The sequence below is a fragment of the Pipistrellus kuhlii genome, unplaced genomic scaffold (assembly GCF_014108245.1).
Source record: "Pipistrellus kuhlii isolate mPipKuh1 unplaced genomic scaffold, mPipKuh1.p scaffold_m20_p_2, whole genome shotgun sequence".
In the NCBI taxonomy this organism is placed as follows: Eukaryota; Metazoa; Chordata; class Mammalia; order Chiroptera; family Vespertilionidae; genus Pipistrellus; species Pipistrellus kuhlii.
Window position 1 is genome coordinate 69483015 of NW_023425515.1, and position 72089 is coordinate 69555103.

General features: G+C 37.8%; 1 long non-coding RNA gene across 1 annotated transcript; it reads right to left on the reverse strand.

The window, feature by feature from the left end:
• Positions 1 to 4108: 4108 nt before the first annotated feature.
• Positions 4109 to 34696, reverse strand: LOC118724525. Its single transcript, XR_004989622.1, has 3 exons — positions 34591 to 34696; positions 14363 to 14373; positions 4109 to 4214 (listed from the first exon to the last, which is right to left on the reverse strand). It is a non-coding gene; the product is annotated as an uncharacterized LOC118724525 (long non-coding RNA).
• Positions 34697 to 72089: the final 37393 nt, after the last annotated feature.

Sequence of the window (72089 nt, forward strand, 5' to 3'; positions counted from 1 at the left end):
AAATAGTAAAAATTTGCTGACTTTGCTTTAATAACTATGTGACAATCAATAGAAAGCACCCTTGCAGATAATTTTTTATTTTTTATTTTTTTTAATTTCTTTATTGATTAAGGTATCACAAATTTATCCTCATCCCCCCTTCCCATCCCATACCCTTCTCCACGTATACCCCTACCCCCCTGTTGTCCGTGACCACTGGTTAGGCTTATATGCATGCAGATAATTTTTTTTTAAATAAGTAAACAAAATCTGTCTCTTCAAGTTTAAAGTGATGCTTTCATGCTAAGGGAGAAAAGTGGCTGGATTTTCAAAAGCAACTATAGGAAAAAAGTATTCTGAAAGTGTATATTAAGAAATATTTCAGTAACCTCATTCATTTATGGAATATAATGAATAATATAAACTTTTGAACAAAAACAGGTCCAAAGACAGAGAAACATTGATCAAACCATCAAACCTCAGAGGGGAGGTAGTGGAGGGTGGGGGTAAGGGAAGAGATCAACCAAAGGACTTGTATGCATGCATATAAACCTAACCAATGGACACAGACAACAAAGGGTTGAAGGCATGAGTAGAGGGGGTGGGGGGTATTGGGGGAATAAAAACACATATGCAACACCTTAATCAATAAAGAAATTTTTAAAAAAGAAATATTTCCACCATCGTTGGCTTGTGTTGCTATAAATAATGTGCAATGCCTGTAACAACATTCATATATGCACATTTTAAAACCTGAGCACAGAATTATTTCATCTGGGTATAAATGCTTCAAATGAAGTATTTCAGCAGGTATTGAATTCATTTTGATGAGTTTTGAAATAATAACTGATAGCCTGGCCAGTGTGGCTCAGTTGGTTGGGCATCATTTCTGACACCGAAAGATTGCTGGTTGGATTCCGGGTCAAGGTACATGCCTGGGTTTTGGGCTCAATCCCTGGTAGGGGGTGCGCAGAAGGCAGCCCATTGATGTTTCTCATCAATGTTTTTATCTCTCTCCCTTCCTCTCTCTCTCTAAAAATCAATTTAAAAAGGCTAGCTGTCATAAGAAAAAAAATGGATATAAACTAAATTTCAATAAGTCTGTAGCCTAATTGATGTAAGGTTAAAAAGTGAGCATCAGGTAGAGCACTCACAGCTAAGGACATACTCTTCATTTGGAACTGTAATAGATGCAAGGTATCTTTTTAACCTATAACATTGTGCCACTAAAACTAAGATTCGAACTACACTTATAACTAGAACTTTGATTCTCAATATCACATTGTTTCAAGATAATAAAGATAGCCTAATCACAAAAAATATTATTATTGCTCTTACTGTCAAGATAATTATTTATATCATTTAAATTTATTTTAAACATGATTCATTTCTTCTCATCCTCTTTTACTTCTGCACTTATGCTTTATAATATACTAGAGGCCCGGTGCACAAAATTCATGCATTGGGGGGGGGGGGTCCCTAAACTCAGCCTTCACCCCTGAGGGATGTCCGACTGCCCATTTATGTGATATGTGGGCAGTCGGACATCCCTCTCACAATCCAGGACTGCTGGCTCCCAACTGCTCGCTGCCTGCCTTTCTGATTGTCCCTAACCACTTCTGCTGTTAGCCTAATCACCCCCTAGCCACTCCCCTGCCAGCCTGATCAATGCCTAACTGCTCCCCTGCCATTCTGATTGCCCTAACTTCCCTCCCCTGCAGGCCTAGTTACCCCTAATGCCCTCCCCTGCAGGCCTGGTTCCTCCCAACTGCCCTCTTCTACTGGTCATCTTGTGTCCACATGGGGGCAGCCATCTTATGTGTTGGAGTGATGGTCAATTTGCATATTACTTTTATTAGATAAGATAAAGGCCTGCTGCATGGGTGGGAGCCAGCTGGTTTGCCCTGACAGGTGTCCTAGATAAGTGTGGAGATTCCCTTGGGGCTTGAGGTGGCCTGGGTAAGGGGCCTGTGGTGGTTTGCACACATCCCCCAAAGACCCAAGTGGAGGCCCTGGTATCTGGGATTTATTTATCTTCTATAATTGAAACTGTAACCTTGAGCAGAGGCATTGGCCAGCCAGGGTGTGAAGGAAGCTTGGATTTCTCCATTTCTGGGGAAACCCAAGCCTCCTGCTCACTCTGTGGCCACAGCCATTTTTGTTAGGATTTATTTATCTTCTATAATTGAAACTTTGTAGCCTTGAGCAGAGGCCAGGGCCAGCCAGGGTGTGCAGGAAGCTTGGCATCCTCCATTGCCAGAGAAACCCAAGTCTCCTGCTTGCTCCATGGCCACAGCCATCTCGGTTGGGTTAATTTGCATACCCGATCTTGATTGGATGGTGGGTGTGGCTGGTGAGAGTAGCAAAGGTAGAGTGAATTTGCATATTACTCTTTTATTACATAGTATAACATATCACATACATATCTGTATATTTTTGTACATATAGAATAGTACATGCATATAAAATAAGTATCCATTTTAGGAATGGTTGGCAAATTTGTTTCATTTGATGGACTGCCTCTGTTCCACCTTAACAATTCTTTAGGATCTCCTTCCTTCTATTTATAAAATGAAATCAAATTACTGTGAATTTAAAGGGCAGCCTTGGAGTGACAAGGAAGAATAAGAAATGGTGTGTTTAAGGTATTTGTTGCCAGGTAGCCAGAATGTGGGTGGTGGTAAGTGTTGACTGAAACAGGATGTGGAAACTATACCCAATGGTAGAATGAAGAATTAAGAGCTAAATCCTCTCTACTACACTCACAATATAAGCCACGCATGATCTCAAACTTTCCTCATGGACATGGACAAGAACCAGTAAAAGCAATTATTGTACAAGGTTATTATTATTGTGAAGAATGTGTCATGATTAGATCAACTCAGCAAATCTACTGAATGACAAGTCTCTTATGCAATCCTCTGGTAATGGAAATTTCCCTGAATCTTGACAGAGTGGCTTGTTAAACAAACAAATAAAATGAAGAGTCTTCTCAAAAGAGAACTTAGAAGTATTCCATTAGCATGTCAGCTAAAAATTATTCCCATGCAACTATTAAAATACAAAATTGTCTAGCACAATGACTTCTTAACTTTCTGATGAGGGACTCATATTAAGAAATGCATTTGTATCCTATCCCAATGCACACATGAATATGCAATTGAAAAGAAATTTCACAAAACATTTTTGCCCTTATTATGTAGAAAACTAGACTAAGGACCTTGAAAGGAACTGTGGGCCATGAGGCTTTAGTGGGCACAGAGGCGGGTCTCAGCCCATCCTCTGCACCCCATTCAGTCCCTCCTGCTGCTGTCTCTGGTCCCCTGTCTGCTGGCAGCCCCATTCTCACTGCTACGGCTCCCATGTGCTGACATTGCTGGCCTGCTGCTCATACCTGCTAAAGGCGTGAAGTGATTGGGGCCAGCACCAGCAGTGGGTGTAAGCGGCAGCTGATGCCCCAATCATCCTTCAGGAGCAGGAGGAGGTTGAAAAAGCCCTCAGAGGTGACCAGGGCCAGCACAAGTTGTTGGCAGCAAGTGTGAACAGTGGTTCTGGTGCCAGCTGTGGGTGAGAGTAGGGTCAGCACAGGCAGTGGATGCAAGTGGCAGCTGCTGGCCCCAATCATCCCTCAGGAGCAGAGGGAGGTAGAGAAGCCATGATGGGCGATCAGGGCCAGCAGCCATCACTCACACCCACTGATGGTGCCGAGTGATTGGGGCCAGTGCTGGGTGCCAGGTGCCAGCTGCAGGTGCGAGTGAAGCTGGTGCCAACAGCAGGTGCAAACACCCATTGGGACCTTGGCACAGGGGAGCAAAGAATTTTCAGTAACCATCAGAGGATTTCCCCAATGACAGTGACTGGCACTCTGCCTTGGTCTGGCGCCCCTGCTCACCAGCTTCACCATCCTACACGGCTGATGCCCACCATGTTCCAGGCTCAGCCACCTGCTGCAGATACCTGCTATGTTCCACACACACCCCTGGTGGTCAATGCAGGTCATAGTTACCAGTTGTTTGATTGTTTGGTTGTTCCACCATTTGGTCTATTTGCATATTAGGGTTTTATATAGAGAGATAATACAATATATCTATCTTATTACATTTTATTCCTTTTTTAAAAAATCTGGTCATAACTTCCTAAATTGATTTCCCCTCCCACTAATGAGTTGACACCTGCAGATAGGAACACCCTGAGTTAGCACCAACCACCCAGCTTTGCATCCTGATCACATTATTCTGCATCTCTGAAAGAATACAATTACATTTATTTTTTTTAATTTTTTTATTAAAATTATCTTTGTACATATACCATTCCTCTCCTTCCTATACATGCCTTCCATCCCCAGAGTTTTGTGTCCATTGGTTGTACTTATATGCACGTATACAAGTCCTTCAGTTGATCTCTTAAATTAAATAACACTTTTTTAAGATTCAGCATTTTTTCCATCCAGATAATAGTGAGTTTTCAAAATGTCACTGTTTCTAAAGGCCTGATGGAGAACTCAGAGTCAGGGATTTGGTGCTTGGAGGACAGAGGGTGTGTACACAGGTGAGTGGGGGTGCTTCCCACAGGGGCCACAAATGTGCCACAAATGGCCAGAGCCTCCTGGTTCTGAGTGAGAACACACAGCATGACCATGATGATAAAAGTAGATGACAACGGACACAAACAGCACTCACTGAGCACTAGGTACTGGTATATGCACTCTACATACATGGCCACTTATTTCTCTAACAACTCAGCAAGGCAAGGACTATTGTCAACCCTACTTCATTGATGAAGAAAATGAAGGGTTGTTTGGCCTATTAACTCTTCCATGGTCACAGTTAGTAAGAAGCCTAACAGGGATTAGAACTGGGGCTCTCTGCTCTATGAGTCATGCTCTTGAACACTACACTATCTTCAGATCTTTGTTAAAATCCTCAGTTTTTAAAAACTAATAAATACTCTTTTTATGTATGTTCATGTCAAATAAAACTTGTCCAAGGGTGAAATGTGAGCCCTAAGCTGACACTGTGAGCTCTGAAACAAAAGAAAAAAGAGCCTGATATGAAGGGGCCCTGACCTCAAAGCTGTGAGTTTCTAATAAATTATGGTACCTTGCTGGTCTTCAGCACTTTTGCCTTAAAAATGAGGAATTGACCTGGCTAGTGTGGCTCAGTGGCTGAGCAGTGACCTGTGGATAAGGAGGTCATGGTTCAATTTCTACTCAGGACACATACCGGGTTCCAGGCTCTATCATCAGTTGGGGTGGGGGGAGTACAGGAGGCAGCTGATAAATGATTCTCTCTCAAAATTGATGTTTCTATCTCTCTCTCCTTCTGCCTGTCCCTTCCTCTCTTAAATCACCAAAAATATGTATTTTTCAAAAAAGAGAAATTGAAGCAGATGCTCTCTGAGGACCTGCCACTTCCGATATTCTATAAGCCTAAGGTGTTCAGAAGAAAAGGGAGCCTGAATTAAGAGAGAATAGTGGAAATAGAAAGAAAATGTTTAACCCAAAAATTGAAAAGAAAGTAGGAATGGGTAAAAAGAAATAGAAAGGAGGCAAAGAAATGAAGAAAGAAATTATCCAAAATAAGGAAAGTTCATGGTTGTTGAAATTAGATCAGTGAATTTCCCCAGGATCCTATTAAAGAAAGTAAAATGCTTCAAATAAGATTAATACTTGAAAAATATTTATAGGATTTTCTTTGTAAAAAAAAAAAAAAAAAAAAAAAAAAACAAAAAAAAAAAAAAAAAACAAACAAAAAAACTGTAGGGAAGAAATGCAACAAAGAAAAAAGATACATTAAAGATATGAGCTGAAACCGGTTTGGCTCAGTGGATTGAGTGTCGGCCTGCGGACTCACGGGTCCCAGGTTCAATTCCGGTCAAGAGCATGTACCTTGGTTGTGGGCACATCCCTGGAAGGGGGTGTGCAGGAGGCAGCTGTTTCTCTCTCATCCATGTTTCTAGCTTTCTATCCCTTTCCTTTCCTCTCTGTAAAAAATTAATAAAATATATTTTTAAAAAGAGATATGATATAAGCGTAGAGCAGAAAATGTCAGATTTAATATTTGCCAATTAACTGAGAAATTGGCACAGGATGGGGATTTGGGAATGGAGATTGCAAGAGTGAAACAAGAATCTACAGGAAGATCCTGAGCAACCTCAGAAAAGCAGAATGTCTTCCTGGCTTAGAATCAGGATCTGCAGATAGTTCACATGGCCAAAATAATTCCTGTCACTGGGCCATCTGCTCTGAGTCAACTCAGTTTTTCCTCAGAAACTCTTGGCAGAGGGAGAAGACATTGTGTGCTGAAAATCAGCCATGGAACTCCCAGGACTGCATTCACCCTGAACATTAATTGCTTTCTGGAATCTGTGTGTTTGGAGACGTTTTGAAAAGAGCCTCTTAGAAACTAGAAGTCAAGCAGACAATCTCTGAACATCCCTCACTGCCCGGGGAAGTCTATCCCACCTCCATTTGGGAACAAAGCAACCCTAAGACATGTCTTTATTAGTCTCACAGGAGCCCTGACTGGTTTGGCTAAATGAATAGAGTGTTGGCCTTTGGACTGAGAGTTCCCAGGTTCAATTCCGGTTAAAGGCATATACGTTGGTTGCAGGCACATCCCCAGTAGGAGGTGTGCAGGAGGTGCCCAGGCCAATGTTTCTAACTCTCTATCCCTCTCCCTTTCCAATAAAAATAAATAAAATATTTAAAGAAAAAGTCTCACGGTATAAATTTTTTGTGAAAACAAATGCTCTTGATTTTGTACATAAATTAGAGCAGTTGTTTGTTTTTCTCCTCTAATGATGGCTAAATAAAGTGCAGTGTCACAGGCCCCACCCTCAGGGGATGGGAGTTTCCATTCTTACCAAGCTCCCAGGTGTAACACAGGCAGAAGTTTAGGGCCAAGTCCTCTGTCAGACTGTACTCTGAGGGGGAACCTGAGGTCCACAGGCACATAAAGCTGCTCCAAGACCTAAAAGAGAGGCCAGAGGCTACAGGTGATGTCACTGCAACTTCTCCACTGATAGCACTGCTCTATCTCAGTTGTTGGGGAAGTGAAAATTTCCCATCCTTGGAATGATGTCCATTGCACCCACAATGTCTGAAACCCTTCCTTTTCTCTGAGTTACCAGACATCTTTCCAATGTGTGGGACAACCTTCACGTTTTCCTCTCAGTCATCATCACTGAATAACTGTTTTGTCCCAAGAACATTCTTTTTACTGGAGACACCAAAATCTACCCTCATGGAACTTATGTACTACTTAGACAGACAATAAACTAGTAAAAATTTTAATAAATAAGTAACTAAACGAATAAAATTGAATTTCAAGAAGTGATGAGTTTCATAGGTTAAAAAAAAAAGAAGAAAAGAACAGAGTAAGGGAGTGACCAGAGTGCTATGGGCATTACAGTTATCAATAGGGTCCGCCAATGGGCCTCACTGTGAAGGTGAGATTTGAGCAAAGACTTTAAGAAGGTGAAGGCTTCATTTAGAAGGAAATTCCAGGCAGAAGAAACAGCCAATGCAAAGGCCCTAACATAGAAATGTACTTGGCCTGGCTAGTAGGTCAGAGTGGCTGGAACAAAGTCTAAGGTCAGTGCTGCAATGAGTTGGAGCACACCAAGGTCATAAGTAATCTTTCAGCCATTGTAAGGACTTTGATTTTACCCTGGATGAAATTTATTATTATTATTATTATTATTAGAGGGTCTTAAGTAAAATGATAAGACTGGATTACTTAATTAAATCACTTGCAATTTGTTACATTACTAGGTAACATACAAAATGGATTAGTGTCTAATGGAGCCAGAAACCATAGAGACCTTTGTGTTCCACTGGACAGACATCATTTACAACTCTACTGAACAAAATCTATAATAAAGAGTTGAGATTATTCTCCCTGACATGTATGTTTTGCATGTTTTTATTTTAAAAATGAAATGAGTAGTTGCAGTTTGAGTTTCATAGAACTTTAGCAAATAAGCATGCTAAGACATTTTTATTCCCATTTTATAGTTGAAAGACTAAAGTCTAGAAAAGCAAAGTACAATATGTGCTCAAAATTTTTACATATATAAATATATATATATATATATAAATTTTGAGCACATACTTTGTGTGTGTGTGTATATCTGTTTATTTAAATAATAAATAATAAATAAATTTATCTAATAGATGGCATAATTAAGTCTTCTAAAATTTTTTTGTTAACAATACAATTTACTTTGAAAACTTGTAAATAATTTTTTTTTAACTTATGTTCTTTATTGTTTAACTAGAGGCCTGGTGCATGAGATTTGTGCACTGTGAGGGTGGGTAGAAAGTGCTCTGCCTGACCTGCACTCTCTCCCAATCTGAGAACTCCCACAACTTAACAAAAGAAATATAAACAATCCAATAAAAAAATGGACAAAGGACCTAAATAGACACCTTTCAAAAGAAGACATACAGAAGGCCAAGAGACATATGCAATGCTCAAAGTAACTAATCATCCAAGAGATGCAAATCAAAACAACGAGTACCATCTCACACCTGTCAGAATGGCTATCGTTAACAAATCAACAAATGACAAGTGCTGGAGAGGATGCAGAGAAAAAGGACCCCTTCTTGCACTGCTGGTGGGAATGCAGACTGGTACAGCCACTGTGACATTTCCTCAAATATCTTTTTAATATATTTTTATTGATTTCAGAGAGGAAAAGAGGGGGAAGGAAAGATAGAAACATCAATGATGAGAATCATTGATTGGCTGCCACCTGCATGCCCCTTACTGGGGATCAAGCCCGAAACCCGAGTATGTGCCTTTGACCAGAATCAAACCCAGACCTTTCAGACTGCAGGCTGATGCTCTACCCACTGAGCCAAGCCAGTAGGGCAAATCTTTAAGGAAACAAAATATCTACATTCTTGTATTTTCTTCTGATAATGGTATTTATGAATACCTTGCATATGGTGGGACAGAATTCACTTTAGTGGTTTAGACATTGTGAATTACTAATTTTAGGAAGAATTATCATGTCTTCACAGTAAATGTAGACTCAAGAGGCAAAAACATTATTTATCCAGTGTTACAGAGGTAGTAGTTACATGTTACATGTTTTGATAAAGGAACTATGTTTTATTAACTTCTCTATTCCTAGCATCTGTTAGCACAGAGTAGACATCCAATAGACATAATACTCCTTGTTTTCTAGAGAGAATTATCTTCCTGTCATCTGCTTTGAAGTTAGCAATCTAAGCCTTTGACTCTCCAAGGCCTGGTGGTGTTTCTATGTCTGGCCTTCCTGGGCAGTGTGTATGTCGAAGGAAGGTGGTAAATAACAGTGGTGGGGGCTATGGGCCACCCATCACCTATGCCTACAGATACTCTTGACGGGAGATCTGAGTGGCACATCTCTATGGCTGCAGCATGTTTTGAAGAGAACAGAAGGTATGCAGTAAGTAAAGAGGTCAAGAATTGACCAAGAAAATAGTTGGTTTCTCAATCAGCATTAAGAGTTTCTTGATAATCATTTTCCTCACTCAAGTGGCTGTATTTTTGCCCAGGTATATGCACTTGCTTAGATCTAGGTGCAGAGCAGACAGAAAATTGGTTTTAATTGGGGTTGAAGTATATAACACTGAATGTGTTGAAGCAAGAGAGGGGCTAGAAATATTTGAGGCTCTGTGCATAGGAGTGAGTAATAACTGAATTGGAATGTAATATATGTCAAGAGGTAAATGAAGGAATAAGGAGTAATAAACAGTGGCAGAAGAATTAATAAACTGAATTAAAAACCCATGCTGGGATCAAGAATTAGATGAAGTTTGAGTACCAGAGTGAGCTGGAAATATAGGTCACTAGAGGGAGTGATCAGAGGGTAAGATATGTAAAATTAAGATTATGAAATTGTCATAGTTACTGGCAATTATAAAGCCTATGATATTAATGAGGAAATGAATAGTTAAGGTAGAGCAGAGGCAGTATCATCAGTGGAGAAGATTCCAGAAGTGGGAAAGACAGGATGTTGGAGGAATCATTTACACATGTGTTAAATTAACCAAGAATCAAGACAGGAATGTGCTGAAGAGAGTCATAAGGAGTCAGTAGCTAAAATCATCCAGAAATGAATGATACAAAGGGCACAAGATGGAGGCAAGGACACAGCACAGTCTAATAAAGATTCAAAATTTAAAGGGTTTGGGGAAAGTGCAAGAAGAATGGTCTTAAAATAGTAATAAGAAAAAAAAGGAAGATACTTAATTCACATATAGAACCATGGGAGAAAAATACTGTTCTGAATGGAAATACCAAAGAGGAAGTAGGATCCTCAGAGAAAATCTTAAGTTCAGAGCAGGAAGATAAATAATACTGTACCACTCAGGGTCCATCAAGAGAAGAGACCACACCAAGTAAGCAGCTCTTATTATTTGAATAACTACATATAAAAGTATTGGAAATGCTGAAAAGATCCACTGAATACAGTGAAGAAACCCAGACATTAGCAAGAAGAAGGATGCTCTTTCACTGGTTTGGTTGGAAGGTCCAGAAGAGGAGCTGATGGTACCAGAGACCAGGAGCTGGGCCTCCCAGCAGGAACTAGAGCAAGAAGGAAGTGGGACCCTAGAGGAGAGTCATCCAGAAGGAACTGGAACCAAAGAGAAGATGTTGCCACAGTTGGAGTCTGAAGGAGAAAGCTTGGGGAGGAACACCCTGTCTTCTCCTTTCCTGTCACCCTTGAATGTCCCATCAATGCTTTCTGTTGGCTGAAGCTAGATGGCAGCCAGGTAACAAGGGAGCTTTTGAGGAACTCTGCCAGCTATAACACACAGCACAGGAGGGAGGAGTAGTCATGGACCTGAAAACAAGTAGGCAAAGGAATCCATGAAGATGTGGCTAGGATGCCCCATTGTTCCAAAGAGTCCAATGGAAGCATTTAAAGAGTTGGGAAGGAATATTTTATGGCACAAAATTGGGCTTTGCAAAATTGTATGATAATTTAAGTATGCAAGTCTAGGACTTCTTATAGCATCTGATATTAATAGGGATTAAGAGAATAATAAGATTGGTCCTGGTGGAGTCCAGACAGTCTCAGTGAGAAATGGGTCCTAGGTTTTACTTTGTTTTGGTATTAATGTTAAAAGAGACCTGAGCATTCACCTAAACCTAGGGGAAAGAGGCTATGTCAAATGAGAGAGATGGATAGTGCAAAATAAAAAGAAGAAAGGGAGAGAAGCAGGGAGTGAGGAAGATAAAGAGAGACGAGGAGAGAGGGGAAAAAAGAAAAGAAGAAAGGATAAAATATATAACAATGTATGGTGATGAATATTAACTAGATTTATTATTGTGATCATTTTGCAATATATACAAATATATAATGATTATGTGGTACAGCTAAAACTAATGTAGCATATGTCAATTATATCTCAGTAAATAAATACATAAATATATAGATAAATGCATAAATAAATACATAAATAGAAAGAAAACATAGCTAATAAAGCATAGCAGGTAGGTACCTTAGTCCACAAATCTGATTTCTAAGAAATATAACTTCATTTTTTCTAGAATCGAATCTCTTTCTTGATGCCCCATTCCATAGGGGCAGTAGAAATGCAATCTTGTTTTCCCTGAGTTTTGTTTTCATCTAAATTCTAGACTCTTACCTAGTGCTAAGGTATGCATATATGTACATGTATATGAGAGGGCAGGGTGGGGCGAGGATAAGCTCCCGACTCCGCCCCACAGGGCGGAGTTAGCCCTAGCCCTCACCCAACCAATCAGGGTTAGCCGAGGCAGTAACATCACCACCGGCAGGAGTAAAACCCCTGGACTGGGCGAAATTCGCTCTCTCTCCCGCCATGCTGCCGGCTTGAGTGGAATGGAGTCCATGCTAGCATGGAAAAGGCTCTTTTGTTTATTGCATGGACTCGGCTCCCTGGTGGTCCTTGGGGATCACGAAGTCTGGGCGTAACATATATAGTTTAACCGAATGTGTGTGTGTGTGTGTGTGTGTGTGTGTGTGTGTGTGTTTGTGTGTCTCTAGTGAGTTTGAGGAATTAAAGGAGCACTTGCCTTTGAGCCTCAAAGTCATCTATCCACACTGGCACCTGCTGATCCACCCTTTTATCACATCTCACCCTTGGTGGCTATTCCATTTCAGTGCCTGCAAAAATGGCCTTTGTTTCTGCCTGCACAGGCCCTTCAGAAACTCCTTCTGTGCCATTCTTGGATGCTAAGTATCATCTACCCACCTTACCAAAGTACAGTGTGAGAAACTCTATGAGGCTTCCAAAGTCCTGTATAGCTAGGATACCATGGAACACCACTTTCTCTCAGGTTTTACTACCTATCCAGAGACATCAAGAGAAGTTCAGATAGGCCCTTTCTGCCCCCAGATCTCATAGGCTATCTGGACCTGTTGCCAAAGCCCCACGGTACATGTTGCCAAAGTACATGGCTCAGAGCCAGATATGGGACCTTCCTCAGGAACCCCCCAATATTCCCTGCCTATTTCCATTTTTATTCTGACAGTCCAAGGCACATGTGTCAAACACAAGGCCCATGGGCCAAATCCGTCCCTCCAGGCCTTGCAATGTGGCCCGCACCGCTCTGTCATCACTGCACTCCGCTGCGTTTCCATCACAATGACAGTTTATGACTGTTCAGTAAACCATTCGGCCCGCGATTTAGGCTGGATTTTAGATTTTGGCCCCTTCTCTGATTGAGTTGGACACCCCTAGTCCAAGGAATCCTTAACAGTGAGGGAAGCAAACAGTAGTAAGTTCTAGTCCTTACTTTTCATCTCTGTCTAGGTCTGTCTTGTCCCCTTAAGGAAAAAGCACAATCTCAATGCTTTTTCCCTTTCCTGAGGCAATGAATGTGGACTCGTTTTTTTATGGGGTCAAGGAAAAGACAAAGAAGGAAAAACAATGAGACAATAAGGGGGGTGGGGGGAGAGAATAACACTAGTTAATATTTTACATGCCCTACAGAATCAAGTTCTAAGAATCAACTTCTGAAAGAAGGTAGCAAGCTGAGTTGAGAATTACAGAGGAGAGGAGAAAGACTGGGAGTAAGGAGCATTTTGAGATGGAGATTACAATTCAACTAAGTGGCCATGTTTTTTTTAGATGTTTCCATTTTCATGGGATGGAAATTCTCATTCAGGAAAAATATGAGGTGCTTTTTGAAATACAGTTGGAGAAAGCTTACTTTTTTAAAAAAGCAACTATCTGTGTATTATTATCACATGAACTTCTCACAACAAATGGGGAAGGTTAGCATCGTAATTCTCTTTCATGAATGAGGAAACCAAGGCTAAGAAAAGTTCTGAATTTGTCCAAAGTCACACAGACCAGTGGGTGTGGTGGGAAGGCTTGAAGTGAGTGGATACATTTATTCCCCAAAATTCATGTCTTGCTTTTTTTCCCTCTCATAATTGAGCTTAAAAATAAAATGTGTTTTCAAGAGTGTAAAACTCTCTCATTAGTGGTAAAATGTTTGTGTCATTGATAACAGCTGTTATCTGGCTTGAGAAAATAAAACCAGGACATGACTCAGCATGGGAAAGTGGGAAGTGATGTGGGAACACGTTTCCTACAGTAACCAGAAAAGACTCCAATTTTGCTGGGGCTTCAACTTTCTAAGGAGCAAAGGTTCAAAGCTCCCTTAGAAGCAAGCCTCCATGTCTTCATCACATTACTCCTAAGAGCAGTACCCTTGCCTCAGCCACTGGAGCAATCTGGCATGAGCACATATTTCTGCTGGGGTTGTGTCCCAGGGTTCAAGCTGGATGGGTGGAGGTGGAATATGTTACAACACAGCCTGCAACCGGAAGATCAGGGCTGCGTAATCGCTCAGTCTTTGGAGAGCATCAGAAGTCAGGCACAGGAAGCGGAGTTCTTTGGCCCAGAGTTTAGAGCAGATTGGAAACTTCGCACAAGGTCTGAAAGTCAGAGCTGCCAGAAGCAGCATAGAATTGAATTAACAGTCAGGGGGAAGCTGGGACTTCCATTCTGTACAATCAGTCAGCAATTGGTATTACCAAAGAAATAGTGGTAAGACTGGTAACATTGTAAAGATTTCATTTCCTTTTAAATAAAAATGGGCCATATTAGGCATACAGTCTTATAATCTAATTATTTCCTAACTATATTTTGAATATACCGTTTTATTTTTTAACCAATAGCACTTTGGTTTTTTGTCACCTCTGTTTCCTTGCCTGGCCTGACAAAGAAAAACAGTGATATAATAATTGTTAGATCTAATGGCCATTTCCAATCCCGGCTCACTTGATGTATCTTCCTTGGCTATTTCTTCCATAATCAAACATCCTACCTTTAAATTCCCAACATTCCTCTATCCTGGTTTTCCATCTACCTCTGGCTGCTTCCTCTGACCCTCTTCACATCTGATAATTCTTTTTTTTTTTCTCATTTGTTGCTCCACTTATTTATTATTCATTGATTGCTTCTTCTTCTTTTAAAAAAAATATTTTATTTATTTTTTACAGAGAAGAAGGGAGAGGGATAAAGAATCAGAAACATCGATGAGAAATATCGATCAGCTGCCTCCTACACGCCCCCTACTGGGGATGTGCCCACAACCAAGGTACATGCCTTTGACTGGAATCAAACCTAGGATCCTTCAGTCCACAGGCTGACACTCTATCCACTTAGCCAAACTGGTTAGGGCCATTGGTTGCTTCTTTTTTTTTTTTTAATAAATCTTTATTGTTCATATTATTACCAATGTTCCTCATTTTTCCCCCCTTCATTGCACCCCTCCACCAGGTTCTCACCCCATCCTCTGCCCTTCCACACACCCCATTGATCTCATCCATAGGTGTACAGTTTATGTTCAGTTTCTTCCCGCACGCCCACTCCTCTTTTTCACGAGAATCATCAGTTCACTCCCCTTTCATACCTCTGATTCTATTATATTCAACAGTTAATATTGTTCATCAGGTTTTTTGATTCCCTTGGTTTTTAGTTTCACTTGTTGATAGTTACATATTTGTTGATCATAATTTTTATCTATATCTTCTTCCTCTTCCTAAAGAACCCCTTTCAGCAATTCATATAATTCTGGTTTGGTGGTGATGAACTCCTTTAGCTTTTTTTTATTTATGAAACTCTTTATCTGGCCTTTGATTCTGAGTGATAGCTTTGCTGGGTAGAGTATTTTTGGCTGTAGGTTCTTGCTATTCATCACCTTGAATATTTCTTGCCATTCCCTTCTGGCTTGCATGGTTTCTATTGAGAAATCAGCTGACAATTGTATGGGTGTTCCTGCTTTGTTCTTGCTGCTTTTAATATTCTCTCTTTGTCTTTTGCTCTTGGGATTTTAATTATGATGTGTCTTGGTGTGGTCCTCTTTGGATTCCTTTTGTTTGGGGTTCTGTGCGCTTCCTATACTTATAAGTCTATTTCTTTCCCCAGATGGGGGAAGTTTTATGTCAGTATTTTGTTCAGTATGTTTTTGGTATCTTGCTCTTTTTCTTCTTCTCGGACCACCATAATTCTGATGTTGATTTGTTTGAAATTGTCCCAGAGGTTTCTTACATTATCTTCAACTTTCTGGATTCTCTTATCTTCTTGTTTCTGTGGAGGAGTGTCCTCTGGCTCTTTGTGTTCCAAATCTTTGACTTGATTCTTGCGATCTTCCAATCTGTTTTTAGGACTCTATAATGGCTGCTGGCTTCACACACCTCCAAGAGATCTCTGCCCACTGCCTCACAGTCTGGCCTCTCTCTGTCTGGGGCCGTCTATCAGAGCAATAGGGTGGTTCTGTTTTCCTCCAGCACAAGAAAGCCAGCTGCGCATTAGCTGTGCGCCCTCTCCATGTGCAAGGAGTAAGCCAGCAGTGAACTCAGCCCACCCTCTCCAAGCCAGCAGCCAAGTCTGGCAGCCGCCTTTTCGCTGCACCTTCACAGTTCTTGAGGTTCAGTGTGCCTTCTCTCTCCTTCCCAGATGGTAGAGCCTTCTCTCAGCCAGCCATTGGGTGCTTCAGGGTGATGTTTTCCCTGTTTTCCCATTCTAAATTTAAATTTGTTGTGGTAGGCTGCATTTAGGTGTCTGCCCTATGCCGCCATCTTGGTTTCTCTTCTTCTGATAATTCTTGAATATGGGAGACAGTCCCCTAGAAACAGCTTCTCCTTTCTCTGTATATATTTTTCTTAGACATTCTCTTTTACCAGACACCTCTGCTTATGATGCATAAATTCAAATCTTTAGCCTTGGTCTCTCTCCTGAATTGCAGATCCTTACCTAGATTTCCCACTGAATCATTCAACTCAACACACCCAAAGCAGATCTTACCTCTTCTTCCTTCTCAAATATGATAGGGTGTCTCCTTTTACACTTGGATTCAGAAATCCCACAGGGTCACGTTTGCCTCGTCACCTTGGTAGCACTAATAAACAAAGAGCAAACTGATTGAACTCAAATATTACGTTAAGAGCTTTACAGATATTATCTCAACTAATCCTCATGGCAAATCTATGTGGTAAGTACTCTCACCACCCTCACTTCACAACAAGGAAATGAGGCCTGGAAAGGTCAAGACACTTGCTCAAAGGCACCTAGAAGTGAATGGCAGAATGCAAAGTAAACTAAGCAGTTTGTTTCCATAGCTCCATACCCTGATGAAAAGACTCAATGAGGCTTTTGTAAAAGGAATTTTTACTGAGGAAATGCGAGAGAACAAAATTCAAAATGTAAAACATGGATTATGATACAATGCACACACTGTTTATTTAATTGTAACAGTGTCCACCTGTATCAGCCTGGCCCGCTCAGCTTGGCACCTGACGCTGATTCCTTTTTCTCGGCATAATCCTCTATTTTAGGTGATAGGCTTTTTGTTCAAGGAGGACTGGCTTCTAGGTCCCGTGGACTCTTCAACTGCTTCCAAAGGCTGCCCAGCCTCTGTTCTTTGATAGTGGGCTACTGTGATATTCCATTTGGCCCTCTGAACCCAGTGTCATACTGGCAATAAGGAAGGCAGCTCCCTACCTTAACACTGAGCTTCAGACTGCTCTGAAACTACCCCCTTTTCCTCCTTAGATGACTCAAACCAAGGGACTTTGTTTAGATGATATTTGAACCCAAGGGCAAGTTTTGTCACGTTTTCTGTTAGATTTTTATCTTGGTAAATTTAGCTTACAATTTCAACAGATCTCTGTAAGGTCCTAACTCTGACTCAACAACTTCAATATTCCCCAAGTTTAAATTTACCCATTTATTGATTCAAAAGTATATAATTTATTGAGTATTCACTGGGTACAAGACACTGTTCTAAGCCCTGGGGATTCAACAGGGAACAAGACAGGCAAAACCTCTGCTCATGTGGAATTCACATGCAAGTGGTAAAAGGGGTGGGTAAAGGAGAAGGACTGGGAAAGGTGGTATCATGAGGGCTGGGAATAGAGAATGCCTCTTATCATCCTCCTAGAGAGAGATGACCTTGTGTCTTTCCTAAGAGTTAGGCTCATCCTTCTTTCTTAAGATGATAAAATTGATTCCATGTATATTCTTCCAATTGGTGTGCTTCTCTGTAAATATTTCTCTCTTTTCCACGTCCAGCACTGCTAGAGAGCAGTCCAGTTCCTGCGTAGGGGCAGTGTTACACCCAGATTTCGTGATCCCCAAGGACCACCAGGGAGCTGAGTTCGATTCAAAGAACAAAAGAGCCCATGGGCTCTGTCCCACTTACACCGACATTGGCGTGGCAGAAGAGAGCGAGCTTCAGCAGATCAAGGGGTTTTATAGGGATGGTGATGTCACTGCTTAGGCTGACCCTGATTGGTTGGGTGAAGGCTAGAGTCCAGTTACAAAATGGAGGATAGCTCCACCCTGCCCCACAGTACAAAATGGAGTCAGGAGTTAGCCCCGCCTTGCCCCTCCCTCTCAGCAGGATTGAGAAAATGAAAGAAAGAGACAGACACAGAGATGGAAGGAAAAAGCTGGGGCCTGGTGGGACCACTGTCCTCTGACATGGACAGGAACAGGAGCAGTGACCCCGAGGAGCCCATACAGCAGGTTTATTTTATACAGCAAGAAAAACAGAAAGTTTTATTGAAAGTCAAGACAAAGGAGATTATTCACATTCTAGGGTGGGCCCCATCGTATTCATTCCTGGTGCTTGGCTGGATTTACATAATAAAACCCACTTCAGGCACCTGGGCAGAAATGAAGGTTAAACTGACAACATTTCTGCCTTTTGGCAGAATGTGTTTCCAGCACGTGGCTTTGCCTTCCACCCTGGAGTCAGCTGACAATTTAAAGGATACCCATGTGCCTCCCCAAGGGCTCTCTATGCTTCTCTTTTGTAAACTGGAATGACCACTGAGAACCTGACATAAACGGTTGCGTTTCCTTGATTTTCCTCCAAGTACTCACTCAGATGCCCAAATGAACTTTCATAATACCCTTGGGAGTATAACTGGTCTGACCCACTCAACCAGTCTGAGGTATAAACACAGTTACATTTTTTAATATTTCTACTTTATCACTTAAATATCAACTGCTTTTTCTAAGAGAACTGCAAACCATGAGGGGATACTGAGAGACACTGCCTTTATAAAGATCCCCTACTTTGTGAAATGGCAATAATAGCTTCTTTCGTAGAATTGTTACTTATGTTAAATGAGATAACCTATGTGAAGTATATTATAAATGTGTATATATTAGCTGTTATCTATTATTATTAATTATTAATATTTCATGCTTTAAGGATCCTTTCCTTAAAATATCAGATTCTCATGTTAACATAACTGAAGGGAACCATTTTTTTTTTCAAGTGTAAAATTGGATGCAAAGGTAACTTGCTACCTCTATTTCTATATTTAGAAAAGGTTAGAAGAATGATAAGTTTTGAAAGTATGCTATAATATTTCCATTAGCAGTTGGGGAGGGGGGAACATCATTTCTTAAAATAAAATAAAATTGAAAAACTTACAAGGAACTTCAACATTTCTAGGGATTGGTTTAAAAGCCTTGCCTTATGAACATAGTGAAAATGAAAAGGAAGGTAGAGATTTAGAAGTCTGATAGACACTTCCACCAGAAATGGAGGAAATGTTCTTTTCTTTTCCACATCTTCCATTTTCTTTCCCTTTTTAACTTCATCTTCCAGAAAGGAAAGCCAAGATGGAGGAGAGAGATACTGGGCTGAAACTGGCATAAACTGTAGAAGTTGGATTAGAAGACAGTGAACTGGCCAAAAATATAAATCATTTTTAATTTGCAGCCTTCTAAACTAGTCCTAACATCTTTCCTGGGGCATTGGCAATCTACCCCACAGCCAGAGTCACAACCAAACAAGCTGCTGGGGAATTTCAGTGACACATCACCATTCACCCGCCCTGGGCAAACTACACTCCCACACCCTCTTCTTCCATCTCACTCAGCCTGATCCCGGAGGCACCTAGAGCTTGGCACCCCATGAGGCCACGAGGCTGTTCCTCCCAGTAGAGTCAGTTTTTCACCAACCGTCCCAATCCCAAGATTCCCCTTTCTAACCACTCTGGGCACCAATATATCTTCCTGCTTCATTTGATCTTATTTATCAATCCTGGATTAAAAAAAAATGAGACCCATTTATTTATATCTTAGAAAGAAGTTTGGTCATTAAAATACATATCTTGGAAATGGGTTATGTTTTATTAGGCTTCAAATTGCTCTATGTGGATTTTGCTTCAGCTAGTTATTGAGGAATATAGCATACCCATGTTATTCAGCAGAGCCAGGCTGCACCCCCTGTGAGTTCTGCAACTGACCTGTAGCAGCAGCATGGGGCTCAGTCAAGCAAAGACCCAAACACTTTGGTTTCATAGGTGTATGCCTATGTCCAAGCTCATCACACTTGTACATTAAACATGTGCAGTGTTTTGTATATCAATTTATATGTCAACAAAGTTGCTTTAAAAAAAAAACCAAAAAAAAACAACCATCACTTCAAAGGAAGTGAGTTTTGATCTGCAAATCCTTCAGACCCTGTTGGGAAGTATTAGGGATTCTGGTGCATGAAATATTAATAATTAATAATAATAGATAACAGCTAATATATACACATTTATAATATACTTCACATAGGTTATCTCATTTAACATAAGTAACAATTCTACAAAAGAAGCTATTATTGCCATTTCACAAAGCAGGGAATTTCTACTTTAGCTAGTCCTTCAAGTAGCAGTAAAGTTATTTTAGTGTTCTATTCTTAGAACTGAAAATATGGGACTTTGGGGCCAGAAAGACTGGCAATTAGAGTGAGTGAGCTCTTACTCCCACACACCACACCCACAGGCAGCTACCTTCCCTTTCCAGCAGAGTACAGGCCTCATCACATCCCACAGATGGGACCAAATGACTTAATATTGCTTTCAGCAATTACATGAAGAGGCATATGATTAAAACAGCCTGTTATTCTAATTTCTCAAAACTCCACAATATTGTGTTTATAGAATTCTCCACTTGAACAAATTTTCGTTGTTTAAGCTTCTTTGCAGAAATACTGCCTTGGTACACATTGGTATCATGACCTTCCTAAAATAATCCTTTGTAGGCATGAGTATTTATTAAAACAATGACCATGTTTGGTTATAAAAGCCAAGGCAGAGTATGAGAATTAATCTTCCAGTAACCATGGATAGGATAACACTGAGCATATATTTACATGTAAATACTACCCAGAACATTCCCATATCAAAGTCTTTCCTGAGTGACAATTCTAAAGAGAAGCCACCTTGAAATGTTTTTTTTTTAATAAAATGGTGTTTTTAGTAACTTTGAATGAAATAAATCTTAAAATTTTTAAAATATACATATTGCATGAATCTTGTAGTTCCATGCTTTTATGCTTAAGTTTTCGTAGTCCTTTTAAAACAACATTTCTTTTTTATGTGTGTGTGTGTGTGTGTGTGTTTTTAATAAACTTTTTACTATTGACTAGTGACCTGGTGCATGGACTCAAGCACATTGAAAGAAAATAAATTAGAAGGTGGCCTGTGGGGCTAGACTAAGCGAGATGAGCCAGATATGCCTGGAGCCAACCTCCTGCAGTCCCTCCCTGGCATCTGCAGAGTAAGCCAGGTCTCTTGGCAGATGGAGTCCCTTGGCCTGGACTGTGAATATTTGGCTGAAAATAACTCTCTGATATCCCCAAAGGGTCCCAGAGTTCAAGAGAGCACTCTACAAAGTTGCTGCTATACAGGGTGTGAAACACAAATGCAAATGTCAGTAAACCAGATTTGGGGCCAACAGTGCTCCAGAAACAACATAACCCATGGCCAAAGGTGGAATTGCTCAGCCCTGTGAGAAATTGGGCTCCCTCCTTTCTGGCTTCACAGTGTATCACCCAAGAACCGCCACTGCCAAGTCACTGCAGCTCAGCAGCTCCTGTGTTGATCATCTGTCCCTGATAGTCAGTGCGCATCAGAGTTGGACACTTGGCATATTAGCCTTTTTTATATATAGACTAGAGGCCCAGTACACAAAATTTGTGCATGGAAGTGGGGGTATCCCTCAGCCTAACTTGCACCCTCTCCAATCTGGGACATCCCTCTCATAATCCAGGACTGCTGGCTCCCAATTGTTTGCCTGCCTGGTTGCTTGATTGCCCCTAACCACTTCTGCCTGCCAGCCTGATCACCCCCTAACCACTCCTCTGCCAGCCTGATTGACACCTAACTGCTCTTCTGCCTGCCCTCCCCTGCCAGCCTGGTCACCCCCAACTGTCCTCCTCTGCAGGCCTGGTGACCCCCAACTGTCCTCGTCAGCAGGCCTGGTCCCTCTAATATTCTTCCCCTGCAGGCTGGGTCTCCCCCAACTACCTTCTCTTGCAGGCCTGGTTGTCCCTAAATGCTCCCCCCTACCCCCCTGTAGGCCTGGTCCTCCCTAACTGCCCTCCCCTGTAAGGCTGGTTGTTCCTAACTTCACTCCCCTAAAGGCCTGCTCCTCCCCAACTGCCCTCTCCTGCTAGTGTGGTTCTCCCTAATTACCCTCCCCTGCAGGCCTGGTCCTCCCCCAACTATCTAATCCTGTAGGCCTGGTCTCCCTCAGTTGTCTACCCCTGCAGGCCTGGTCCCTCCCAACTGCCCTCCCTTGCAAGCATGGTCCCCTTCAACAGCCCTCCCCTGCTAGTCTGGTCCTTCCCAACTGTCCTCCCCTGCAGGCCTGGTAACCCCTAACTGCCTTCCCCTGCTAGCCTGATCACCCACAACTGCCCTTCCCTGCGTCTTGTGGTGGCCATCTCATGTCCACATGGGGGTTTCCATCATTAGCCACATGGGGGCAGCCATTTCGTGTGTTGGAGTGATGGTCAATTGGCATATTACTCTTTTATTAGATAGGATAGTTACAGATATCTCCCATTTCCCCTTTTTTTCCCCCATCCTCCTACCCCTTATCCCCATCATGCCTTCACTACCCTACTGCCTGTGTCCTTAGTCTATGCCTGTTAGTATATAAAGCCTTTGGTTTACCCATTCTCATCTCCCCAACCACACAGAGAGGTATATCAGTTCATGCCTCCATGCTTTGGATCTAATTTTGTTGGTCAATTAATTCTGTTCATTAGAGTCCACAAATAAGTGAGATCATATTATATTTGTCTTTCTCAGATAGCCTTATTTCACATTCAGCATAATATTTTCCAGGTTAATCCATGCTGTCCCAAAGGATAAGAGATCCCTCTTTTTAATAGCTGTATAGCATTCCATTATGTATATGTACCACAGTTTTTTTATGCATTCATCTACTGATGGATACTTGAGCTGTTTCTAAATATTGGCTAATTAGAATTTTGGGGCTTTTAGAATATATTCCCAGCAGTGAAATTACTGAATCAAAAGGAAGTTCCATTTTTAATTTTTTGAGGAAACTCCATATTTTTTCCATAGTGCCTGCACTAGTCTACATTCTCACCAGCAATGAACTACTGTTCCCTTTTCTCTACACTCTTGCCAGCCTTTGTTGTTTGTTGTTTATTGTTGTTTTTTATGATTGCCATTCTGACGTTAGGGTTTTATTTAGATTTCTCTGATAATTAGTGACTGAGCATTTTTTCATGTCTCTTGGCCATTTGTATGTTCTCTTTGGAGAAATGTCTATTTAGGTCTTTTTCCACCTTTTTTATTGGATTGTTTGTCTTTATTTTGTTGACTTGTATGAGTACTTTATATAATTTGGATATTAATCCCTTATCAGATACTAAAGGCCTGGTGCACAAAATTCATGCACAGACCTAAAAGAGTAGTTGGACATCCCTCTCACAATCTAAGACTGCTGACTCCCACACACTCACCAGCCTGATTGCCCCTAAACAGTCCCCTGACAACCTGATTGCCCCCAACTGCCCTCCTCTGCTGGCCCAGTCACCCCTAACTGTCCTCCCTCCCCTGCTGGCCATCTTGTGATATCCATTTTGTGTCCACATGGGGGCGGCCATCTTTGGCAACATGTGGGTGGCCATCTTGCATGTTGGAGTGATGGTCAATTTGCATATTACTTTTTTATTATATAGGATATCATTGGCAAATATGTTCTCCCATACAGTGGGTTCTCTTTTCATTCTGATGCTGTTTTCTTTTGCTGTGCATAGTATTTTTATACGTATACTCCCATTTATTTATTTTCTTCTTAGTTTGCTTTGCAGAAATGCTTTATCATTGTTTACACTTCTGCATGAGATTTTTGTATTGCCTCTTAATGCACTGAGCTTGCTGATTAGTACCTACTAAGTAAGTGTTCATGGTTTAAAGTAGAGAATCATAGTGTATTCATGGGCTAGACATTTGGGAAAAGGAAAAAAAAGAAATGAATAAAAAGAGAAAAGTGAGAAAACCTTTTAAGGAAACATATTTGTCTTGAGTTACATTTCTTGCAAAACTTGATTTCCATTTCTGTCTCCTTGTAAAGGATTAACTTTGAAAGTCCTTGCTACACAGTGAGGGTAAGATATTTTTAGAGACATTTGAAACCAAAAGTTTGGCTGCGCAGGCTTCTCCTTTTTAAAAAAAGAACAACATATTTTATGAGGTAAAAACTCTTACATGAGAGCTACACTTTTAGCAAATTTTAAAATGTACAGACAATATTGTTGACTGTAGGCACAATCTTGTATAGTACATTTTCAGAACTTATTTATCTTGCCTAACTGAAACTTTATACCCCATTTCACCCTCCTTGAGTCCCTGATAATCACCATTCAATTGTTTGACTATACATTTGACTATTTTAGATAACTCCTATAAGTGGAATCATGAAGTATTTGTCCTTCTGTAATTTCCAGGTTGACGCATATAATTTCTTTTTTTTTTTTTTAAATACTGAACACTATTCCTGTGTATATATTTTTTTCATTCATTCATCAATGGACATTTAAGATGTTTCCACATTTTGGCTAGTGTAATTAGGGCTGCAATGAAATGGGAATGCTAATAGCTCTTTGATATCCTGATTTCAATTGTTTTTAATTTTTGTATGACTTTATACTGTTTTCCATAGTGGTTGAACCATTTTGCATTTCCACATCTTTGCCAAGACTTGTCTTTTTTTGTAGTTTTTTTGTTTTCTTTTTGTTTTTTGGGTTTTTTTGTTTTTTTTTTTACAATAGCCATCCTGATAGTTATGAGTTGATATCTCATTATAGTTTTGATTTGTATTAAAGTCCAATGGCACTTTTTACAAACATAGATAAAGAAATTCTGAAATTCTTATGGAATCACAAAGGACCACAAATAACCATGTCAATCATTAAAAAGAAGAACAAAGCTGGAAACATTGCATTTTCTTCTTTCAAAATATTACGAACTCAATAATTAAAACAGTATGATACTGGCAAAAAGAGAGATATATATAGACTAATGGAACAGAGTTGAGAGCCCAGAAATGAATTTAAGCAACTATGACATTGACAATGGCACAAAGAATGTATAATGGAGGTAGAACAGTCTTTTCAACAAATGGTGTTGGTAAAATTGGATATCCACATGCAGAAACTGAACCTTTATCTGACACCAAACACAAAATAAATTAATGACTTAAGTGTCAGACCTGAAACTATAAAACTCTTGGAAGAAAACAGGAGAAAAGCTTCATAACATTGGTCTTGGCAATGACTTCAGGAATATGAAAACAAAAGCACAGGTAACAAAAACAAAAGTCAACAAGTGGGACTATATCAACCTAAAAACCTTCTGCACAGTAAAAGAAACCATCAACAGACTAAAAGGCAGATTATGAAATGGAAAAAAATATTTGCTGACCATACTAGTATATCTGATAAGGTTAATATCTAAAATATATAAAGAACTCATACCAATCATATGCAAAAAACAACCACGTTAAATATGTGCAATAATCTTGAATAGACATTTCTCTCAAAAGAAGACAGTGCCACTTCTTGCTCTGCCTTTCACATTAGCATTTAGAGATAGTTGTAGGTTAAAACATTATGTGGTATTTTAATGTCTGAAGAATACCTTAGGCAATTGCCAGCTCTCTATTTAATTAGCAATACTTTTTTGTTGACTTGAGAGAGACAAAGGAAGGGAAAGAGGGAGAGAAAGAGAGAAAGAAACATTGTTTTGTTGTTCCACTTATTTATGCATTCATTTATGCATATCTGGGGATCAAACCTACAACCTTGGTGTATTGGGATGATGCTTTAACCAAATGAACTACCCGGACAATTTGCAGCTCTTTTCTGACAGGAAATTTATCCGTATTTACCACCCTAGACCTACTACAGTGCTTAACATCCAGGGTGGGGATGAATATTTGATGAATTTACTTGATTCAAAATTAACACCCATCTGGCCTATCCCTCTGCCCAGTAAAAGAAGTTTATTGGGACATAGGGAGTCAGTACAGTAGTAACAGACCCAAAAGAATTTTTGAGTCCTTCCCAAGTGGCATAAGGAGGATGAAATAAATAAATAATTAAATAAGTCATACACCTTGTTCTAAAGATAGAGCCTATTTTCAAAATACGTCAGAAAATAAAAATTAAAAAAATTAAAAATAATTGAAGCAGCCATGCATCTACCAAGGGAAAATTAACAGTTAAGTTCTCTGCTGCTGGCCAAGGGCTTGAGTTAAAGAGAGAATATTGTTACTAAACTTTTCAGAGCTGGCGCAAAGAAATCAACAAGATATCTAAAATTTGGAAAACTGTGTCTCTACACTGCCTGCGGGAATAAATCTAGTCTTTTGGTTTTATTTAATTCTTAACTTTAAAGAATGTAGTTTTCATCATTCTGAGCTTAATGACAAGGACATCAAAGCTAGAGTCAGTCCTAAGGAAAAAGAGGGACCAGTTTTCCTTCACAAGCACATAATATGTGGCATGCCTTTCTTCAAACTTAAATTTGAAACATCTGGAAGTTCTTCCTCATTCTACCCTTCAAGCAAAAAGGAAGCATCTCCCTGGAAGGAGAACATGCCTGGTGCTCTAAGGTGTTGCAGTTGCCACCAAAGGAATAGGACCACAGGTTGTGTGACTCAGATAAACAAAAGGGTTCACAATCATGAGTCCCACAGGACTGAAACAAACAAATGGTTCTTAACAGGCATGCAGCACTTACCACAGCTAGCCACCCCCTCACCTCCACCCCCCAGGACTCAGAGAAAAAGGCATAGGCAAAAATGCCCATCTCTGAGTGTTTCACTGGAAAAAGTTTGACTACTTATTTCACAAGTTGCTGCTTGAGGGCTCAGTTTTTAATTAATATTAACACACGTCTAGGTGTTGACTATGAATCTCAAAAAAAAAAAAAAAAAAAAAAAAAAGCCAGGGAGCAGTTTCTCCACCTTCTCCCTATTGCTCGTTCCAACAAAAATACCAAATTACCAGTATATCCCTAAAAGGAGCTTATACAAACATCTGGCACCCATCCTTTTACAGCTGCTGCCCTAGGGAATATTATCCCAATCACCAAGCTCTGAAAGCCAACAAGGCTTACATTCACAAGTTCCACAGGATTATAATAAACAAGAGCTGTTTTAAACAGTGTACCTTCACTACATATACACTGAGGCTCAGCCCAGAGGAAGAAGGCAAAAATGCCCATCTCCTAGTTTCCCAGCTGCTAGTTCTAACAAGGCTGCATCTAGGTTCCGACTGCAACCTTCCCTTTGGGACACTAATGGGTTTGGGCACATCATCAACCACTCAGAGTCACAAATAACAAAGATGGAGGGTTGGTCCATCACAAAGTTTTGAGAGACAACCAGGTGTTCAGTCTGGGCTAATTGATGAAGTTCATCTCCCCAAGACTAGTCAGTCCAGACTGGGAGAGGTGGCTGTTATACCTAATGAACAGAAATCAATACAAAGCATCAAGAAAAATGAAGAAACAAAGGTATGTTTCCAAGCAAAAGAATAAGGTAAATCTTCATAAATTAATATTAATCAAACATAAGCAAGTTATTTACCTTATAAGGAATTCTCTAAAAAAACAAACATACAAAAAAAAACCTGTTTATAAAGATGCTTATCAATGTCAGGAAAACATGCATGAACATAATAAAAATTTTACAAGAAGATATAACATTTAAAAATGTACCAATCAGGATCCAAGATGGCTGCCAACGGGACAGCAGGCTATAAGACGGTGTGTGAGTGAGAGAACGAAAGAAGAGTGTGTGGATGTGTGGGGATTGTCTGTTTTTGTGAGAAATGGACAGCTATATTCCAGGGACTGTTGGGTACTGGCAGACCAGGCTCCCCTGGCCAGGAAACCTCTACTGCTGCAGAAATCTCTCCCGGAGTGGCCAGCTCTGTTTAAGAGACTGCGCCATCATGAAGGGGAGACTGGCTGTGATCGGAAGCCCAGGCTTACCTTCAACCGGGGAGACCTCAGATACCTCACAGGACCCTACAACCACAATGCCCAGGGACCAGCTGCCTCAGCTGCAAACCCACGGACAATGGGACTCCAGCCTCTCCATCCAAGTGTGGCTAAAAAGTCTGCCCAGGTGGATACAAAGCAGCGCCAAGTACACGGACAGGTCCTGAACCTTCTCACAGAGTCGATAGATGGAACAGCTGAAGCGAACAATACTCATCCAAAATTGCTGAATTAAACACAGCTAGCGAGGCAAACCATGGATGGAAAGGTCAGATATCACCTAGAGAAAGGTGAGATCAGGCATGCAAGCTGGAGGCAGATATGCACACAGTGGGGACTAGAATCTCAGAGGAAGACTACACCCCACAAAATCCATGGCTGTTGGGGTCAGTATAACCCTTGAATGTGGGAAATGGGTCCACAGGGCTGCTGGCAGAAGGAGACTCTAGATATTATCCCACAGCTGGGCTGGGCCCAGAAAGGCAGCCTGAACTTGTATACCAGCTGCACAGTGCCAGGGGGAAAAGATGTGAGTCCGTTTTGGCTTTTTTCCTTTTTAACTCCTTGCTTTAGCTTGAGAAGTGCAGTGCATAGGATCTTCCAATTAAAAACAATCACTGAGACTGCAGGGGAAAGTTGTTTTTGTGAAAACTTGGGATCAAAGTGGTGTAAGACAAACAGGAAGCCAGCTCTGGGGCAGTCCATCCCTCCAACCCAGAATTAAGTGCAACACAACAAAAAGATAGAACTATAGGCCAAAATCCTTGATGAACATAAATGCTAAAATCCTCAACAAAATTCTAACAAATGGTATTCAGTATTACATTAGAAAGATAATACACCATGACCAAGTGGGATTTATTCTGGGGATGCCCGGATGGTACAATATCCGTACATCAATAAATGTGATACATCACATAAACAAGATGAGAGATAAAAATCACATAATCGTATCAATTGATGCAGAAAAGCATCTGAGAAAATCCAATACCTTTCTTGAGAAAAACTCTCATCAAAGTGGGCATACCTCAATATAATAAAAGCCTTATATGACAAACCCACAGCCAACATCATACTCAAAGGGAAAAAACTAAGCTCATCTCCCCTAAGAACAGGAACAAGACAAGGATGCTCACTTTCATCACTCCTATTCAATATAGTACTGGAAGTGCTAGCCATTGTGATCAAACAATAAGAAATAAAAGGCATTCAAATTGGAAAAGAAGAAGTAAAACTGTCCTTATTTACAGATGGCATGATACCATACATAGAAAACCCCAAAGACTCCATCAGAAAACTACCAGACCTAATAAATGAATTTGGCAATGTAGCAGGATAAAAAATTAACACTCAAAAATCTATGACCTTTTTTATATACCAATAATGAACTCACGAAAAGAGAAATGGAAAAAAAAAAAAAAAAAAAAGCCCATTTATCATTACACCAAAAAAATTAAGATACCTAGGAACAAACTTCACTAAGGAGGTAAAAGACATGTACTCAGAAAACTACAGGACATTGAAAAAAGAGATAAAGGAAGACATAAACAAACAGAAGAACATACCATGTTCATTAATTGGTATAATCAGCATCATTTAAATGTCCATACTACCCAAAGGAATCTACAGATTGAATGTAATCCTTATTAAAATACAAATGGCATATTTCAAAAATCTAGAACAAACTCTTCAAAAATTCATCTGTAATTAAAAAAAAAAAAAAAAGTTCCCAAATATCCACAGCAATCCTGAGAAAGAACAAAGTAGGAGGGATCACAATACCAGATACCAAGCTATATTACCAAGCCACAGTTGGTAATATAGCTTGGTACTGGCACAAGAACAGACATATAGACCAATAGAACAGAACAGAGAACCCAGAAGTCAGCCCAAGCCATTATGCTCAATTAATATTTGATAAAGGAGAGAAGAGCATACAATGGAGTCAAGACAGTCTTTACAATAAATTGTTCTGGGACGTTTGGTCAGATACATGCAAAAAAAAAAAAAAAAAAAAAAAAGTAAAACTAGACCACCAACTTACACCTTACACCATACACAAAAACAAAGCCAAAATGGCTAAAGGACTTAAATTTAAGACAGGGAAATCATAAAGACCCTACAAGACTCCATAGGCAGCAAAATAGCAGACATATGTTGTAGCAATATCTTTATAGACACAAGTCCTAGGACAATAAGACTAAAAAGAAAAAGAAATGGGACTATATCAAAATAAAAAGCTTCTGCACAGCAAAATAAATCATCAATAAAACAACAAGAAAGCCCACTGCATGGGGGAACATATTTGCCAATGATATTTCAGATAAGACAATCTACAAAGATAACAGAGAACTCATATAATTTAACAAAAGGAAGATAAACAATCCAATCAAAAAATGGGCAAAGGATCTAAATAGACACTTTTCAAAAGAGGGCATACAGAAGGCTGAGAGACATTTGAAAATATGTTCAAAGCCACTAATCATAGGAGAGATGCAAATCAAAACAATAAGATACCATCTCACACCTGTCATAATGGCTATCATCAACAAATAATAAGTGCTGGTGAGGATGTGGAGAAAATGGAACACTCCTGCACTGCTGGTGGGAATGCAAACTGGCATAGCCACTGTTGAAGACAGTATGGAGTTTCCTAAAAAAGTTAAAAATGGAACTCCCATTTAACCCAGTGATCCCACTTCTAGGACTATTTCCCCAGAAAACAGAAACACCAATCAGAAAGTATATATGCACCCCTATGTTCATAGCAGCACAATTAGCAATAGCTGGGATTTGCAAATAGCCTAAGTACCCATCAGCAAGAGTGGATTGAAAAATTGTGGTACATCTACACAATGGAATACTATGCCTCTATAAAAAAGAAGGAACTTTTACCATTTGCAACAGCATGGATGGAACTGGAGAGAATTATGCTAAGTGAAATAAGCCAGTCAAAGAAAGATAAATAATTATCTCATTCATATGTGGGATAGAATAATCAACATAATTTGATGAAAAAGAATAGATCCAGAGACAAATGGTAAAGGAGAGAGGGGTTAGCATGTATAGTAGAATAACCAATGGACACAGGAAAGAGGGTGATGGTGGCTTGCTTGGGATGGGAATAGCGGGGGGAGGAGGGGTCCAATTGTAGGAAAAGGAGACATATGTGAAACTTTAGACTAGGGGTGTCGAATTCAATCAGAGAAGGGGCCAAAATCTAAAATCCAGCCTAAATCGCGGGCCGAATGGTTTACTGAACAGTCATAAACTGTCATTGTGATGGAAACACAGCGGAGTGCAGTGATGACAGCGCGGTGCGGGCCACATTGCAAGGCCTGGCAGGACGGATTTGGCCCGCAGGCCTTGTGTTTGACACATGTGCTTTAGACAATAAAAATAAAAAATAATATCCAAAAATATAAAAATATACCAAACATAAATCATAGAGTTGAAGAATACAATAACTGAACTGAAAAACTCACTAGAAGGATTCAAGGGCAGACCAGATTGGTGGGGAAAAAATATCAATGAATTTAAAAACAAGACAGTGGAATTCATTTAGTCATAAATGCAAAAAGAAGAAAGAATGAAAAAGAGTGAACATAGCTTAAGAGACTTATGAGACAACATCAACCAAAAAGAGGGGGAATGAAAAAAGAGACAAAAACTTATACAAAGAAAAAAAATGGAGAGATGAGAACATATATGTTATACCTTAATCAATAAAGAAATTTTTTAAAATAGCTGAAAATTTTCCTACCCCTCAGAAGAGAACAAGCGTCCAGATTCAGAAAGCTCAAAAAAGTACCAAAAAGTATAAATCTAAAGAGACCCATACTGAGACACATTATAAGAAAATTTTCAAAAGTTAAAAGTAAAAAAATAAAATCTTAAAATCAGTAAGAGAAAAACAACTTGTTAAGTATAAGGGAACCTAAGCATATCAAACTTGCATCCCACGGGCTGCATGCCTTGTTTATTTGGCCCACGTTAGCCTTTGAATTTGACATGCTTGCCATAAACCAACCAGCAAATTTTTCAGGAGAAAGTTTGCAATCCACAAGGGGGTAGCATGACATATCCAGACTGCTGAAAGAAAAACACTGCCAACCAAAAATACTCTATCTGACAAAGTTATCATTTGGAATTGAAAGAGAGATAAAGAATTTTTCAAACAAGCTTAAGGAATTCAACACCACTAGATTACCAGTAGCCTTATAAGGAATTTTAAGGGGATTTCTTCAAGCTAAAAAGAATTAATGCCAATTAGTAACAAGAAAGATATTAAAAGATATGCCCAGGTGGGTTTGGCTCAGTGGATAGAGTATCAGCCTGTGACTGAAAAGTCCCAGGTAAGATTCAGGTCAAGGAGAGGTACCTTGGTTGCAGGCTCAATCCTTGGTCCTGGCTGGTGCTTGCACAGGAGGCAACTAGTCAATGTGTCTCTTTCACATCAATATTTCTCTGTCTCTCTGACTCTCCCCTCCTCACTATCTTCTCTAAAAAATCGGTGGAAAAATATCCATAGATGAGCATTAACAACAACAACAAAAACAACATATGAAAATATAAAACTTATAGGGTAAAGGTAATTATACAGTTAAATTCAAAATACTACAATATTGTAATGGTAGTCACTCTAATATCTTATAACTACAGTGTAAAGGTTAAAAGACAAAAAGTATTAAAAATAACTATAACTATAATAATTTGTTAATGAATACACAATATAAAATATGTAAATTGTGACACTAAAAACAAAATGTGGGGAATATAAAATGTAGAACTTTTATTTGCATTCAACATTATTAGCTTAAAATCTACACTAATAAAAGAGAAACATGTAAATTGACCATACCTCCGCTACACCCACAAGCCACACCCATCAGCCAATCAGGAGTTGAGTATGCAAATTAACCTAACCAAAATCCATGTAGCCTTGGAGCTGGAGTGAGCAGAAGGCTTGGGTTGCCCTGGTGATGGAGAAAGCCAAACTTCTCACCCACCCTGGCTGGCCCTGGCCTCTGCTCAAGGCTACAAAGTTTCAATTATAGAAGATAATTGCTTCCAGCCAGCCCTAGCCTCCATTCAAGGAGGTGCTAAAAAAAAAAAAGAGGGGGTGGGAGCTTGGGTTGTGGGGCAGGGGGAAGTGATCAGGCCAGGATGTGGGTGATCAGGCTGGCGGGAGGAGGCATTTGGGGGTGAGCAGGCTGGCGGCAGGGGGCAGTTGGGGGAGAGCAGGCCGGCAGGCAGATTGGTTAGGGGCAATCAGGCAGTCAGGCAGGCAGATGAGTGGCTGGAGCCAGCAGTCCCAGATTGTGGATGGATGTCCGACTGCTGGTTTAGGCCCAATACCTGTAAACCAGCAGTAGGACATCCTTCAAGGGGTCATCCAGATTGGAGAGGGTACAGGCTGGGCTGAGGACACCCCCCCCCTTCCCACTGTGCATGAATTTTATGAGCCAGGCCATTAGTAGAATATTATAATGATGGTGGTTTAAAATGCCAATATGTACAATATACTAGAAATTATATTTGCATCTTGGTTAAAGATATTTAAATTTTGGATGCAGCTTATTTGATGCCACCTGCTGGTCCTGCCCCAACAGCATACCTTCTACTTGACTCAATGGATTTGTCCTCTGCAGAGCAATTCATCTGAACTCCCTCAGACTTCAGGTGCTGCAACAGCAAAGGCGAAGAAAACTTGGAAAATGATTATAATAATTCAGTAGCCCGTAATCTAGAGAGATGTGATAATGTGAGTGAGGAGAGTTGTTAGAGAAATTGGGATCTGAATGTTCAAATGAAATGTGAGCATCTTACGTTTAGCAAGCAGACTATGGTGAATGAATATTTAAGGACCAACTTGCAAAGACTGCCTTGCACCCAGAACTTAGGAGATCAGAAATTAGTAGGATGGAAGACTCAGATTTTTTTATCAGGAAAATCACAGAGTGATTAAAGGATTTGAAATCTCTCAAGGTAGTGTATAATCTCAGTGAAAATGTAGGGCCTTCTATTCCAAGCAGAGAAATTAGCTATGCAAGTGAGGATTACAGCCAGAATGGTATTTTAATATACAAAAACATGCATTTCTCTAACTTAAAACTTTTCAATGATTTCATGTAACTTTCAGGCTGACATTCAAACTCTTTAACATAGTACACAGTGCTTCATGGTCTGGCCCTTGTCTATCTCTGTAGCTTCATCTCTCAGCACTCCCAGGAAAGCCTCTGCATTCATTCCAGCCATCTCCAATCACCAGCAGGTCTCAACTTTGCTGACTGTTTCCCCAATGTGGTGACTATATAAAAGCTAGTGTGTCTGCCTGGAAAATTCTTCCTACTTCTTCACCTGCCCCATTCCTCTTCCTTCAAGGCACAACTCAAGCACCATTTCCCAGACCTCATATTTTTAATTGTTTTTTGTTTTGTTTTTTTCATATTTGTGTTCTCAAAAGTAACCCAGTATTGTGTGTGTGTGTGTGTGTGTGTGTGTGTGTGCGCACACGCGCGAGCATGCGTGCGCATACTATATTCATTCATTCACTTGCCAGCTCTTCTTACAATTTACTAATAAGGCCTAGCACCCTAGAAGTATATCAATGACTGAACAAGGAAATAAATGAATATGTAAATAAAAATAATTATACACAAGAAACAGGGACTTGAGGTAAAAACAAATAGTAAGAAGTAAAGAATCAGGAGGAAGAGTAAAGTGGGAATTGAAGAGACAGAGGGGCAGAAGGAAGCAATAGGCTGTTCTTACCCACTTTCCATGGTAACTCACAGGCCTCCGTCCCAGCTCAGATGCCTATGGCCTCACCAGAATAGACCAGCAGGGCTCAAAACCAGTCCTTCTACTTATTAGCTACTACGTGACCTGGTGCAAATTACTAATCTTCTCTAAGCCTCAGTTTCCTCATCTCTGAAATGGAGAAAATTATAATAACCTTTGTCATAGAGTTGTTGTGAGGATTAAGTCAAATAATGCTTATAAGACACGCCTTACACAGTGCCATGTACATAATAAACACACAACAAATGTTAGCTGGAAATGCATATCTAAATAATGTTGAGGAATAAGAGAACAGGTTTTTTCTTAGGCCTCCATAAAGCACATGCCCTAGGCTAGGACACAGAGCTAGCCTAATAGGAAGTCATTCTGGGATCCAGGACTTTCTAGTTTAGTGCTGAAGGCAACAAAGCAAACCCACATCCACAACACTTAATGGATCCTTTGGTTGAAAGGTAACATAGTTGTAAGCTTTGGTTCGGATCAAGAAAGTTTTGATATTTCTATGTTAAAGTCATAATTTTAGTGTTTTGCTTTCGAAAAGAGAACAAAAAATCATATAAGGTTGCCATATGAAAGATCTAGGAAAAAACTCAGCTCCTTAGCAAAAAGAAGCTTCATTGAAAAACTTGTACTATCAATCTTATTTCATTTGCAAAGGAATTCTTCTCAAAGGAACAGTATCTGTTTGCCTATTTACCCAACCATTAGGTTGGGTTTGAAGGTAAAATATTATCCAGTTGGATTAATTATTATATCACATTGTACTAGATGCCTCCTCCAGGGATCAGTCTTCTTGGTTGGTCACATATTAACAATCATTGTCTTGACATTATAAACATGCTGCCCAATCAGTAGTTCCTGGCAGCAGTGGCTGATAGCAGTTACTGGAATCTCTGCTTACTGGGTGATTACATAGTATCTCCACCTATCTGCACGACTAGTCACGATATGCATGATGTTTGACCTGAAGAATGTCATATTCACCAGGCTGACCTCCCCATTACTCACCATGTTTTGTGTTTTCTACTTTTGTGCCTTTGCTTGCTCTCTTTACTCCATCCAAAATGCTCTATTTTGTCTGTTATCAACCCAAATAAAAAATAGTTTGCTTCGGAATTCCCACTGTACTTTACTTTCTGTACAGAGCTTCTTGCTTTATATTGTGTATTTTTCTTACTAAGACAGTGTCTTGCACATAATTGGCATAAAATACAAGTTTATTGAAGGCATGAACTGGCAACTTGCTACAACTAATGCTGCAACAGATTGCTTGAAAATGTAAACAAACATGCTCTCTTAATGGAAACACTTAACTTTCTATAAGAAAATCCTGATTTTTAATCAACAGCTCAGTCCACTTCCTGCTCATGTCTCTCAAAGAGCTAGGGAAAGAGACTCTAAGCAGAATAAATTCTAAAATTTAATCTCTGACTTGCTACTCAAATAGCTTGGCTTTACTCTGACTTCTCAGATATTTAAATACCACCCTAAGTAGTGGCAGCAAAACTCAGAATTAGAGAAACTTGGAAATTATGGATTTAAGTTGGTACTTTGGACCAAAAAATAAAAGAACAAAGATGCTCTCCACTTGTGCTATTTATTGAACTACTGAGCCCCAGAAGTGAGAGTTCTAAAGGGCTAGAGATGGTCTGGATCTAGGTCAGGGTAAAAATTGGGAGGTAACAGAGGATATTTATATGGACTCAGTATTACATGATAGTAAGGAATTTGAGTAATGGCATGCCTGTTATGCAATATATCAGTTAGAGATGCATGCTGAGCAGTGACATGATGTCTGGGATTTGCTTTGAAATAATAGGAAAGAGGAAGAAAAAAGAGAAATAAAAATATCAGCAAAATGTTGGTAATAGTTAATTGATTAGTATGGAAGCTCACTATACTATTCTCTCTACCTTTGTTTGCTAAAACATTTCTACACTAAAAAAATAAAAAAATAATTTAAATAAAATAGCTTTAAAGAAAATAGTTATCCCCTCCAAACAAGATTTTTTTATCTGAAATGACAAATAAGGGGTGGAAGGGAAATTTTTATTATCTACATCACACCAGTCTGTGCCATTTGATTTCATCCAGCTTGCTCTAAATCACTGCTGTGTCACATGCTCTGTGAAGTCAGTCAGAAAGCTACATCTATGCAGCATAACCTCGAAAAGATATCTGTGGTTTTTACTTCAAGCACAATAAAGTTATTTACATTGTGTCCTTCATCAAGATTACAGTCTTATCCCAGTAGACAAGTTCTTTAGTGTTTGTGTGTTGTTTCATAAAGTCATAGTTATGTTTTTAAGAAATTAATTACACTAAAAAGGCAGGGTGGGGCGGGGGAAAAGGAGGTTCAGAAGTAGCCTTTACATTAATAAATTTCCTGGCAGAATATTCTGGTAATAATCTAAAATAAGTGCTTAATTTTCCAGCATATCTGGCCTACTTTATATTTAGCTCTAAAACATTAACCAAATGAAGTGTTTCTTATAGTAGTAAATTAATAACCCTGTTCTTTCCTCTATCAGGCAAAGATTAAATAAATTCAGATCTTTCTCACTTAGTTTTAATCAAAATAGCCCCAAATTTCTATTTACTGAGTAACCTAAAGCATCAAAAGGATTTGTCATGTTAAATATTGCTTGTTGATATTTCAAATAACACCAAAGATTGGAATCCTCAGATAGCAAAGGAATATTTTCTTATTTTAAAAATATGTTTTTATTGATTTTTAGAGGAAAAGAGGAAGGGAGAGGGATAGAAATATAGAAACATCAATGAGAGATAAGCATCCATTGACTGCTTCCTGCACTCTCCTTACTGAGGACTGAGCCCACAGTCCAGGCATGTGTCCTGACTGGGAATCAAATCAGTGACCTCTTGGTTTATGGATCAAAGTTCAAACACTGAGCAACACCAGTCGGGCAGGGTTTTTGTTTATTTGTTTTTAATATTTTTATTGATCTCAGAGAGGAATGGAGAGGGAGAGATAGAAACAACAATGATGAGAGATAATCATTGATCAGTTACCTCCTGCATGCCCCCTACTGGGGATTTAGCCTACAATCCAGGCATGTGCTCTGGACTGGAATCGAACCTAGGACCCTTCAGTGCACAATCCTATGCTCTATCCACTGAGCAAAACCAGCTAGGGCTCAGGCAAGTTTTCTTTGTTTGTTGCTGTGTCTTGTTTTTCTGGCAGGAGTGAGTATATGTTTCTAAGCAGGGGGACTATACATTTTTTGTTCCAATTTCACTAAGTATCAAATGGTAGAAGAAACAGGCAGTAATGTTATTGATTCACTTAGTAGAATTGGTTTAGCAAGTTACTTCAGGAAAAGAACATTCAGTTAAATTAAAAAATAAAAAAATACAACCTTAAGTAAGCTCCTTTATTGGCAGCTACTTGCATAGAAATAATTTTACATTTGGGTGGCTTACTAGTGCTTCAACAGGTCAAAGCTTAGAGAAGTGGAAGTAACTAAATTAATCTTAAAGAAGCCAGTAGAAACTTTAAAATACATCAGTCTACATTGTCATATTCCTCTGTATACCGCCGCACATTAGGCTTTTTTATTGTAGCAATCCCAAGCCTTCTGGAAAATTATTAATTCAGAATTTCCTAATGATGTTTACAGAATTGAGATATCATTATTAATCATTACCTGGGGAAAAAAAGAAAAAGACTTCATAGTCAAATTGGGGCAAATTCTGGGTCAATCAAGCCAAGTTCAAATGTCTCTCTACTTTGGGACTTGCCAGAGATTTTAATATAATATAGATCTTTAAAAGGAAGAAAATGTTGTAAGACTAGTGCAATGTTCAGAAACCATCTTTATAACTAGTATTCCAAAAATGTATTGACTCCTATAATCCAAAAATATACCCAGGTATGTACAAACACACACACACACACACACACACACACACACACACACACACGATATCATCATACTAGAAGATATGAATAAACTATTTTCCCCCCCGGCTGTCAACAAACATAATCACAACTAAAATTGTGTGCCAACAAACAAAGGCATATCTCTCTTTCATTCGAAGAAATATGAGAGATAAGAGAGACCTATTTTTTCAACAGCCCTTCCTTCAGACTGTGGATTCAGGGCAGTTACTCCCTTCCTGCTCTAAAAACAGCAAATCCAGGAACCAAGAAACCAGTAAAGAGGGAGATGTCCTCCTTGCTGCTTTTAGGTTAAGGATAATTAGTACTGTGGCCAAAACATCAGACTTCTATAAATGCCAGGAAACTTATTAAGACCTGACTGCCTTTCTGTAAAACCTGGAAAGAAATCATTTGGCAAATTATTATTTTTCTTTCATTTCCTCAGTTAGAGTAAAGTGAATCTCCCTTAACTATCCCCACGGCTATAGCTATCTACTCAAAGAGCATTTACGTGATAATGACCATAGCTTCCAAATGGCTGCTTCATGTGATGAATTTGATTATGTAATTACCAGTCAAAAACAACTTCACTTGATGTAATTACCAGTCAAAAACAACTTCACTCCAATGATCACAACTCTGTTTCAATAACAACAACAATAATAAAAATAATTGAGACCATGTCTAGAGCTGACCCCTGAACTGGGTGGCCTTCTATTCTAATCACTTTGTCCATTGGGACCATCAACACTGATATTACAGGAGGAGTTTTAGCACAGGATTAATATTGTAGACCGATTTTAATTCCTGAATGACATGCAGTATCAACTTCACTTTTTCCCCCCATTTATTGTTTGTTGGGAAGCAAAATTAAAGCATGCCAGCCTAAGTTGTTCGTATCATTGGTACTCTCCACCAAGAGCTTATTTCCTCTCCCTAGTCACAAAAAAAGAAAAGTAGAAGCAAATTGTCATTACAAACAGTGCTAATACCTTAACCAATTAGCCAAGAATTTGCCTTGTTTTTCATAGTAGGAACAGGAAGGGTCATGAAACAGAAAAGCATAATTAAAAACCTATGCATACCTTAAAGTTTTGGATGGACTGTTTTGCTTTTTATATTTTTACTAGAGGTCTGGTGCACAAATTCATGCATGGCTGGTGTCCAGCCAACCTGCCCCAACTGGGGCTGACTAGGGCCAGGCTGGCCAAGGGGAGGAGCCATAGGCAGTTGGCCAGCTGGCCCTGCCCCTTATCAGAGCTGCAGTGCACATCAAAGCAACCAGTCATTCTGGCATTCTGGTCACTTGGCTTTTATATAGAGAGATTAAACATGAGACTTGCTATAGATTAATACATGCCTACCATTACTTCTTGGATTTGATTGTATTTGTTTATTTCCTATCAGTTATAGTCAGTAATTCTATATAAGAATAAGGCTACTAAATGATATTTTAAAATATTTTAAGTAAAATTATTTTCTTTTAGGAAAAAGAAATAAAATATTAACTCCACTGCTGCTGGTATTTATTTTAGGATACCAAACCTTCATGCTAAGAATCCTGTCTCCAAATACTCTCCAGGGTTCCATATGTGAAATATTAGAGTAGTCAGTCTAGATACTCTGGGGAAAAGAGGCTTCTTCTCAACTGTGGTTCCAGATTGGAGGTAAAGGAGTATATAGTTTAGAAAAGGTGACAAATAACTAAGGAACATGACCCAAAGGAAATACATGGGAAACTAGAATATTTTTCCCCACAAGGTCAAGTTTCTATGTCTACATATAAATTAGAAGTGAGTAATGAGATATAGTGCCTTACATACTCAAGGCACTGTATCCCAGTACAAGGTACAAGGGCAACAGAAACAACTGGTGTATCTCTATGACCATAGCTTCATGTCCCTCAGATCTGTACATGTAGATTTTGTCTTTCTGTAGATTAAAAAAAAATGTTATTTGCAAAGATTAAAACTAGAAACTCTAAATGTGAACTATATTCAGTACATTCAGCAACAAACCGTACCAACTAATCTGGAAAGTCTTTGAATTGGCTTAAGGATGTAGGATAGACACACCCTTTTATGGTGGAGGTCAATCTCCAAATGAGCAGCCTAAGTGTGTGTGTGTGTGTGTGTGTGTGTGTGTGGCACTTGTGTGGCTTTTTTCTTTCTGAACATAGATCTAATCCGTACATAAATACTGTTGAATTCATACTGTTAACTTGAGAATACAGTCTCAGCAATACATGAGGTAAAAAAGAAAAGCAGACACCTATACAATATTTTAATTTTAAATAATATATTGTTATCAGCTTCCAACCAATAAATTGACAGTAGTTATTTCTCATTTATTTATGACTAGAGAAAAATAACTTCCATGTGATCATATAAAAAAGTATTATTTTTGTGCTATCAGCCTAGAATTCCCTTCATACTTTCCCCCTTTTAGTTCTATTATATGAAGGAAAGAAAATTGTAAAAGATGGCAATTAAAAAATATATCTTATTTGAAAGTTGATGTATTATGCGTCCTGAGAGATTATAATGGTTTTTGATACCAAACAAACTTGTATGAACCCTGTAACAGCTGTATGAAAGAATTTGAGGCTAATTAAAGAAAATATTCAATCAAAATTTAAGCAAAAAAAAACAAGATCAAATTAAACTGTATTTATTAATAGTTATAAATTAGTGGCAAAGGTACACAATTGTTTTTCTTTAAAAATATACATCGCTTTAAATATTTTAAATAAGCTTTGTTGCTTTGTGTGTGTTTTAAAAACTTGTTATAGACAAATATATAAAGATAAGAAAAAATGCTAATACCAATTTACCATTATGCCTAATTCCAGAATATAATCACCATGCCCCATCACTATCCAATAGAAACCTAACTAGTTTAATTAAAAAGTGAGTTAAATTCCTAAAAATAGAATCTGCAAGTCAGAAATGCTAATAAGTAATAATACAAACCTTTTATTTTTTTATTTTTTTTTTAAATTTCTTTATTGATTAAGGTATCACATATTTGCCCTCAACCCCCCATTTCAATCCCCCATCCCTACTCATGCCCCCATTCCCCTATTGTCCTTGACCTCTGATTAGATTTATATGTGTGCACATAAGTCCTTTGGTTGATCTCTCCCTTTTATTCCCACCCTCCCTCTGAGGTCCAACAGTCTGACCCATGGCTCCTTATCTCTGGGTCTGTTCTTATTCATCAGTCTATGTTGTTCACCATTTCCCCTAGGTGAGTGAGATTATGTCCTACTGGAAATATACTTATAAGAATCAAAAATGAGACAAGCAACAATCATTATGCTGAAAGGCATATGATCAGTCTATAGTGAGTTTCTTTCTGGAAACCAGTTCTTTTGAGACTCAATTTCAATGTCAAACAGTTCCTATGTGTACATATCAGCAAAGATATTTCAGTTCTGGATGGTGGGCAAATGGTTACAAACCATTTAAAGATATCACAAACCTTTTAAAGATTCTAATCTAATGGTCAGAACTGCTTAGGAAACCTCAGAACTAGCTAACACCTGTAGCCTTTGATGGAAAACTCTGTCTCGTCTTGATGAGAGGGTGGAGAGGTAAGTCTACTTAGAGAAAATCACTGGTGACCAATGCAGCCCTTCACAAGCATAAACCTTTGTCTTCTTCATGCTCATGTAATGACATGGATTTTCATGCTTCCCTTTTTCTTTTTCTCACAAGTTTACCTCTTCTCCATGCAACCCAAACCAGCCTCTATGTGGATTATTCAACAGAAGTTTGGATGCCAGCTTCAGCTACTCATACTATTGTTGAAACAGTTTAAGAGGGAACTGGTTGACAATGATCACCAAACCATCTGTAGCAGCTTTGGGAACAAGACTTGAGAGTCAAATCTCAGACCATGAATACCCAGGTAAGCAAAAGTTAGGTGCAGTCCTACAGGATGAAGGAGCAGAGCTAAGGTTAGAGAGCAGAGGTTGGGTTTCAATATGGCCAGAGATGAGATCCAACCCTGACAGCAATGGAACACACTTAGAGGCACAAATATTGAGAAGGGGAGACTACCACTAAACTTGATTTATTAAAACAAATAGAAGTCTCTAGTCATGATAGATCAGTGCAAACAACAGGTTATTTGCAAGCATTGTCAAGGCATTCTCATGCTATTGTCCACTTACTATTCTTCTAGGCAATATGTATCTACAAATAACTTATTCTGAAGTTTTCTAGAATCAACCACTTTGAGAAAAATACCTGGAGGTCATATGAGAAAGATATGAATTGAATCTTTGTCTTTTGAGAGTAAACATCCTGATATGGAAGAACTGGAAATGATACTTTGTTCCTTGCCAAAAAACAGGCATCTGCTTAATTGAATGGTGACAGAAAAGCCTGCTCTCCATATAAGGAATGGAATCCAAGCTACTTTTATATGCAGAAAAATGTAAGTTTTCATCAGATCATCTATGGAATTAGTCCAATGACGAAACAATAACACACTCCTAGTGGTTTTTCACAGACAAGGTTACATGTTGTATATAAAGCTGGTTTACGTGAATCCTCTCTACCAAGACTCCATGGGTCCTACAGGATTAAGAGGACAGAAATAAAAAAAGCAAATGTGGAGATGTAAAAAGGAGCAATCAAGAAGAAAACCATAGAAAGATTTTGATGGAAGAAGGAAATCTAAGGAGAATTTTCCACTTACTTGGGGGTAGAATATTAACTGAGTTTGACCATTCTACAATGTAGGCAGTAGCCTCTATGCCCTGCTTTCTGCCTGGCCTGCTTCCCTTTGTGGTCACATTTTACTCTTAACACTTATGAGAATTCAATCCAGCTAGAGTTCTTGCACGCAACCCTTGTTTATTTAGTACAGATAGTGTTAAAAACTGTATTGAAAGAATGAGTAATAGAATTAATGTGTAGCTAGAATATTATTTGTCCTTTTTACTTTTCCATTTCAGTCCCTCGGCTATTCTTTTTTATTTTTTTTAATGTTTACCATTCATTTGGCACTTTGCAGGTTGTATGTGGAAAACTTTATTTTGTATACAATAAGAGAATTTTGTTGATTGTGTTCTGTGCACTTTAGATTTTTAAAAGCTTTTTTTCTATCATTCATATTCAATGTAAACAAAAAGTAGTATAGGTCATTTTACTTTTCTTAATGAAATTCAACAACAAACTCTTCTTCATAAATCATTCTTTTTTTTTTACTTTGCATAAGTCTGACAATCTTGGTAAAAAAACAAAAACAAAAACAACACAGCTTATTTTTCATGAATGCATATTTGATATATTTCTCTTGTTTTATGTGAACAATTCAGGCAATGAAGAAAAATAAAAAAATTAAAAAGGAGAATGAATATCACCCAGAGATTTCCAGTTTTAGCGAGAAATCTATATTTTGCTAAAGATATGCCTTAATGTATATCTGTGCCTATAGACAAATATGAAAATGAATATATACTTTTACATGAAGTGAATTTGTCTACTCAAGCTGTTTGAAATGGTATTTTTTCACTCAACCATATTTTGGGAATAATTATAGAACTCCTTGTGGCCTGCAAAGCTGAGAATAATCTGGCCCTGTGAACCTCTACTACCCTGTTTCCCCGAAAATAAGACAGTGTCTTATATTAATTTTTTCTCCCAAAGTTGAGCTAAGTCTTATTTTCAGGAGATGTCTTATTCTTCCATGCACTAGGTCTTATTTTCAGATGATGTCTTATTTTTGGGGAAACATGGTATTTATCTTCAACTTCTATCCCCTTTTCTCACATCCCACTTCAGCCCCTGGCCTCCTTGCTAACCCTCAAACACACAAAGCCTTTTCCTACTGAGGTCTTTTATATTTTCTGTTTCCATGTTCTTGCAATGATTTTTATACAGTTCTTTCTTTGACAGGCCACCTAATGCTTGTCATTCATGTCTCAGCTTTAATGTCCCCTTTGAGAGAGACCTTCCACAATGATTCATTCTATCTATAGAGCCCACCAAATCACTCTAGATCTCATCGCTATGTTATTTTCATAACAGGATGGTAGTGGCCAGTCCTTGTAGCCAATAAGCTTAGGGGTTAGTCCTCTTATTGATGTGCCAACAGCAATCAAGGCTCAACTATCATAGGAAGGGTGTACATAGCCCACACAGGGAGCAACCTGAAATGCTCATCTCTGGTGACTGGAGAGGTTGCACCACTGTGCTCTACAGAACACTTACTACATAAGATCACTCTATGAAGCCCAGGAGATGTAGCAGATCTACATAATGCGCAGGGATAAACACAGGGAGACAGCCAAATTGAATTCTGCATCTATATTATGCTTGTCTTCATTTTGTTTATTTTCCCCCCTGGAGTTTTGTTTTGTTCTTTCATTTGGGACATGTCTTTGTCTCCTCAATTTGGCTGCCTCCCTATGTTTGTCCCAAATTGAGGGGACAAAGACATACGTCCCAAAACAAAACTCCAGGGAGGAAAAGTAAACAAAATGGAAACAAGCATACTATAAATGCAGAATTCAATGAATTCCGGGAAAGAGTAAAAAACTTAATGAGAACTCAACAAAAAGATAAGAAACAAAAATGGAAGTAGAAAACATAAAAAATAACTGATCAGAAATAAAGAATATACTAACTGAAATGAAGAAATCAACAGCAGAGTAGATGAAGCAGAGGTCAAATCAGCTACTTGAAAGACAAGGGAACAGAAAACACCCAATCAGAATAGCAAAAAGAAAAAAGAATTTTAAAAAATGGGAATAGTAAAAGGATCCTCTAGGATAACTTCAAGTACACCAATATCTGCATGATGGGTGTATCAGAAAGAGAAGGAAAAGAGGGCAAAGAACTCAAAACCTATTTGACAAAAAAAAAATGTCCTAATCTGAAAAAGGAAATGGACATACAATTCCAGGAAGTGCAGGGAATTCCAAACAAGATGAATCCAAAGAGGCCCAAACCAAGACACATCAAAGGTTAAAGACAAAAAGAATCTTAAAAGCAACAACAACAAAATAAGATAATTAGTTATCTACATTTAGTTATTTTGTTTTGAAGAAATAGTCATCTCTTCTATAAGGAAAATAATCCTTATAGAAATATTTGGAAATGATGAGCTGGCTCAATTAATATAAATAACTTGAAGTGAGTTCCCATAAGACTGTCAGCTGATTTCTCAACAGAAACATCACAGGCCAGAATATTCAAAGTGATGAAAAGTACCTACAACCAAGATACTACCTAGGAAGGCTATCATTTAAAATCAAAGAACAGATAAAGAGTTTTCCAGACAAGAAAAAGTTAAAACAGTTCATTACCATCAAATCAGTATTACAACAAATTTTAAAGGATTTTCTTTAAGAAAAAGAAGATAAAAATATAAATAACAAAATGGCAGTAATTACCTGTTGATTACTTTAAATGCAATTTAATTAAATGCTTCAATCAAAAGAAATGCAGCAGCTGAATAGATATAAGACCATTAAATATACTATCTACAAGAGACACATTTCATGTCAAAGACACACAGACTGGAAGTAAAGAGATGCAAAAAGATCTTTAATGAACATAGAAACAAACAAACAAAAAGCTGGAGTCAGACAATATAGACTTTAAAGCAAAGGCTTTAACAAGAAACAAAGAGGGACCCAGCAATCCCACTTCTGGATATTTAAATAAATAAATAAATAAATAAATAAATAAATAAATAAATAATAAAAACAAAAACAGTGCTCCTCACTTAATCAATATGAAATCACAAAATTTGTAGTGACACCACTCTGCCCATAATAGGCAAAACTGCCTGTTACAGAACAGTCAAACTTATTTCTGTCCCTAACTTTTCCACTCCAGAATGTCATTTTGGCTTTACCTATAGATAAGTTAAAGGGGCATTAAAGTTTTGCCCAAAAGAAAAATATAACCTTTACCCAAGGACAAATTATACCTCCATTCTTAGAGCAATGTAGAAAACTATTAACAGCTTTAAAATAGTAACCTAGTAGTTTGAATGAATTAATAAGTCAGATCAGCAATATGGATAGATTTGGAAATGAAAAAAAAAATGTTTTACAATATTCTAGTATAAAATAAATTATCTACATATATTTTACACAAGTAAATAAATGAAACATGAGCAGGGAGGCTATTCACCAATCTTAAAATACTGGTTGCCTCTGAAGAAGGAGTGGAAAATGGGGTTAGGAATGTAATACAGATGGGGCTTCAACTCAATAAGGTTTTATTTAAAAAAGAAAATGAAAACAAACATAGCAAAAATTTAATGTATTATAAATCTAGGTGGTAGATAAATAAATAAATCAATATCTTTAGTAGTTCTGGTTCAGGTATTTCCAGAGTACTTGTGGCTGAGAAACCCTTTCATACAATCATGAACTCTGGACAAGATATATTAAACAACTATTCAGAGACACTGTAGAATGACCAGAAGAAGATAGAAACTAGAATAAAGAATTATACTGTATGTATTCTCAAATATATAAGGCTTTTCCTCTTAGGATATTCCCCAGTCTGCATGGCTCACCTAGAATTCAAGCAGAAACCTATAGGTCTATTGGTTTCAGCTGACAATAGAGTATGGTCCAAGGATCCCAGTGGAAAATGACCAGAAGGGTAAAAGTTAACCAAATTTCAATCTGTTTTACTCTGTAAAAAGGAAGTGTCTGAAATTTGGAGAACAGGCTTGGTAAATATCTCAGGCTTTCCACACACTCAACCAAACAAAACTATAAGCCAATCTTCTATCTATAAAACTTAAAATCAAATTTCAGTTTATTACTAAGTAATTTAATTGCCTGTTATGTTATTATATCCTAGCCATAGTAAATTATATTATACTTTATAGAGATTCTGGATTCTGTTACCTTCCTGTGAAGCATGTTAATTTTTTATCTGGCAGGCAATTAATTTACCAAATGTGCACATCCTCCCAGGACCCAGGCAATGCCATAGCGGTGATGGTGGTGGTAATAGCCACAGAAACTGAGCAGATAGAGGGAACCCTGTTCTCTGAGCAAAATGGCCTGATTCTTGATGGTGCCAAGAATGTTCAATGAATCCTGTTGCCTTTTTTCTCTCTACCCTATCATTGTTAATTTCAAAGACAAAGGCAGTTGTAGCAAACAGTGTGCAACAGAAGGGGAGGTCTAAAGCCCTAGCTTTCCTGCTAGAAAAGGTGGGGGAAAGAGGAAGATACTGCAAGCCAGAAAGTGTCAGAGACACAGCAGAGAGAAAAGAGTTTGAGAAAATGACCTTATAAAGTTGTATGTGAAACCTTAGACTCGCTTTGAAGCTGTGGATGCATGGATATAACCTCAAATAAATACCAATGGTTTTGAGAAGTGAACTAAGTGGTAGATCACTGATCAGATCTCAGACTGACCACTGGTGATACTCACAGGGGAAATAAAAAAAGCACTACACAGGCTTTGAAAACTAATCTGACAGAAAGCCACAGTTCATAGAAGGTGAGTAGGACCTGAGCCTAAGCAGGATGATGGCCTCCTAAAAGAAAATCTTGTATGATTTAAACAAGACCTAAAGTCATATACAGTAGAACCTCTGTTCTCAAACATAATTTATCCCAGAAGGCTGTTCAAGAAGTGATTTGTTGAAAACAGAATCATTTTTTCCATTAGAAATAATGTAAATTGAATTAATCCATTCCAGAACCCCAAAATAATTTTATTTTAACCTTTCTTATATGCAGTACATGTCAAATGTACTGTTTAATCTATAAACATTTCTTTCTTAAATTTATTGAACAAATAAGCCTAAACAAATCCTTTTCAGGATTCATTCCAGGAGTGTCTTTTAAGAGGACAGTATCCATCATCTTTGCTTTTTCACATACTATTGCCTCTGAAATGCCATCACCGGCTAACTGCTTTTCCTTTATCCAAATCAACATTTTTTTTCTACCTCTTCAGTTGCCTATGATCATTGTATCATGAGTACTTTTATACCCTTAGCTACATCAGTACTTTTGATGGCCTCTTTATGCTTTAAAATTGTGCTAATCATCCATTTCTCCATCAACAAAAACACTTAAAAAAAAAAAAAAAACCACAAAAAATTTACAACATAATTTCCTAAGATGTTAACAATGCAAGGTTTGTGGTACACTGACTCATACTCACACATCCTCTTCTTTATTACCTGAGATATACTTTTTGTCATGCTTAGGTATCAGCATGAAAAGGTTGTCTGATATGGAACTTACTAAAGTTTTGTTCAACATCTAAGAAGTATGAGAACTAAACAGTTCCAGATAGGATGCTGGGGTTGACCAGCAGATCCTGACCAATGGATTAATGATTACTCTGACACATTTTCTGTGAAAGAGAAGGCTAAGGGACTTCTTGAATAAAGGAACCACCACATCAATTGCCTGCCTAATTAGGCTTTTATTGAAACAGCAGTTAAGTTTACCTTTTAGATAAAATCAGTAGGATAAGTAATCTTGGGAGGGCACATGTGTTTAAGCAAGGACACCTAAAAAATAAGCATAAAGATTCCAGTAAACACCTGGGGAACTGCACATGCACAGGTTTGTTTGGAAAAGTCGAGGAATAATTAGGGATGCTGCCTTCAGCACTCCTCTAAGTCAAAATTCTAATAAACAGGGTAGGCTGCCTACAGCGCACTTTCCTTTTCTCAGAATGTCCTCCTTACAAACATTCCAACCAAGTGTCCTCTGCTCCCCAACAATAAGAGATATTCGAGAACCAACAAAGAATATTCAAAATATCCAGGATACATTGCAAAATTATTTGATATACAAAATGCTAGGGAAATCTCAACATCTTGCAAAGGAAAAGGAAATTGGATGATGCTAACTTTAAAATAACATAGATGTGGAAATTATCAGATAACACCTATAAAGCAGCTATTGTAACTATGCTTTAAGGAGTAAAGGTAAGTACCTGGGAAGCCAATAGAAAAATGAAAGATCTTGGCATATAAACAAAGTATAAAAAAACAAGTAGATGTTGTAGAACTAAAAAATACAATAACCAAATGAAAATATTCACTGTATAAGCCTAATAGCAATTGCAGGTGATAGAGGAAAATCTTAGTGCACTTAAAGATTGATCAATAGAAATTACTTAATCTGAATAAAAACAAAAATATTTTTAAGAAAATAAACCAATCCTCAAAGACCTCTGTTACAACATCAAGAGATTTACATTCATTCATTTAGTATCAATAGCATTAGTAGATTTTTTAAAATTAGCTAAGATAACAAAAGCCCAGACAATACTATTAACTAACTTCATCTAATTAATATTTATAGAATTCTATCAAATGACAATACACATTCAGTTCAAGTACAGATAAAACATACTCCAAGATAAATCATATACTGGATCAAAACAAACTTAACAATTATTTTTAATGAAATCAGAAAAATATGTTCTCTGATTATAATAGGATTAAACTAAAATTCAATAATAGGAAGATAACTGAGAAATTTCCAAATATATACCTGGTAACTAAACACCAAAATTCTAAGTAATCAAAGAAAGAGTTGTAAGGGAGATTGAAAAGTATTTTGAACTAAATGAAATAAAGTATATTAAAATTTGTGGAATGTGGCCAAAGCAGTATTTGGAGGAATATTTATAACATTCAAAACTTATAGCTTGTCATATTGATAATGGCCATGCTAATAGGTGTGAGGTGGTATCTCAATGTAGTTTTGATGTACATTTCCCTAATTGCTATTGAGGCTGAAGATATTTTCCTATATCTATTGGCTATTTATAGGTCTTCTTGGGGAGGTGTAATTTCAGGTCTTTTGCCCACTTTTTGATTGGGTGGTTTATTTGTTTGGTATTGAATTTTAGGAGTTCTTTTTACATTTTGGAAACGAAACCTTTGTCAATGCTACTATTTGCAACTATTATCTCCCATCTGGTTGGCTGCTTCTTTGGTTTGTTGTTAGTTTATTTTGCTGTATAGAAGCTTTTTAGTTTGATATAGTCCATTCATTTATTTTTGGCTTTAATTTCTAAGCCTTTGGGGCCAATATCATGAAATATATTGTTTGTTGATATCCATAAGTTTGGTACCTATATGATTTTCTAGGTAACGTATTGTTTAGGTCCATTTTGAATTAATTTTTGTGCAAGGGGACAAACTGTAATCCAGTTTACTTGTTTGCATGTAGCTTTTCAGTTTTCCTACCACCATTTATTGAAGAGACTATCTTTACTCCAGCGTTTGTTTTTTGCTCATTTGTTGAAAATGATCTGTCCATATACATGTGGTTTTATAGCTGGGCTCTCTATTCTGTTCCATTAATCTGCATGAATGTTTCTCTGCTAATTCCATGCTGTTTTGAAGATCAGAGGCTATCAACAAGATAACCAATAATAAGTGTTGGAGAGGTTGTGGAAAAATGGAACTCTCATTCACTGCTGGTGGGAATATAGTCTGGTACAACAACTATGGAAAGCAGTATGGAAATTCCTTAAAAATTAATAATAGAGTTACTATATGACCCAGCAATTCCTACTCTGGGTATTTACCTGAAAAACTCAAAATCATGTATTAACAAAGATATATTTACCCCATATATTCATTGCAGCATTATCTATGGTGGCCAAGACATGGAAACAATTAATGTGTCCTACAATAGAGAACTGGATAAAGAAGATGTGGTACATGTACACAATGGAATACTATTCAGCCATAAGAAAGGGTGAATTACTGCCAGTTGCAACAACATAGACGGATCTTGAGAATATTATGCTACGTGAAAAAGTGAATCAGAAAAAGCAAAGGACCATATAAGTTTGCTCATATGTGGGATGTAAAACTGAAACTAATTAATATAAACAGCAGTGTGGTAATTGCCAGAGGGAAGACAGTAGGGAGAAGAGGGTCCCAATATATGGTGAAAAGATTTGTCATTGGGTGGTGGGTGCATGATACACTATACAGATCTTGTAACATAGAAATCTATATGTTCATGTTGACCAGTGTCACATAATAGATTTAATTTTTAAAATATTATAAAAAAGCCTACTTCTCAAGTAAACAATTTAAAAAAAATAACTTAAAAAGAGACCAAAATATGTCTAAAGAAAGAAAATAACAAAGATAAGAGCAAAAACCAATTAAATTGAAAATAAAAATGATACAGAAAATCAACAAAACCAGTGTTTGTTTATTCTTTTTAAATGATAACATTAATAAACATCAGATCAGACTGACTAAAATAGAGAACACACAAATGATCATCATCAGGGGCAAAATAAAGAATGTCAGCATAGACCCTGTAGACACCAAAAGGATAATAAGAAAGTACTACAAACAACTCTACACACACATTTTACAACTTAGATTAAATGGACCAATTTCTCCAAACACACAAACTATAACTCATCTAATATGAAATAAATAATTTGAGTGATTCTATATCTACTAAATTTAATTCATAGTTTATAAACCTTCTTAAAATAAAAATTCCAGGCTCAGATGATTTTACTGGTAAGACTGGTTTAAAGAAGACATATTAATTCTACAAGTATCTATCAGAAAATAGACAAGGAATTGGCACTTTTCAATTTATTCTGCAAGGACAGCCTTACCCTTATACCAAAATTAGAAAAAGATAATAGAGGCCAATATACTTAAAGAACATAAACACAAAAATCCTAGTAAATTTAATCCTGCAATATAGAAAAAGAATAGTATACCATTACCAAGTGAGGCTCATGCCAAAATGTAAAGTGGGCATAACTATTTGAAAATCAATCAATGCAATCTACCATACTAACAAGCTAAAAAAGAAAAGCACATTATTATATTAATCAATGTTGAAAAAGCCTTTGATAAAATTCAAATGTTTTTCATCATAAAAACTCCCATCAGACTTGAAATAGAAAGGAAGTTCCTTAATCTGATGCATCTACAAAAATCCTACATCATAATCAATGGCAAAACACTGAATACTTTCTAAGATCAGGCACAAGGCAAAGATTCCCACTCTTTCTACTCCTATCCAGTACTACTGTATTGTATGTTCTAGCCAATGCAATAGACAAGAAAAAGGAATAAAGATATCCATATTAGAAACAAAGAAATAAAACTGTGCCTACTTGCAAAGGAAATGATTATTCACATAGAACATTTGAAGGAATTTGAAAAGGGCAGGGGATTCTAGAACTTCAAAGTAAAATTATCATGATCTCATGATTCAAAGTCAATATTCAAATGTTAATAGTATTTTATACGGTAATAATGAACATTTGGATGCTGATTTTTTTTAATACCATCTCTAACAGCTCCAAAAGAGAAATGACTAGGTATAAATCTTTTCAAATATATGCAGACTCTGTATGCAGAAAACTGCAGAACACTAATTACAAAGGAACTATTGAGTAAATGAAGATATATGACAAATGCTAGTCAACTATAAAAAAAAACAACAAAGTGATGATGCATGCAACAACATGAATTAATTTTTAAAATAGTATGTTGAAAGAAAGAAGTCAAACATAAAGGAGCACATTATTTCACTTATCAGATGCAAAATTAATCTATTTCTCAGCACAATGGCTGCCTAAGGAGCATGATGATTCAAGGCATAGGAGACTACAAGCATGATGGAAATGTTTTTTATCTTGATTGGTGTGGTAGTTGTGCAAATGTATTCACTCAACAAAACTCATTCAATTTCAGGATTTATGAATTTCACTGTAAATAAATCTTATCTTAAAGATTATTTTGTAATCTGCTTCTGGCCATTTAAACTTCAGAAATCTTAAAATCTAGACTCTAAGCTACCTGTCACAAGTACACTTAAATCCTCTGCATAATTTGTTATGAAACATTCCCAAGAAGATATTCTCATTCCTTAATAACCTATTCTACATGTCATCCCTAAGAAATTTTATATTATAAAAACAATTTTCTAGGCCATTCTTTCCATTGAGAAGAATATGTTTAATTATTTGTGTAATTAAGCACTTTTTTATTTTTTTAAATATATTTATTGATTTTTTTACAGAGAGGAAGGGAGAGAGATAAAGAGCTAGAAATGTCGATGAGAGAGAAACATCGACCAGCGGCCTCTTACACACCCCCTACAGGGATGTGCTCGCAACCAATGTACATGCCCTTGACCGGAATTGAACCTGGGACCTTTCAGTCCGCAGACCGACGCTCTACCACTGAGCCAAATCGGTTTTGGCTAAGCACTTTTTTTAAAGAGGAGGTTCTAAGATTAACTCAAGTCCTTTGAACTTTATAAATTTTATAAAGTAGCTAGTCAATGAAATTTTAAACAAGTCTGGTGGGGAACTGTTCATGAAAGAAGCTGGAAGAAGTAGAAAAAATAGAACTGATATTTGGAGAATGAACTCCTGACTTAGGATCTGAAAATGGATGGAACTCCTCAAGAACTCCAAGAAGCTCCTGGTGAACCTGTGGGGACAAGAGGGATGGATGGCACAGCTGAAAAGGGTGAGCAAAATTCATTTTCATTTCTGCTCTCACATTTCACCTTCACCTCTCTTCTTACAGGTCACCACTAAACAGTGCTCTTATTAAAAGAATGAACACTGAGTTCCTGCTAATAAGGACATTAGCCCTTCCATGTTATGGCATTATATTGGTAGTGAGAGAAAAAAAAATCAAAAAAATGCTAGATTTTAAGTTTCTTGTTTATGTAATATGTTCACTTTCAAATGTATCTTCATCCCTTTCAAAATTTGTTTTAAGTTTTCTGTCTACAGCCACAGGTCCACTTCTCTGACCCCTTTCTTGATGAGCGACCACGTTATTTGATCTCCTCCCCTATTTAAGTGGCACAAGGCAGGATCTTTGCATCCACTAACCTCAAGGCAACTTTCATAAAGAGGCTTAAATCATAACTTATACATAAATAAAAAACTTAATTTTGATTCACAAGCTTTGTGATAACAGGAATATGGAAAATGAGCAAATGGATAAGTTTCACATTCAGTTTGATATAGTATAGAATAGGAACACGAGCCAAAGGATGGCAAACTAATTCATGATCCAAATCAATTAACTCAGAGGAAACAGCATTTCAAAGTCATGGGTGACCATAAGAATATGAGGACTCCAGTCCTAACCGGTTTGGCTCAGTGGATTGAGCGTCAGCCTTCAGACTGAAGGGTCCCAGGTTCGATTCTGGTCAAGGGCATGTACATTGGTTGTGGACACATCCCCAGTTGGGGGAGTGCAGGAGGCAGCTGATCAATGATTCTCTCTCATCAATGTTTCTAATTCTCTATCCCTCTCCCTTCCTCTCTGTGAAAAATCAATAAAACATATTTTAAAAAAAGAATTTGAGAACTCCAGAAACATGCAGAAATCTTGGGGCAGGAGATTTTTCAAGTGGCATGAAATGGCAATTTCACAAAATTCTCTTTAGGGTAAACATCTGGCATGGGCATGGCATGATTTAGGAAGGCCACATTAATTAGGAGGACCTTCCAGAGATTCCAAAGGGAATTCTGCCTCCTCCTGAACAATAGAAATATTTTTCTGATGTAAGCTATGCTGAAAGAGATTATTTTCATTCTCACTGTGCTTCATGGCCCTCAACACCCTCCAAGTGATTTAGGCAACATTTCTGGTGCCAGTTAATTAATACTTTCTGAGTAGCTCAGCCTTGATTTAAGAAAAGAACAATAAAAACCCTTTTATTAATGCATCTCATTAAAACCAGGAAGAAAAATTCTATTTCTATGCCAATATGCCCAACTAGCATTCAAAGAGAAGTTGTTGGGCGTGTTTGATTGATTGTTCCAAGAGGTGGCAGTACTTCTGAGGACTGTGAGAATGTCCTTTACTCCACCTTAGTTGAGGTTCAGTGAATGTGGCTCTGGCCCTTATAAGTGCCTTGACCTAGACATTGGCAGTGAACAAAAACAATCATTATTCAAAAAGAAAAAACTTGTATCGACACTTGTAATTACATATTAGGAAAAGTAATTGCAGCCTCTCTCAAATAGTAAGCAAAGAATCCCCTTCTGACCATTGAGTCTGTGTTCTCCTTTCCTGCATTTGGCTGTGTTCATATGAGTAAAATAAGATCATGAAGGATAGGGCAAATCCAATCAATCTATTAACCCCATAAGATTTCATGGTACGAGTTAATTTGCAAATATAAAATAATTTGTAATTTGTAAACTACTCATTGCTTGGAAAAACAGTGATATCACACGGAGTGTGGATTAAGTAAAATGTATAATTGGTTTCCCCACATGTTGCCTTTCTGTGATTCCCCCCCCCCCCCATATCCTTCATCTAGATATATACACTACTGGATCCTGAGCCACTAGCCAAGTGGAGCTATTTAAGTTCCAATTTAAATAAAATAGTATTTAAAATTCAGTTCCTCAGTCATATGCCTTCCCAAGCATTTCCCCATATTTTTCTTCCTTTATACTCCTTTTTCTCTCATTTTCTCCCTGAGCCTTCTCATCGCTCCTCATAGAAAGCACTATTCTGATTTCTTCCTAGAGCTCCTTCCTCTCAAGTTAACTCAGTAAACTAGTCCGTGCTTAGGCAATCTGTAGATGCACAGAATTAATGTGTTCTTTCTCCATAGGAACACATTTGTATAGCAGAAAGCTTCTGGAAATATCATGCATTTACACAAAGGGGTGACTCTAGAAGTGGCGGTTTTAAGCACCATGGTAGCCTGGAAACTTTGGGGAACACAACTCGGAACTCAAGAGCCATTAGAGCGCCTTTCAAAACATATTACCCGCTGGACTGTTCACAGACACTGACCTCGGGTCACTCTGTTGTTTAGTCTCCTAGGAGTACTGAGCTATCTGATACTACCTGCTACCACTAAGGAGGCAGTGCTATGCTTTTGACAGGGCATAGGAATAGTAGGTCAAAAGAAGTGTTTGTTTTGCTTATAACTATGAAAATTGTTACAGTTCAGTGTGGGGTGTTGGTATTATAATCCATGTACTCTTTGTCCATTCTGGGCTCCCTGCCAAGACACCACACAAACAACAATTAATGGCAAAGAAAGAGATAAGGCTCCTAGTAATAGTTTGGCAATGTTTCCTTCTCCCCCCAACATAGGATCTGATAAAACTGAACTAGCAAACACAGCTTAGTCCAGGAGACATAAGACAAGAAAGAAAAGAAAAAAAAAAAAGAGGACTTTTCACCCTCTAAGTGATGGTCAGGTGTGCAAACAGACTCTCCTTTGCATGCGGTCTAAGCACTGAGTCAGAGGGAGGCGATGGCTGCTGTGCCCCAGCGGAACAATTCTTCCTTGTCTGCTTATTTCAGGCCACAGGAAGTCAACAGAAATCCCCACCACCTCAGAAGGCCCCTACTCTCTTAACACGTTTAAGAAAAAGGTAAAAGAGAGAAGCCCGACCTGCCTCAAAGAAAGTCATGTGCCCCATACCACGTTCCACACACTGGATTCCGGGGACTGCTTTCTCAGAAGGTTACTTAACTCGATCTATATACAGACATTTTTATATTACCTAATAAACTGCATCTTCACAAGAAAAGTGATAAAATCAATGGCATCCCTCCTGTGTTTTCTTTGTTTATTTTTGGATTTTAGAGTGTTTTTTTTTTAATTGTTCATCAAATTATTCAATATGTATGGCTTTAATAGTAAAATAGTGCTAAAAAAAATTGTATAAAAAAATAGCAGTACTCTGGCCACACACTATCCTGCCCCAGAGTCTGTTACTTTTATCTCTTTTTAGCTGTTTCTTTTGGTAGATACCTGAATATGTATAAATAGCATTTCATACTGCTATCACTTTAAAACACTTCATTAATGGAAAATGTCAAATATGCAAGTGGGTTAGAGAGTAGTACTGGTATGATGAAGCCACCCATGTATCCATTATTTAGTTTCAGTTATTATCAACAAATAGCCAATCTTATTTCATCTATACATCTGTCTATTTATTCACTCACCATTGACTGCATTTTTAAAGCAATACCATATATATCCCAATCCTATATAATAAAAGCCTAATATGCAAATCAATCAAATGGAGGACCAAATGGTGGAACAACTGGTTGCTATAAAGTGTACTGACCACCATGGGTCAGGCACTCAACACAGGAGCTGCCCCCAGCCAGCAGGCCCCAGGCCAGCTAATTGCCCCACTGGTCACCCCACAGATTGGCTCAGATTGCCAGCCAGGCCTAGAGACCCTACCCATGCACAGATTTCATGCACCGGGCCTCTAATATAAATATATATCACTAAAAAAAGACTTCTTTTAAAAATATAATCATAATCAAAACACCATTATCACATCACACATCCAAATATAACAATTATTAAAATATCATCAAATGTTCAGTTATTGATGATATTTTTCCAATTGTCTTATAAGTCTTCTTTATAGCTTTTTCTTATATAAATCAGAATAAAAAAGCAAAATTTTTGTTTCAAGGGAATGTTTGCTTTGTTTTTTGTTTTTGTTTTTGTTTTACTGTGATATTTAAGTGTCCCTTCTTTTAATCTATGGTAGTGGTTCTCAACTCTAGGCAATGTTTTCTGTGGAGATTGTTGATGGGTACAACTTAGGGACCAGGATGCAGAGTTCCAATGTCATGTAGTGGGTAGAGGCAGGGATGCTGCTAAAAAAAATTCTACAATGTAGATGACTACCCAACACAAAGAATTATCTGGCCAAAATATCAATAGTGACAAGATTAAAAACCCTGATCCATATAATTCAGGAGTCCATTCTCCTCACCCCCTTATTATCTTGAAGAAACCAAGAGAGCTTTCATATTATGGATTTTAATGACTGCATCCCTATTTTGATGCACAGCATGTTCCTCATTCCTTATATTTTCTATAAATTAGAAATAAAGAACATATGGAAATAGTAAAGCCTATGTAAAAAGGTGGGTCAGGCATTTGGATCATAAACCATTAGACATGAAAAGGACCTAAGCCATTTTTATTTGTTATTTAATAGTTCATTCTTCTCACTTGTTTTTGCAGAATAAGAATACTCAAATCAAGGAAACTGATTTGACTAATTTGAGGAATAGCTCCATTTTGGGGGAGACAAAGGTTAATCTGAATAATAATTGCTCTTTTTTCTCCCCAGAATACTTCATCTGTGGTGATGTGAATTTGCATTAAAAAGCAAGTAATATCTGGTTGTCTCTTGCCTGAAGACATTATTTCATTAGGACTCCTTGCCAAAGTTTTAAATGATTCATTTCTTCCCATTGAAACATTCTTTAATGAAAATGCCTTTACTTTTTTGTAAAATAAACATAATCCATGTTCACTATTAAAAATTCAAATACAATATTCAGTTTGTGAGTTGCAGATTATGACATTAGCCCCAAAAATAACCACTGTAAAACTTTGGCTTATATTTTTAAACTTTTTGTTGTTTCCATTAAAATGTAAATGTAAGCAAAGATAAATAAGTTTTTAAAAATGTTAGTGTACTCTTTCTCTCTCTTTCCCCTCTGATAATAATGTCTCTTTATCTCTTTTGAAGATTTTTTTTCTGTCTTTTTAGAAGTTTTATGAATATTTATTTTATAATTATTGGAGTTGACTTATTACATGTTAAACATTTAATTAAACTTTAACCAGGATTACAAAAACTTATAAAGTTTTATTTTTGTATTTTTTTCTCATAAAACCCTTTATTCAGACCTCTAATTTGTTTTTATTTTTACTTACAGTTTACATTCAATATTTTGTATTGATTTCAGGTGTACAGCATAGTGGTTAGACAGTCATATATTCCTTATATGATTCATATATATTCAAGTATTCCTTCTGATATTTCTAGTACCTACTTGGCACCATACATAGTTACACAATATTACTATGCTCCCTAGGCTATACTTTACATCCACATGACTATCCTATACTATTGTATAAAAGGCCAGCCACCATAAGCATATAGACCGAATGACCAGAGACCAGAACTACCATGGTCCCTCATCGAGCTGGCCCCACCCCCAAGCAAGCAGTTAGGGATGATCAGGCAGGCAAGCAGAGTTGTTAGGGGTGATCAGGTATGCAAGCAAGTGGTTAGGGGCGATCAGGTAGGCAGGCCAGCAGTAGGGGCAATCAGGTAGGCAAATGGCCCATCGCCAGGCTGGCCTATGCCCAAGCAAGTGGTTAGGGGGCTATCAGGTAGGCGAGCGGAGTGGTTAGGGGCAATCTGGTAGGCAGACGGCACCTCATCAAGCTGGCCCACCCGCAAGCAAGCAGTTAGGGGCTATCAGGCAGGCAGGCAGAGTGGTTAGCGGTGATAAGGTAGGCAGAAAGTCCCTCATAGGGGTGGCTCCACCCCCCAGAAAGCAATTAAGGGTGATCAGGCAGGTATGCAAAGTGGTTAAAGGTGAGTAGAAAGGCAGGCCAGTGGTTAGGGGCGACCAGGTACCAGGTAAGCAGGTGAGCAGTTAGGAGCAATCAGGTAGGCAAATGGCCCTTCGCAGGGCTGGCCCCACCCCCCAGTAAAAAAAAAAGGGGGGGAACCCAAGGCCATTGGTGGCGACTCTGTGGCAGGTGTGTGCCAGCCAGAGATCGCTTCGCAGAGGGATGCCCAGGCCAGCCAAGCCATCGCACCCCGAGCCTGTCACCTGCAGAGGAAGGCCACTGGTGGCAGGGAAGTAAGGGGCAGTGCTACATAGATGGCAAGCAGTGGCAGTGGCGGGGGTTGGGCCAATTGCCTGCAGTCAGGAGAAGGAAACCTCCCATAGGCCCTGATCACAGCCAGGCCTAGAGACCCTGCCCTCAGGGTCCTGGATTGTGAAAGGGTTCAGAATGGACTGAGGGACCCTCCCGACTGCAAAAACTTTCGTGCACTGGGCCTTTCATTTATGTTTATAAAAGGATAATATGCAAAGTGTCCCCTCGAGAGTTTAACCAGGAGAACAGGAGTTCATTTGCTTACTGTGACATGCACTAAACACCAAAAGGAGGCACAGAACATGGCGAGTAACCAGCAGTGGCAGCAGGGTGCTGAAGGAGTGAAGGAAGGAGGAGGTGGGAAGGTGGGAGGAACCGTATAATGGCTACACACGTGGCAAGGGAAGGAGGAGGCAGGGAGGCAGGGAACCTGATAGGCCTTGATCACCAGCCAGGCCTAGGGATTTTACCCGTGCACGAATTTCATGCACCAGGCCTCTAGTTTTGTACATAATTGCCCACTTGTTCTTCTTAATCCCTATGAAGCCTTTAAAAAATAGTTCTTCATGTATTTATCTATTTTTAATTATTATTGTTTGCCATTGAGGTAGATTAACAATGGCCACATATTCTTTGATGTTCCTCCCATCCTGGGGGGGCTCTATGCTCCCTCTCTTAAACATGGGTGGGCTCTGTGATTGTTTGGACCATTAGAATGTGGTAGAAATGAAGCTGTGCCAGAATCTGGCTCAGTTCTTTAAAAACTGGCAGCTTTCACTGTCTGTCTCTTGTAACACTGGCTCTTGAGATCCATCATGTCATGAGAAAGCCAAGCAGCCTCATGGAAAGGTTCACGTGGAGAAGAACTGAGACCCTCAGCAGACAGACTTGGCTAACCTCCAACTGCCAACCAGCCACATCTTGGCAGTATATCAACCAGCCCTACTTAAGCCACTCCAGTTGATGCCACCTAGAGAAGACAAACTGTTCTTATTAAGCTCTACCCAGATTACAGATTTAGGAACAAAGGTTTTCGTTTAAAGCTGCTAAATTTTGATGCATTTTTTAAGGCAGGAATAAAAACCAGAATAGCCATAGAGGTTTTTGTTTCTGAATTGGAATCAGATCTGTCATTTTTTTCTTATCCTATTTGATAAAGAATTAATATGTAAATTGACCATCACTCCAACACACAAGATGGCCACTCCCTTATAGTCAAAGATGTCTGCCTCCATGTGAACACAAGATGGCCAGCAGGGGAAGGCAGTTGTGAGCAATCAGGTCAGCAGGGGAGGGCAGTTGGAAGAGACCAGGCCTGCAAGGGAGGGTAGTTTGGGGACCAGGCCTGCAAGGGAGGGCAGTTGGAGGCAATTGGTCCAGCAGGGGACTAGTTAGGTGTTGATCGGGCTGGCAGGGGAGTGGGTAGGTGGTGATCAGGCTGACAAGCAGAAGTAGTTAGGGGCAATCAAGCAGGCAGGCAGGCAAGCAGTTGGGAGCCAGCAGTCCCAGTGAGATTGGGCCTAAACAGGCCATCGTAAGTCCCTCGAGGAGTCTCAGATTGGAGAGGGTGCAGGCTGGGCTGAGGGACACACCCCCCATGCATGAATTTTATGCACTGGGCCTCTAGTAATTTATAATAGTATACAATTTAGAGATAATTATTTCCCACCCCAAAATTGTAAATTTTAATTACTTTAACTCTTTTGTAATTTACTTTTTAATTTTATATCTTTACTATTTAAACATCTTAATCTATGTAAAATTATTTTGTAATTGATGTGAAATAGGATATAGCTTTATTTTTTCCAAATGTTCACTCAATTGCACCAGCCCAAACCATTAAACAATTTATAATTTTCCTAATAATGTAAATATTTCATTGGAGAAATGCTAAATCTCCATATTCTAAATCTGTATACATGCCTATGCCTGTTTTATACAGTCTATTTTCATCAATTTACATATCTGGACCTATACTATGCCACTTCAATTACTATAGCTTTACAGCAGCACTGTCCAACAGGGCTTTCTGATATGATGGAAACATCCTATTTCTACACTATCCAGTATGGTAGCCACAGGTCAGTGAGAAATGTAATTTTTATTTTATTCTATTTTAATTAAAATGTTCATAGCCATATGTGGTTAGTGGTTACCATCTTAATGCAACTTTAGGGTGTGTTTATAACTGAAAGTGCAAACCATTCCTTATTATTCCTCTAAGTTTTTTTTATTATTATTAATTTCCAGTATTCTTCATAAAAATTTAACTTCAATTTGTCAATGAAGATTATGATAGGCATATTATTCAATATATAATTATTTTTGAAAGAGTTGATATCTTTATCATTTTCCTTTTAAAAATATTGTATGTACTTTTACTTATTAATATGTTGTTTTATATTCTTCTTAAAGTTTTATAATGATTTTCATATAGATAATTTTTGCACAATGCTTGTTAAGTAGATTCCTAGGCACTTTCTAATTTTCTTTCACTATTGTAAACCCTGTATCTTCTTTTACCAATTATATATAACTGAGTAACAAATCACCCAATATTTAGTGGTTTACACAACATTCAAAATTCTATCGGTTGGAAATATAAGCTAAGCTCAATTGTGGGGAGCGAGTTCGCTTTCTGGTCTCACTTGAGTCATTTATGTAGCTGTGGTCATCTTTTAGTTTACTGGAACTGAATTGGACAAAGCAGCCTTATTCACATGGCTAGTAGCTGATGTTGGCTGTTAGTTTAGTGGGTGCCAGCTGGTTTAGCTCATTTCTGCTCCCTGTGACCTTTGATTCTCTACTAGAGACTTGGCTTCTTCACATTAAAGAGTATTGTTCAAAAATAGCCAAAATGAAAGCTATAAGAGCTCTAGAGACTGAGGCTTAAAGTTGCATGACCTTGGTTTTCTCACAAACTGTTAGTCAAAGCAAGTTAAAAGTGAACCCAGATTTATAGGAGGGGAAAAATTCCACTGCTCAGTGGGAGGTGCTGAAAAGAATATTTTTAATATATTTAAAATATTTAATATTTTTAATATAATAATTTAATAATATTTTTAATATATGATATTATAGTTATAACTAGAAGCTTGATGCATGAAGATTCTTATCAGAATGAGCCTTCCTTTCCCTGGCTGCTGGCATCACCATCACTCTGGGCAGAGCTGCCTTTCTGCTCTGGCCTGGAGTTGCCTTTCTGCCTTCCCACACTGCCCAGAGGCCTGGAGCAGCCAGGGGCAGGGTGAACGCCCTATGTATACAAATTAACCCTCCATCATTGTTATGTTAATTTGCATACTCACTACTATTTGGCTGGTGGATGTTGCAAAGGTATGGTCAATTAGCATGTTACTCTTTTATTGGGTAGATTTGTTACTGCTAATATAAGCATCTTTTATTGTACATATTAATCTTGAAATAAGTCAAGAACTGAACTTCAATATTTTTAATGTATAGTCTTTTGGATTTTTTCTATGCATAATATTATGTCTCTTGAAAATAATGATAGCATTTTTTCTTAATGTCTATAATTCATATTGCTTATTTTATTTTCATGCTTATTGTATTGCTTGGAATCTACAAAACTGAAAATTTTCACAGAGTGAAAATATTTTTATCTTATTTCAGACATTAGTAGGAATATCTTTGTCTTAAACAGCTATTACTTTTAATAGTGATTGCTGAAATGTTTCATTTTTTTTTTCTCAATCTAGGGAATAAAATTCAACTAATCAAAACTCTTGGTTCATGACACATTTCTCATCATTGGTCCATGAAACTCCTCTCTATTTATTTTGTTAAATCTGTTTCTTCTGTTTTTACTTTACCAAGAATTTAAAGTCATATTGAACTAAATCAAATTATTCTTATACATTTATTAATATGTTTCTCTCCTATAATATATTTATTTTTTATTGAGCCATGTTCCTGGATTAAATCCTATTGCCTCTATTGGGCTTTGTAATCAAAATGACTTACTCCTTATTTTATTAAGGAAAAAATGGAGGGATAGAGAAATTGCATTTTTACAATTAGTTGATTAACTAAGCCTCTATTATTGAATCTTCTTCTTTGAGAATCTTTTAAAAGAAGCAAAGGTAACATTTAAATTTGAATGGTTTCAGTGCACTCAAGTTACAATTAACCTTCAAATTATAACTGATTGCCCAAGGAAGTTTGTTTCAGTAATGAGCTAAACCTAAGTCACTTTCAATCAAGTTATCATTAGTGAGATACTATGATTAAAGTGATTCAGCAGCCAAAACAACCACATAGGATAATTAACTACAAGTATTATACTACATCTTTTTATTATCATTCTAGTAATAATATAAACTGTTTGTTAAATTAATATTTTTTCTTAAAGAAAATAATTATTTTTCTTTCAACTCAGTTCTAGTCACTGAATTTCCAAGACAAGATGGTTATTTAAGAGTTAATTTTTGAGCCCTAATTTCTTTCTGCCAACAACAACAAAAAAGTCTGTAGACTATGAACCACCTTTGCATTTAGTAAGAAGAATGCACTGCACAGAAGGAAACTCTATGGGTCATCTTCCTCATATTATCTTCAAAATATCCCCCCACTCTAAAACACCATCTATATCCATTTTGTGTTTCTAAGTCATTGTCTCATACTATTAAGAGCAGTTCTCTTAAAGTGTATCAATTCTCTGTATGATCCTAATGGATGGAGTTTACATTGGCATTGTGAATTATTTGAAAGTTTATGGGATTTTGTCTGTGTCCATTGGTTATGCTTATATGCATGGACACAAGTCCTTTGGTTGATCTCTCAGACACCAGGGGAGTGAGGGCATGAGTTGGGGTTGGGAGGGAAAAGAGGGGAATAAGGACACGTATGTAATACCTTAATCAATAAAGAAAATAAAAAATAATCAACAGGAAAGGTATAGTTTTTTTTTAAATAAAGGAAGTTTATGGGATTTTAATTTTGTAGACTAAATTTTAGTAGTCTCTCTTCTTCCATTAATTACTTAAGGCAAATTATGTTAAACATCTTCCCATTGTAATAATAACTACCTATCCACTTGACAAGTTTTCACAAGAAACAGATGAGATAAATTATATGAATATCCTTTGCACTATGTAAAAAAAAAAAAATCAAGATATTATTTCAGCAAGTAATGATTCAAAATAACAATGGTAGCTCAAACCAGTTTGGCTCAGTGGATAGAGCATCAGCCTGTGGACTGAAAGGTCCCAGGTTCGATTCCGGTCAAGGGCATGTACCTTGGTTGCAGGCACATCCCCAGTAGGTGATGTGCAAGAGGCAGCTGATCGATGATTCTCTCTCATCAATGTTTTCTAACTCTGTATCCCTCTCTCTTCCTCTCTGTAAAAAGTCAATAAAATATGTTTTAAAAAAATAATAATAACAATGGTTGACATTATTGGATGCCTTCTAATGTGAGAAGTTCTGTGATAAGAATTTTACATGCATTATCTAATTTAAGCCTTCAATCAATAATAAGGCAGATACTCTTATTAGGTGAAAAACACAATTTTTTTCAAAACACAAGTTATGAAATGTTGCCAGAATTTAAAACTAGGTCTGTCTTGTTTCAAAACTAAACTCTTAAACTTTGCTTTTTGAGAAGAAAGCTCTTAAGAATTATTCCACTTAGGCCCTGGTCAGAGTTGCTCAGCGGTTTGAATGTCAGCCTAAGGGTGGCAGGTTTGATTTCCAGTCAAGTGCATGTATCTCTCTCTCTCTCCCCTCTTCCTCCTTCCACCCCCCTTCCCCTCCCTGCTCCTACCCTTCCACTTTCTTAAAAGCAATGGGAAAAACATTCTCAGATAAGGATGAATAACAACAACATCAAAAACAAAATAATACCACTTAGTCTGGTTTAAATATGAAATTAATGACGAATGATTTAATTCTTAAGTTCTCAGAGTCAGTACACATAAATTAGAATTCCATCATCCTTTCATTCCCTTCTTTAGTGACTTTCTACAGTATTCTGGATATGTGTTATTTGTCCCTACAGAGCTATTCTCATCTGGCCTTGTGACCAGGAACACTGCACTCTCTGACTCTAGTTGGGCTCAGCCAATAGATATACCAGTTTGTTATCTATGTTGAGGGGAAAAAAAATAAGAAAGCATACATAAATTCATAGGCTGTCTAGAACTTATATAACTTATCTTTCTTAGTCTTTCCATTTTTTTCCTGGTTTTTATTTTTATTTCTCTTTAAGACTTAAATAGCCCAAGTGCCCATCAGTAGATGAGTGGATGAAAAAGATGTGGTATTAATACTGAATTTTTGGACTGGATTCTTTGTCCACCAGAATCTAAGAATGAATCCACAGACAGAAAATGGTATTGCAAAGGTGGAGATTTATTGAAGAACAAGTACAGACTCCCACATGGGGAGGGAAAAAGTCCCACAGAATAGACTCCCTTGTGGGGAGGGGGAAAGGTCCCACTGGGTTCCCTTTCCTTATGGCTTATAAAGGCTGCAGATCCTGGTGCCTAGACATCCCTCTAATTGGTCACTATTCTCTTAGACTGGTTACCATAGCAACTCCTGGGCTCAAAGGTGGAACTTCACAGGATTATAAGATTCCCCCTCCTACCTTATTGTTTCCCTATAGCCTTTGGGCTTTCTTCTCCTTCTGAATGAAGGGCTTCCTTCTCTTTATTTTGTAAATATAGATCTTTCTTGATTACTTCCAGTTCCCTTGTTTTATGAAAATATATCTGTTGCTGCTTTCTTGTTTTATGGAGATGTAACTGCACCTGGCTTCCTTGTGCTATGGAAAGCTACCTTCTCCCAGTCTGTAGCCCTCTGCTTTTCCATGGACCCCAATTCTAAGATAATCCCCAAACCTGCCTATGTTCAGTATATTTATACAATGGAATATTATGCAGCCATATAAAAAAGGATCTCTTACCCTTTGAGATAACATGAAGGGACCTGGAGACTATTATGCTAGGCCAATAAGCCAGACAGAGAAAGACAAAATATCACAGGATCTCACTTATATGTGGAATCTAATAAGTAAATAAACTGATGAATAAAATAGATCCAGATACATGGGAGCATGGAACAGACTGACAAATTGAGAGGGAAGGGGGAAGGTGGTGGGTAGGAAGTGATTAAACAAAGAACTTACATGCATATATGTATAACCCATTGACACAAACAATAGGGTGGTGAAGGCCTGGGGAGGGAGTGTGGGTTGAAAAGGGTAAATGGGGGGATAAAGGGGGACATCTGAAATACTTTCAACATAAATTTAAATATAACTTTTAAAAGAATAATATGTTTTTAAATATAAAAAAAACAAGTTATATCTTCAGAAATGTAACTAAACATAATTCTGGAAATATGCTATATTTTAAAATATCAAAATAAGTATGGCTATTTTTATCACATCTTTGATTATTAAATAATCACTTTTAAACTTTGAACTTTTGCCATTTGTGGAGACATGGCTTAAATATAAATATTTTTATTAAAGAATTATATTTTTAGGTACCACAAACTACATGGTAGGTAAAACAAAAGAGGTCATAATCTAATCTTCCCTAGTCACATTTTTGGAAGATCATAAATAGACCAGAGGATAGTCAGGATTAGGATCCAAATGGGGAGGAAACATGGAATAAGTCATATGATGACTGGCAAAAAGTCCTGAATGTGCTTGACCTGGAAAATAATTTTGAGGGGAGCAGGAAATGAAAGCTATCTTCATCTTGGAAGGTGGACATATTAAAAATTATACTTGTTTCATGTAGACATAAGGAGTATAATAAGAACCTTTGGGTAATAAATGCAGAGTGATCGCTTTTCAGCTCTCTATAAGCCTGGTTTGTGTGGCAGCTTGAGCACAAGCACAACACCACGTGGGGGTTCAGATCTGCCTGGTGAACTGAAGGAACGTGTCCAAATTTATTTGTAAGAGAGAGGAACCTCCTGGATTTCCTCATGTTTTAAGGGAAGAGGACAGTGGGCACAAAGATGTTCCCTGAAGGACAAAGCCATTTTCAGCTGGAGGGATAGTGGACTCTGAGAAATATATGGTGATGTCTCCTGATCCAGACCCATGAGGAACTAGTGACCAGATATTAAGAAGGATAAGTGGGTAATGGGTGAATGCCATAAGCAGCCACCAAAATTACCATTTTCACTAACAATTCTGTAAGGCTTTGGGGCAAAGCAGCCAGCTTTCGAGCCATATTATTATAGTTAAAAGTTACTTAAAGGGGAAAACTTTTTTCTCTATTGACTTGCAACAGAGGAAAGGAGCTGGGTCAACAGAACAAGAAACAAACAGTGGCTTCTTCATGGTAACTGAACGTGACTAACTGGCCTTGTTTGTGAGCACACACGACACACCCCTGGAGTACACCTTAACATACCGGGATTTGGGGGACATTTTAGGTTAATGGACTCCCGTGTAATCAGATGAGGCATGACAAAACAAAACTTAGATTATTTAATTAAGAGCTCTTCTATTACAGTAAGGTTTCAAAATATGTAAAACAAAAAACAAAAACAAAAACAAAAAAACTATCCAGACAATACCCCTCAGTTACCAGGGAGAGGAATCCTCATATCTAAATCAGCACTGACTATAGAGTGGACTCATAACAAATTCAATAAGCATTACAGTAAAAAAAAATTTCTCAAAAGTTTGAAGAACCTTACAAGAGAACCCTTAATCTGTCATCCTGTTATTTTTGACTCAATTTCAATTAGCAGTAAAGAACTGTTTTGTGAGGCGGAAGTGATAAAAGCATGTTAAGAAGTCATGAGCACTCCTTGGAGAACTGGTTTTTTTCCAGGGCGGGGGCAAGGAGAATTTAAGAAGAGCATAAATCATCCTGCTAGGAAAATAAGGAAGTACTCAAAAACAAAGGATGCAAACATGTGAAAAAGACACAGGAGCCTGAAGAGTACTCAATGGCCAAAGATGGAGAAACTTAACAAATTAAATAACAGTAATATAATATTATGTCTATATTAATAAAATTAATAACCATAAATCAATCATAATATAAATGATTGAATAAATAAATGGGAAGAAGATGCAACTCTTCCTTATAAAAGCATTTCATAAGATATCACCACATACCTGTAAAAACGGCTATTATAAAACAGACAAGAGGAATCTGGAAACAGCCTAGGTGCCTGTCAGCAGATGATTGGATCAAAAAACTATGGTACATCTACACAATGGGATACTATGCTTCCATAAAAAAGAAGAAATTCTCATCATTTGCAGCAACCTGGATGGAATTGGAGAACATCATTCTGAGTGAAATAAGCCAGTCAATGAAAGATAAACACCACATGACCTCACTCATTTATGGATAATAAAGAACATTATAAACTGATGAACCAAAAGATAAATATAGAGACAGTAAAGCAACAAGCAGACTGTCAAGTTACAGTGGGGAGGGGAGGGAGATCTGGGTGAGATAATAGATCAGCCAAAGGACTTGTATACATGCATATAAGTACAACCAATGGACACAAAACTCTGGGGAGGGAGGGTAAGAGTGGGAGGGGGGGAAATGGTAAGATATGTACACAGATAATAATTTAATAAAAAATTAATTAATAATTAATTAATTTAAAAAAACAGACAAGAGACAAGAGTGTGGAGAAAATGAAAACTTTATGCACTATTTGTAGGAACGTAATTTTCTAGGTCCACTCTAGAATGATATATTAAAGTTCCTTAAAAAAATTAAAAATTGAACTACCACATAACCTGGTAATCGCACTTCTAGGTATCCAAAGACAATGACAAAAATATATGGAAGAAATATGTGCACTTCCATGTTTACTGTGGCATTATACACAATAGCCAAGACATGGAAACAACTTGTGTCCATTGATGGATGAATAATAAAAATGTGATATATACATACAACCACACACACAATGAAATAGTATTCAGCCATAAAAAAAGAAATCCTACCTTTTTCAACAAGATGGATGGACCTTGAGGGCATTATGTTAAGTAAAATAAGTCAGACACAGAAAAGACAAATGCTACATGTTTTCATTTATATTTGGAATCTAAAAATGCCAACTCAAAGAAATAGAGGGAATATTGGAGATTGCCAGGGACTGAAGGAAAGGGAGAAATGAGGAGGTTTCAGTCAAAGGGTACAAACTCCAGCTATAAGATTAATACATTCCAGAGATCTGAAATACAGCATAGTGAACAGCTAGCAATAATGTATTATATACTTGAAAGTTAAGAGAGCAAATTTTGATGTTATCACCTTATACACATACACACACATACACACACATACACACACACACGTGTAATTATGTGAGAAGATAGAGTGTTTAACCTTACTGTGATAATCGCTTTCCATATTTTGATATTCATATTTTGATATGAATATCAAATTATTACATTGTACAGATTAAACGTACATTTTTATTTGTCAAAAATATTTTTAGAAGCTGGAAAAAATGTGACATATTTATTGCCTCAAATTTGATTCAAATCATCCTATTTATTTAAAAACAAGACACATTTTAATTAATAAATAGAAACCCTGATAACACTATAGTAATAGTTGCTTCAGGTGAGGTCCATTAAAGGATGCTAAAATTAGTAGATGAAAGTTCAAGGTAAAACAGGTATTTTTATATTCTCAATGTACCTCTCCCCAAATATCTATATATATATAAAGCCATGCAACCTGAATGACCAGGTCGTCTGGAAGGCTGCTCACTATGACACGCAATGTGAATGGCCAACCAGCTCAATCTGGGGCGTAGCCAACCAGCCAACCTCCAGCAGGCCCTCCCCAGACAGCCCCAACCCCAATTGGCCCCAGCCCTCAATTGGGGGCAGGGCTGGCTACTTCTCATGGCACCGCTCTACCCCACAGTGATTGGGCCTAAACAGGCAGTCAGACATCCCCAGGGGGTCCTGGATTGTAAGAGGGTGCAGGCTGGGTGAGGGACCCTCCACCCCTGGCCACTGGGCATCTATCTTGTTGAGTAATAAAAAGAAAAACAGAACTTTATAGTGGAGATCCTAGAAGTCATCATCTTAGCTAAGTGATCAAGGTTAACATCACCAGTAAGACTTATAAATATCATATACCTCCTACTATTGAAGCACTGAGGACACATCATGTCTGTGGTACTCTTTGAGATAAAGCAGAACCTCAATCTAATCATGAGAAAACATCAGACAAACCCAAGTTGAAGGGTTTTCTACAAAAATTACTGACCACTGCTATTCAAAAGTGTCAAGGTTATAAAATAAAAGGAAAGACAGAAATTGTCATAAATTGGAAAATATTAAATGCAATGTGTGATTCTTGATTGTATCCTGTAATAGAAAAAAAAAAAAAGACAGTCTTGAAAAAATGGGTAAAATACTAATAAATTATGTAATTCAGTTGATAGTAATTTAGTACTACGGTTCATTTCTTCATTTTGATAATTGTTATATGATTATATAAATTATATGTAAGAAAAGCTGGGTGAAGGATATTTGGGAACCTAATTAACTAATTTTTCAACTCTTCTGTAAGTCTAAAATGATCTAAAAATAAAGAAGTTTATAAAAATGTGAGGAACCCATCCTGAAATTCCTATGGCAGGAGTAATAGAATACCAGATGAAATCAGTAAACACTCACTGGACATTGGGCAAAGTTTCTAAAAGTTCATAGACATGATCTCATATCCGTATATCCTAAAGGGAAAGTGATTCAAGAGAAAAAGTGGACCCTGATAAAATAACCATATGAGAAACTTCTGAATCATCATCCTACCTTTTTTCCACAAACTCAATCAGCCAACTAATCCCATCAATTTTTCTCCTGAAAATTGCTGTCTGAACCCCTCCTCCCTATTTGTCT